The sequence below is a fragment of the Heterocephalus glaber genome, unplaced genomic scaffold (genome assembly GCF_053883595.1).
Source record: "Heterocephalus glaber isolate CG9 unplaced genomic scaffold, H.glaber_assembly_v1.0 deba00001457, whole genome shotgun sequence".
NCBI lineage: Eukaryota > Metazoa > Chordata > Mammalia > Rodentia > Bathyergidae > Heterocephalus > Heterocephalus glaber.
In genome coordinates this window covers 2,122,401-2,194,489 of record NW_028258305.1, presented here as the reverse complement: position 1 = coordinate 2,194,489, position 72,089 = coordinate 2,122,401, and the positions used below count along the sequence as shown (strand labels likewise).

The 72,089-nt window shown below is 35.2% G+C and overlaps 1 protein-coding gene across 6 annotated transcripts; it reads left to right on the top strand.

The window, feature by feature from the left end:
• The first annotated feature begins 23,642 nt into the window (after positions 1 to 23,642).
• On the top strand, positions 23,643 to 63,727 carry Etaa1 (ETAA1 activator of ATR kinase). Of its 6 annotated transcripts, XM_087216276.1 has the most exons (8): positions 23,643 to 23,960; positions 25,414 to 25,542; positions 25,782 to 25,858; positions 28,903 to 29,015; positions 29,246 to 31,215; positions 45,657 to 45,768; positions 45,903 to 46,046; positions 46,155 to 63,727. In XM_087216276.1, exons 1-7 carry the CDS (start codon positions 23,768 to 23,770, stop codon positions 45,976 to 45,978), a joined length of 2,670 nt encoding a protein of 889 aa, XP_087072402.1. In that variant the 5' UTR covers positions 23,643 to 23,767; the 3' UTR covers positions 45,979 to 46,046; positions 46,155 to 63,727. The 6 variants fall into 6 exon arrangements, with proteins under 6 accessions (XP_087072402.1, XP_087072404.1, XP_087072401.1 ...); XM_087216278.1 differs by lacking the exons at positions 45,657 to 45,768; positions 45,903 to 46,046 and having other exon boundaries at positions 46,155 to 46,295; positions 48,179 to 63,727; XM_087216275.1 differs by having other exon boundaries at positions 45,657 to 46,046.
• Positions 63,728 to 72,089: the final 8,362 nt, after the last annotated feature.

Sequence of the window (72,089 nt, the reverse complement as noted above, 5' to 3'; positions counted from 1 at the left end):
TTTCCTCACAATTTGTTTAATTGTTGAGAATTGGTAGTGATAGCTCCTGTTTTATTCTTAAATTTGCTAATTTGCTTTGTCTTTTATTTTTCAGATTAGATTAGGGTGATACAATGTGAATAGTTTAGTGGTCAGTTCAACACTGGCCAGCTCTCTTACTTGAGCCAGTAAGATTTATACCTGCTGATAAATCTGTTTGTGGGAGCAAGCACATTTAAATTTTAGACAGTTTGAATCTTTGATCTTGCAGTCTTTCTGTTCTGCTCTGACAGGTCTTCTTTGTACAGTACATACCCATGCTTTCCCAGTCAGCTGGTGATATGTGAAGAACTTAGGTAGCTTTCCTCTCATGATGCTCTCATTCTGGAGGACCTACTGGCTAAATTTTTATTTAGTTCACAATTCTGCTACTCACCCTGACCAGGACTATAACCTCTGGTTATACATTGCAAGGTTGTATCTTTCATTGTTCTTTTTCCAACTATGATTGCTAGTATTGCTAGTAATACTTCTAGATATGGGATTTTTGCCCTTCACTTCAAATCAAGCTGCTGGTTTTATAGTTAGTCCTATAAACAAGAGGAAAGTAGAAATAACATTCTGTTACTGAATATTCCTTGTGGGACTTCTTTCCAGGTTCTTGGTGTCTTGAACACAGAATTGGACAAGATGCAGAGAAAAGACAGCAAAATATGTACATTTATTGAAGGTACAAAAGTATTACGCTCTGCAGAATGACAGCCAGCCTGTGAAAAGGCTTCCTGCACCCTGAGGTTAAGGGAAAGACATCTTTTATATTCAAAATGTGCTGGGTTACCTCTCTTTCATGTAAATAAGGCATTGGGAAAGTGCTCCTATCAAACATTCACTTGGAATCAAGCCCTGTATAAACTGACCTAAAAACCCTTTTGACCTCCTGTTACAAGTAAATGAAGAATCTGAAATAGTATCTTGATTGATTGTGTCTGCATTCAAATGAATGATTGAAAAGAGCAACTTCTGATTGGTTCTGTGAGCACCACCAGAATCAAATGAAAGACTGAAAAACAGTAAGCTTCTGATTGGTCCAAAACAGAACTTTTCTGCTTGGTTCTGAGTGGGATGATAATAGCATCTCCCTACTAGGTATGTCTCACCCCCTGTGAGTGTCCCTCACCCTATGGCCTTGTCTTAATGCCAGATGACCCAAAGGACAGGATGACAAGAGTCCCTGGGGTACTGGGACTAAATTCCACTGTCCTTACTGAAGTTCAGTGATTTTTTTAAAAAAATTAATACTTTTCAACTTATTGCTTTTCAACTTATTGCTTGCCTTTATTTGATTTCCAGAGCCATAAAATAATGGCTATTATTTTATTTTTATTTCTCAAATATTTGACAAGTTTCATACTTTTTTGGTAAGAGAGGATTTGCTAGTCTACTCTCTTCACTTTTTCACAATTGTAAATCCCTGCCCAGCCTACCTGGTATCCCATATACCTATGTGTTTTCATTTACTTAATTTTTTCTTATATTTGTCACTTATTTTCTACATACTTGCTATAGTCAGATTAACATTTCACCAAAAATAAATCTCTGTATCAGGTTTTTCCGGAGTCTTTCCTCCTAAGAATTTCTATTCTACTTTTAACTATTTAAATTGTACCACTCATATTTTAAGCCATAATTTCTTAATTGTCCTAGGAATCTCTTTTGCCTATCTCCTGACTTCAATTGTACATCTCTGGAATTCCAATATTTTCTCTTTTTGGTTTATTTCCTTATTTTGGTTGAGCACAATCTACAGTAGCCCTTTTTTTCTCTTTCACATTTAAGATAGTGCTGCTACAGAAAGAGTGGTGTTGGCCATCTTCAGCATGCCTGCTTCTTGTCAAGCTGCTGTGATCTATGCTTCTCTCTGTTGTCTGATTGTTGTTTTGCAGGTGAAATATTTTTATTTTGTTTTTCTAAGGGAAAAATTTTGCTGGAAAAAATTCAGTAAAAACTAGAAAAAATTTAAAATTAGACTTGCATTATTTTGGGATGGGCAAGTTGGTTTTTCTGGCCTTACGCCGGTCTCAAGACCAAAAATAAAGAGTATCCAAAAGCATCTCATTCTCTTTATAGAAACTGGAGGAATATAAGGTTGACAGTTACAACGGTCTACCCTAAGAATATATCAGTGCCAATCTTTGCCTAAAAAGGATATTCTTCATGCAAAAACTAAAATTTTACCAAAATTGTGTTAGTTTGAACACACAAGCCTGGTCTAGAAATATTCTCCAAGTTGTTTGTCTCAAATCCAAACAGAAGAAGACCCTCACAGTTGTGGAGATCATGGTACAGCCAGATGCTTGGAAAATATGAGACTAACGGTGACTTGGCAAAGAGGGAAAAAGTAAGACAGTGCTTCTGTTGAATTATCTACCCTAAACTGTTGGCCTTCTAATGTTTTCAAGTAGGGTATTCATGAATCCACAATTATTCTCTTTATATTCGAGATGCAAATTGATCGTGACATCTCTCTGTGCAGTCGAGTTCCTGGTTTTCATTCTGTATACTCACACTAATGATATCCAAGGATTCCTACCTTATTGAGCACCTTTCGAACATTCTAAAATGCTGTCAGAACACTTGAAATGGGGGGAAAAAGTTTATTTGCTAAAGAAAAGTTCAACTGAACAAAAAATCTTGGTGCCTAAAGTGCAGACAGAGTGCCCGCAATGATTAGCCCATGTTTAGTTTTGCTTCTAGGGTGAAGATGGAAGTTCTACACACAGTACTGAGGGTCATTATGTTCTCCACTAGACTCCACTGGTATCAAGGGGCTGTCTACAAGCTATATAAAGATACCCTTCTGCAAGGAAAGTCACTTTACGAAAGCCAGGGATACACTTATCACCTCTCCAAGAGATTTTGTCAAAAATTGAAGGCAGAATATTAACTTCTCAACTATGGTAGTCAAAAGTTCATTATATTGCAGAAAAGACATAAAATGCTTTTTTTGAAGGCTGAACAGATTTTTTGTTCATGATGAAATGTTTGCTTGTTTTGGGGGGTTTTTTTTGGGGGGGGGGTACTGGGGATTGAACTCAGGACCTTGCGCTTATGAGGCAGGCGCGGTGCCACTGAGCTAAAACCTGGGCAAATGTTTGCTTGTTTAAAACATTTTTAAAACAAAGAACACTCTCAGGACTATTTTGGTTCATTTTTGTTTTTGAGATAATATCTCTCCATATTGTCCAGGATAGACTTTAACTTGTAATCCTCCTTCTTCAGCTTTCTGAGTAGCTGAGATCACAGATGTGCCACCATGCTCCACCAGAAACTCTTAAAAGGGACCTTTGTATTTCCCCCTAGCTCACTTAGAAGATAATTGGGTCCATATAAATCAAATAAATATTTCCTTTTAAAACCAAAGTCAATATTATAGTGAGAGAAGGTGAGCCAGTCCCAGCACCTGGAAGGAAGCTCCCCCGCTGCCATCCCACACACTTTGGGCAAAAAGGTAAGCAGCACAGATGCCAGAAGTACCGCTCACCCCGTGGAAATGAGAAGATATGTAAACAAGCCTCAAAAACAGATTTCTGGATCACCTACAGCAACCTCAAAGGGAAATAAGATGGAACAATCTGATACTCAACCACCTGGACTCTCTGAACTGGCAACAAAAGAGGATCTGGGAAAAATGAAATTAGAAATAATTTCTCAGATAATAGCAAAGATTGTGCTCATGGTGCAAGACATGGTTAATAAATCTAGAGAGGGCACAGATAAAAAAATAGAGGATCTGAGGAACATGATGGAATCCCAACATAGGAAGCAAATGGAATCCATAATACAGATGCAAACAGATTTCCAGGAGATTAAAAACTCCATCGAAAGTCTGTGCAGCAGAATGAACCAATGTGAGGATAGAATTTCAGATATAGAAGATAAGATTACAATTAGTGGCCAGGAAAAGAAAAATTGCTTTAAAATTGTAAGCGAACATGAGAAATCAATCCAGCAGCTGCTAGATGATGCAAAGAATAACATAAGACTGATTGGAGTCAATGAAGAAAGAGGAGAGAGTGCAGATGACTTAAGAAAACTGTTCACAGAAGTGATGGCAGAAAACTTCCTAAGCAGGGGGAAAGAACTTGACATACAGATAAGAGGCATATAGGACTCCAAATAGCCTTGATCAAAAAAAAAATCTGCATATAATAGTTAGGATTCCAGAAATCCAACAGAAGGACAAAATTCTACAAGCAGTGAGAGAAAAGAAACAAATCACATACAAAGGAAAGCCCATCAGAATCATAGCAGACTTCTCAATGCAAATCCTTAAGGCAAGAAGAGCTTAGAGTGATATATTTCAAGCCCTAAAGGAACCTCCAACCCAGATTGATGTACCCTGCAAAGCTATCTTTCCAAATTGATGGAGAAATAAGATATTTTCATGATAAAGAGCACCTCAGGAGCTTCATGAATACCAAACCGGCACTCCAAATCTTTTAGACAATACCCTAGGAAAAGACAATGAGGATCACAACCCTAGGAAACCCAGCAGAGTGAATCCATTGGGTGTGACAAATTAAACGCAAAGGGGGAGAATCCAACAAAAAGAAAAAGTCATGACAAGGCTTTTAAAACTTTCAACTTTGGGGCCGAGGATTTAGCTCAGTGGTGTCGCCACTTGCTGCGCAAGCGCAAGGACCTGAGTTCGATCTCCGGTACCAAAAAAAAAAAAAAAAAACTTTCAACTTCATCTCCCTAATGAGGGTATAATTCAATCTTGTTATTGTACTGATTAGTATTTTTCTGATTCTAGAGTTGCACACCTTTCCTTGTGCTATACTGGCTATTTATCATCTTCTTATGTCTACTTTTTAATTGGGTTGTCTATTAATGAACTGTAAGAATTCTTTTTATATTCTGGTCACAGGTTATATGCATTGTAAATATGGTCTGTTTAAGGACTACTTTTCATTTAATGATGTCATTTAAAGTTCTGAATTTTGATGGAATCTCATTTATCAATTTTTTTTCTTTTATACATCATGTTTTTGTATCCTAGGTAGTTCTTGCCTACCCTGAATTCATAAACATTTTCCCTTATAATTTCTTCTTAAAGTTTTATACTTTTAGGCTTTCCTATTTAGGTTCATATATCCCTTCAAGTTATTTTCATATATGGAAATAAAGGGTTGAGGTTAATTTTTTATATACAGATATCAGGTGTTCTAGTGCCATTTACTGAAAACACCATCTCTTCCTTAGCTCTTGAATTGAGTTTATATTCTATAAAATGCTAATGTTAAATAATCTTTCAAAACTCAGTGGACCATATATGTGTGGTTCTATTTCTAGATTCTCCATTTTATTCCAATGATCTATATGTCTTTCCTTACAGCAACACTGCCTTGATTACTGTAGCTTTAGAAGAAGTCTTATAATTAGGCACTAAACATCTTCTAACACTGTTTTTGTTTTTGTTTTAACTTTTCTAGGTCCTTTGTACTCCCACATAACTTTTAAATTTCAATATCCAATTCTTCATTTATAGCAAGTATACACAGACCTGAATTTTTATATATATCTTGTGTTTTCTAATCCTGCTAAATTCAAGTACAAGTTCTAAGGGCTCCTAGAGATTTCTTGGTATTTTCTCTGTAGATGATCATTTCATCTACATATAAAGATTTTGCTTCTACCTTGCCAATCCTATCCTAATTGTGTCATTTTATTGCCAGACTATTTTGGTGGGGCCTAGGTTACAAAGTTTAATGGACAGATAATGAGTAAGCATATCTGCCCTTGTTCCCCACCTTAAGAAGAAAGCATTGTATCTTCTCCATTTATATAAGGCGTTCTCTCTGGAAGTATGGATTACATGTCTTTAATCTGTTGAGAAGTTTCTGTTCTACTTCTAGTCTCCTGATAGCTTTTACCATGAACAGCTGTAGAATTTAGTCCAATACTTTTTCTCCAATTAGTGGCAGGATCATATGGCTTTTTCCTTTCCTCTGTTAAAATGATGACTTTTGGGGCTGGATCTTCCAATGCTGAACCAACACTGCCATCCCTATAACAAAACCACTTTCTACATCCTGCCAGATCTGACTTCTAATAGTTTGTTTTGTTAAACAAATTTCTATCTTTGTTCATATTTTTTCTTCTATTATCTTTATCCAGTTTTAGAATTAGCACAATGCTGATTTCCTAAAATGAGGGGAGAAGTGTTCCTTCTTTTTTCTGCTTTAAATGTTTGATATAATTTATCAGTTACAATGTATGTGAGCCTGCTGTTGTCATATAGGTAGGTTTTCAAGCTAGGAATAGACTTTCTTTAATAGGTGCTATTCAAATTTTATATTTCCTCCAGAGTTACTTTCATTAATTTGTCTTCCAAGGTACTTCTTAGAAGTTGTCAATTTATTTCAAAAAAAAAAAGATTCTTGTAATATGCTTTCTATATCCTTTTAAATTCTGTGGTAATGTCTCCTAGATCTTGATATTGTAATTTAAAAAATGTATAATTTGTATTGTGTAAGGAAGAAAAGGTCTATGGGAGCAGGGGAAGTGGGAGGGGTAGGGGAAAGGAAAAAAGGGAAAAGAAAAAATATGAGAAAAGGAAAAAAATAGAAACAAATTCTTTGCAAATAGGGAAGGGGGGGTGAAGGGAGGGCAGGGGAATGGGGAAAAAAATAAGAGCCAAGATATTCATGTAATGGTACAAGGTCCCAATGATGAATGTAACTGTATTTTATACCTAAAATGTACCAATAAACTTAATGGGGAAAAAAAATCTTATAGTGATGTTTTAGACAACCTGAAAACTCAACAGAGGCATGACCCCCAAATATTTTTTATGTGCTGCTGAAGTGAGCACAACCCCCAAATATTTATAAAGTATTGCACCAAGCAACAAGATGGACAATGAAGGGAGTGATGGCCCCGCTGGACTCCATGGCTAAGTCAACTTTTTTCTTGTTCAATTTTATAATATGATAGACTTCCTCATTACAATACTTTTTATTATTTTACTTTGACACTTTTAATGATCTTTTTACTAAAACAGCTTTATTAAAGTATCAGCTAATAGACAAATTGTACATCACCACTATTCAAGGTAATAGACACAAATCACTTACAAAAGTTTATGACCCTTTGAATTGTTTTGGTTTTAGATTTTTGAGGGATTTTTTTAGAGGGGGGGTTATGATTAGAACACTTAACATGAAATATACTCTCTCCACAAATTTTAAATGTGCAACACAATATTGACTGTGAGCCTTGAGCTGTAAAGCACATCGTTCCAACTAATTCATCTTGTATAACTGAAATTTATACCAATTGAACAGCATCCTATTTCCCTCTCCCTGTGACCTCTCATAGCCATTGTCCTATTCTCTGCTTCTATGAGTTTGACTCATTTAGTCACTTCATACATAAAATCATGTAGTATTTGTACTTCTGTGATTGATTGATTTCACTTACCCTAATGTCCCTTTGGTTCATCCATGTTGTTGACAATGTCAGGATTTCTATCACTTTTAAGGCCGAATGATATTTCATTATAAGTATGAATCACATTTTCTTTATCCATTCATGTTAGTATTCTGATTGTTTTTAAGTCTTTGCTATTACAAATAATGCTGTAATAAGAATAGAAATACAGATATTTTTTCAAAATCATGATTTTAATTAGTTGTAGTATACACCCAGAAGTGTGATTGCTAGATGATATGAAATTTCTATTTTTCATTTTTGAAAAATCTTCTGTTTTCCACAGTGGTTATACAAATTTATATTTCCACCAGCAATGTGACATATCCTTGCCAACATTTTTTATCTTTTTTATATAGTTTTGTTCTTGTTTATTGTAATAGCCACCCCAGTTGTTGTGAAGTGATAGTTCATTGTGATTTTGATTCACATTTCTTTAATGATTAGTGATGAGTATCTTTTTATACTATATATCTGTTGAACATCTATGTGTCTTCTTTGAAGAAATGTCTAATTCAGGTCTTTTACCTATTTAAAAAATTGGGTTGTTGTGATGTTTTGTTTGCTATTGAGCAGCGGGTGTTCCTTATATAGTATATTCTGCATATTATATTGTATATTCTTTACCAGATGTATGGTTTGGCCATGTTCTTTCTCATTCACAGATTATCTTTTCATTCTGTTGATTGTTTTCTTAATTGTGTAGCTCTTCAGTTTGATGCAACTCGACTTGTCTATTTTTGTTATTATTGGCTATGCTTTTGATGTCATATCCAAGAAATCATCACCAAAAACAACGTCAAGAAGAGTGTCATCATGTTTTCCATTATGAATTTTACAGTTTTAGGTACTGCACTTAAGTATTTAATACATGTTTAACTTGAGATTATTTTTGTGTATGTTATATGATAGGAACCTGATTCTATTCTTTTGTATATGAGTATCTAGTTTTTCCAACACTTTTTTTGGAGAGACTATCTTTCCTCTTTTGTGAGTTCACAGAACCCTTGCTGAAGACGAGTTGATCATATATGCATGAGTTTATTTAGGTGCTTGAAGACAGGGTCTTGTTTCTAGAGTGCCCTTGAATTCCCAATCCTCTTGCCTCACTTAGCCTGGGTATAATACGTTCAAATCAGGAAAAGTGATACTTCCAGCTTTGTTTTTCTCTATCAACATCATTTTAGCTACTTGGATCTTTTTTTGGTTTACTAAGAATTTTAAGGTTGTATTTTTGTATTTCAGTAAAAATGTCATTGAAATTTTGAAGGAGATAGCATTAAATCTGCATATTGCTAGGAGAAAGTGTCATTGATATTTTACCAATATTAGGCTAATTCATGAATGTGTGATGTCTTTCCATTTATTCTTACCTTAATTTCTTTTCTTAATTAAAATTTGTGTTTTTTATGTACAATTCTTTCAGCTCCTCTCAGTTTTCTTAAGTATTTTATTCTTTTTAATGTTTTTGTAAATGGCATTGTTTTCTTGATTTCCTTTTCAGGCAGTTAATTGTTAGTGCATAGAAATATGACTAATTATTGTATATTGATTTTATAAACTACTGCAAATTTGTTTAATTCATTTATTAGTCCTAACAGTTTTTATTGACTATTTATAACATCATTTCTATATATAACTTCATGTTTTGTACAAACAGGAACAATTTCCCTCCGTTTGCAATTGGATGTCTTTTATTTCCTTTTCATGCCTATTGCTCTAGATAGATATGTTGAATAGAAGTGGCAAGAATGGACATCCATGTCTTCTCCCAGGTCTTAGAAGAAAAGCTTTCAATAGTCTGCTCTTGAGTATGATGTTAGTTATGGGCTATTCATGTATGGTCTTTATTACATTGAGGTAAGTTTTTCTTATACATATTTGGTTGAGAATTTTTATCATAAAAGGGTGCTTAATTTTATCAGATTTTTTTCTCTGTTTTATCGATATGGTCATGTGTTTATTTTTTATTCTTCAATCTGTTAATGTGGTGTATCATATCTACTGATTTGTACATATTAAACAACCCTGCCTTTCCAGAGATTCTCAGTTGATCATGTTATATGTTCTTTTAATTCACTGTCAAGATAATTTTACTAGTATATTACTCAGAATTTTTTACATCTACTTTACTCAAGGATATTGGTCTGTAGTTTTATTTCTTATAATGCCTTGTCTAACTTTCAAATCAATGTTGCAGGCTCATAAAATGATTTTGGTTGTATTCTGTCTTCTTTGGTTCTCTGGGATCATGTAAAAAGCATTGGTGTTCATTCTTTAAAAGTGATAGAATTCACTAATGAAGCCTTTTTGTCCTGGGCTTTCTTTTGTTTGGAGATGTTTTATATATTTATATATTTTATTATGTATTATTTTCTTACTTATTATTGATCTGTTCAAGTTTTCTGATTCAATCTTTTTTTTTCTGATTCAATCTTGACAGAGTGTATCTTTCTAGGAATTTGTCCATTTCTTCTAGATTACTCAATGCCATATAACTATTTGTAACAGTATCTTTTGTGGCATCTCTTACAATATCTCTTCTTTCATTTCTGATTTTTACCAGTTCTATTCTCTCTCTCTCTCATTTTAAAAAGTAGGCCTAGCTAAGAGCTTGAATTTTTTTCAAAAAAAATCTTAGTTTTGTGTATTTTTAATTATTTAATTCATTGTTACTGTAATATTTGCTCTTCGTTCTGTTAACTTTAGATTTACTTTTTTCCTACTTCCTTCAGAAGTAAAAAAGGTCAGTTATTTGAGACTTTTCTTTTTTTAGGGTTATGTATTTATCACTATAATGTTTCCTCTGAGTATCACTTTTCCTGTATCCAACAGATTTTTATATTTTGTGCTCTCATTTTTGTTTCAAGGCATTTTCTAACTTTTCTTTGATTTCTTCAATGACTCAAAGGTTGTTCAAGAATATGTTAACTTGTACATATTTGTGAATTTTCTAGTTTTCTTTCTGTTATTTATTTCTAATTTCATTCCATTGTGGTCAGAAAAGATACTTGGTGTGATTTTAATCATCTTAAACCTGTTGAGTGTTGTTTTGTGGCCTAATGTGTTCTATAGTACTGGAGAATACTTCTTGTACTCTTAAGAGGTACATGCATTGTGCCATTGTTTGTAGAATGTTCTGCACACATCTGTTAGATTCAGTTGTTGTATAGTCTACTATTTCTTAATGATTTTGTGTCTGGATATTTGATCCATTTTGAAAGTGGGATACTGAATTCTCCTACTATTAATATATTGCTACCTATTCTCCCCTTCACATCTGTTAATGTTTGCTTTATATTTTTGGTACATATACACTTGCAATTTTTGTGTTTTCTTAAGGAACCAACCTTTATCACTATAAAATGACTATATTTAAATAAAAATTTTGGTTTAAATGTATATTTTTGTCTAATATAAGAACAGCCATCTCTGGTTTTTTTTAGGGTACTATTGCATGGAATATCTTTTTCATCCTTTCACTTTCAGTCAATGTGTTTAATTCTAAACTAAGTCCCTTATAAATAGCACATGGTTGGATCTTGTTTTGTTTGTTTTCACTCAGCCACTCAGTGCCTTTTATTTGGAGCACTTAATTCATTTACATTTAAAGTAATTATCAACAGGTAAAGACTTGTTGCCATTTTGTTGATTTGTTTCTGTCTAGTTAAGATTCTTTTGTATCTCTTTTTTCTCTTACTGTTTTCCTTTGTGTTTTGTTTTGTTTTGTAGTGGTATGCTTTGATTCTTTTATATTTTCCTTTTGTGTACATACCACCATTTTTTTCATTACTACTAGACTTACATAAAATACGTCTGTCTAAGACTCACTGAGAGAGAAATAGGGCAAATAATTCCTTTCACAATAGCATCCAAAAAACTGAAATACCTAGGAATCATCCTAATGAAAGAAATCAAAGACCTCTTCTCTGAAAACTATGGCACTCTGAAAAGAGAGATTGAAGATGATATCAGAAAATGAACAGACAGCCCCTGCTCCTGGGTAGGAAGGATTAATATAGTGAAAATGGCCATACTTCCAAAACTGCTATATAGATTTAATGCAATTCCAATTGAGATCCCAGCAGCATGCTTCATAGACCTCAAGAAAACAATCCAAAAATTCATTTGGAGCAAGAAGAGACCCAGAATAGCAAAAGCAATTCTAGGTAACAGAGACATGGCAGGGGGTATCACAATCCCCAACCTGCAACTCTACTACAAAGCTATTGTGATAAAAACAGCATGGTACTGGCAAAGAAACAGACTTGAGGACCAGTGGAACAGATTAGAAGATGCAGAAACAATGCCAGACACACTCAGCCATCTCATCTTCGACAAAGGAGCCAAACACCCTCACTGGAGGAAAGATAGACTCTTTAATAAATGGTGCTGGAAAAATTGGGCTTCAACTTGCCAAAGATTAAAACTAGACCTATATCTCTCACCATGCACTAAACTAAAATCAAAATGGATTAAAGATCTAAATATTAAAATAGAAACTCTGAACCAGTTGGAACAGAGGTTAAGTAGAACCCTTGAAGACATTGGTGTAGGAAAAGATTTTATGAACAAAACCTCAGTTGCCCGTGAACTAGCACAAACAATCAACAAGTGGGATCTCTTCTTATTAAAAAGCTTCTGCACAGCAAGAGAAACCACCAGCAGTGTGGAGAGACAACCCACAATGTGGGAAAAAATCTTCACCTGCTCTTCCTCAGACAAAGGTCTACTATCTCGAATCTGTAAAGAACTTAAAAAGATCAGACCTCCCAAATTTAAAGACCCAATCCAAAACTGGGCATCTGAAATGAACAGACATTTCTCACACAAAGAAGTAGAAACAGCAAATAAATACATGAAAAAATGTTCAACATCACTGGCCATTCGAGAGATGCAAATGAAAACACCACTGAGATTCCACTTCACTCCAGAAAGAATGGCTGCTATCATGAAATCAACCAATAACAAATGCTGGCAGGGCTGTGGGGAAAGAGGAACCCTGCTCCACTGCTGGTGGGAGTGTAGACTGGTGCAAGCACTGTGGAAATCAGTATGGAGATACCTCAAAGAACTAGGACTGGAAGTCCCATTTGACCCTGCTATTCCACTGCTGGGGATCTTCCCCAAAGAATTAAAAGAATCATACCACAGTGATATATTGCACCCATGTTCATAGCAGCACAGTTTGTAATAGCTAAAACTTGGAAACAGCCCAAATGCCCATCAACTGGAGACTGGATAAAGAAAATGTGGATTTTTAGAAAAGGGAGTACTACTCAGCCATAAAAAATGAGAAATTAGAGACATTTATAGCTAAGTGGATGCACATTGAGGCAATACTCTTAAGTGAAATAAATAGGACACACATGTGTAAATACCAAATAGTTTCTCTGGTGTGAGAAACTGAAAGTGTAAATAAAGACTAAATGTATAATAGGTCATGTGAAATAGGAAGAAAAGGGGCAAAGGGGAAGGAAGTGGGAGGGCTAGGGGAAAGGATAGAAAGGAATGGGATTAATATGAGAAAATGGAAAAATAGGAACAAAATCTTTGTAAATAGGGAGGAATGGAGGGGTTGAAGGGAGGGCTAGGCAAGGGTGAAAAATAAGAACCAAGAGAGACTATGTAAAGGTGCAAATTTCCAATGATGAATGTCATTATATTGTATACCTAAAAAGTACCAATTATTAGAATGAATAATTGATAATGTAAAATAGGAAGAAAAGGTCCAAAGGGGTAGGGGTAGTGGGAGGGGCAGGGGAAAGGAAAGAAGGGAAAGGAAAAAATGGTGAGAAATGGAAAAAATGGAAATAAAGTCTTTGTAAATAGGGAAGGGTGGAGGGCGTGAAGGGAGGGCTAGGAATGGGGAAAAAATAAGGAACAAGATGCATTATGTAAAGGTACAGTTCCCAATGAGAAATGTAATTGTGTTGTATACCTACAATGTACCAATAAAAGAATTTAATACAAAAAAAGTTTGTCTATTTTAAGCTGATAACAACCTAACTTCAAATACATACAAAACTACATTTTTCCTTTTTGCTCCAGCACTTTATGTTACTGATGTCATACTGTATATCATTTCATATTACATACTCATATTCTTAATACTTTTATCTTTTATTCTAGAAGTAATTTGCATTCCCCCATTACAGTATTATAGTGTCCTGTATTTGTCTATATATTTACATTTGCTAGTGAGTTTTATACTTTGATAAGGTTTCACGTACAAATGTTTTTCAACATGAAGAATTCCCTTCTGGGGCCAGGGATTTAGCTCAGCGGTTTCGTCACCTGCTGTGCAAGCACAAGGACCCAAGTTTGATCCCTGGTACCAAAAAAAAAAAAAAAAAAACAACAAGAATTCCCTTCTGCATTTCTTATTTGGCAGATATCTTGGTGTTGAAGTCCTTCTACTTTGTTTTATCTTGGAAAGTCTTCATTCATCTGTCATTTTTGGAGAATATTTTTGCCAGGTATAGTATTCCTAGTTGGCACTATTTTCTCTTGGTACTTTAGATATATCATCCCATTCTTTTCTGACCTGGAAAGTTTCTGCTGAGAAATCTGCTGATATATTTTTTGGATACTCCCTTGGATGTGGCAAGTTATTTTTCTCTTGCTGCTTTCAAAATTATCTTTGATTTTTTTTCCTTTTTTGGTACTGAGGATTGAATCCAGCACCTCACATCTGCTAGGCAAGTGATGTAACACTAAGCTACCTCCTCAGTATGTCTTTGAGTTAAACAAATTAATTATAATCTGTAATCTTGTTTGACATTTTGTTTGACATTCCTTTTTTAAATCTTTTGAACATCATGAATGTAAATAGCCTGCTCCCTTCTGCTGAGTAATCTCCACCATGGAGGCCCAGAAGAGGGTGTCCCTGGGCTGGGTAGTCCCACAGCCCAGGAACTAGTTGTATTTCCTTGGTAATACAGAGGAGCTGGCTCACCGCAGGCAGCCTCAAGGGACAGAGCACAGGATTCGGGAGACTTTGGTTCCCTATACAGTCTTTCTGGGCATGGATTCAGGCTTTGATCCTAGGGAGTCCTATTCACCCCATATTCTACGCCACCCCAGCAAGATTCCCCCACCATGTTCAAGACTATGTCCCTGGGTAGAGCCAGGGACTGGCAGAGAGCAAATAAGAATATAATGCAATTATAATCCTTTAATAAATCTAATAAAAAGAGATTGTGACAAATACAAAGGTGATTTCTATGTGTGCATTCTGCATTCAGTTCTGTGCTAATAAATTTGACAGTCTCAATGACAAGGAAGAAATTGAAAATCTATGTGGAAAGTTTTAAGTCATCATGAAATAACTTCCCCAAAAGACTACAGAATCAGATAATGAATGCCTGGATTTATATTATGGATAAATTATTTCAATCTTTTGAGAAGTCAATAACTTCCACACAACATAAACTATTCTGTAATATAACAAAAGATGAAAGTCTTCCTGGTGTACTACGTAAAGAATTAGTCTAGAGACTAAGAGTCTTAGAATTTCCTAGATGAGTGATTTTATATGACCTCCTGCAGACCCAATACTCTCATATATAAAAGGATAATAAAGCATATACTTAATAAAATTACTATGAAATTTAAATGGGCTAATATATGTAAACATCAGTGTAGTAGATTCTCAGGGATACATTACACACTTTGCAAGGTATTTTTTTTATTTTTTCAAAGCTAATAAAAATTTTGTTAAATATAACTTAAGTAAGCTACATATTAACAATAGAAAGTGATGTAAAAATCTAAATAACTACAATGAAATTTAGCAGACTAAGACAATCAGGAATAAATGCAATGATGATTCAGTATTAGGACATTTGGAAATCATGAGTCCAGCTACATCAATACACAAATAAGAAAGATATAGCACATTTAAATACCCTATTACTGATATCCCTTTATTAGTGAGGAAGGAAAGTAAGGTATCTCCTTAACATTCTCAAAGAAAAAATAGAGCTAGACAATGGTTGAATATATTTTGTTCAAGGCTATTACAGTACTGTAAAAGAAACCTCAGTATAGAACTGGGTTCAATACCATATACGACTTTGGCAAATGGAAATTTATAGCCAAAGGACATAGTATACAGCAATTAAAGAAAAATTCCTAAAAGAAACCTTCAGGGATAAGGGGCAGGGGGTGGTGGGATTCTGGTTAAGCCAACTTAACAGTAGTCTTGCTAGAGGAAGACCAGGGTGATCAGTTTTACCATGGGGATGGTGGAGGATGAGATATGGAGGGTGACCAGACACAGAGGGAGGGGGCTTCTGGCTAAACTGATTTAGCAAAATTCTTGCTAAAATTGGACAATGCAGAGATGTACACAAACATTAAAAAAAAAAATACAAGGCTTAGTTGAAAGAGTTCAGGACAGTCTGAGTAGTTTAATCTAGGAGAGAATCTTTGTCAATATGAGAGGCCAGTAACATCATAATGATGAGACATTAGAAATTTTGCCCCTGAAATCACAAGAAACACAGAGATATCTGCGACTTCCAGTTTTATTCAGGGCTGCCATGCACCAAACTTAATTAAAAATGTATTTCATGTAAAGGTGGCTTCGGGTCAGTCTTAGCCACAAAAGAACCCCGCAAACAGAAATCCTGCAGCTCAAGTTAGGTTAGGGGAGTACATATGGAGCTTATTTATCTTCTTAAAAGAGAACATGGACATGAAGAGCCATCATAAGACCACAAGGTATAAAGCTATGATCCAAGAATTAAGAAGCAAAGGGGAGCCTAGTTCCCAGAGCATCACACAACCACAGTACCAGACCTGGGCAGCACACCTCTAGACCACGAGTCCTTTACCTTTGGTGGTAGTCATCCCTTTTTATTAACACCAGCAATTCTAAGGAGCAGCATCAGCAGGGAACTACTTGTAAATCCAAATCCCGCTCCCCTCCCCAACCTACTGAATCAAAAACTCTGAAGTCTATAACATTTGAAGGGCTAAGAACTACTGGCTTAAGCTACTGTCTCTCTAAAAGTCATATAGAAGTCTTGCTAAAAATATATTCTACTGATGAACATACTAACAAATTTCAAATCTTTCAGAAAAAAATTAACTCAGATTTTCTTTTTAAACAAAATTTAATTTAAGATAGATTCAAGACTGTGTGTGCACACGTGCACTCACAAAGAAGGAAATTTTTGTGGCTTTTTTGTCCTTGAGCTGTGGAAAGATCATATAAGCATTAAGAGGGAGTGTAACTAGTAGCCCTGCAAAATGGAATCTTAGCTAGGTGTGGTGGTGCAAGCCTATAATGCCAGCACTTGGAAGGCTAAGGAAGGAGGATTGCTCAGAGTTTGAGCCCCACTTGAACTATATAGAAGCCTCTGTCTCCAAAAACAAACAAAAAACCTTGAAGGTAATATTTTTTTTTCCTTTAGAGACAAATGGGTTCTCCAAACTTTCTGAGGCCTCAGGCATAAAATGTACCCCTACCTCTCCTCAGCCCAGATGAAAGGGCAGAACATCCAAATGAGAGCACTAGGAGGTGAAGTCCAATTTCATTTCCTTAGGCAAGGGAGGAAGAGGTCTGGGACCCCCGGGAAGGGATGAAACAAGCCTGAGTATGTCTATTATTTCATTGTGTCAATGCTCCCTCCCCCTACCTCCTCAAGTTCCTTGCTATAAAAGACCCTAACACACCTGTATGCAGGGAGATGATGATTTGAGGCAAAGAGGTCCCAGTGTCTCCTTGATGGCAGTGTTGAATAAATCTGGTTTTCTTTTTACAAAAACAAATGGCCTCCTTTGATTTGGTCAGCAGGGAGCAAATAAGCCTGAGTGCATAAACCTTCCTGGCCCATAACAGAATGGAAAAAAAATCACAAATAAAAATGCCCATACATTTAAAACTTTTGAAATAAAATGAAGAACAAATAAAACACATGCAAATTTAAAAAGCAATGACACATTAAAAAATTTTTTTTGAAAATACAGAGAATTGATATTTTCTCTGTATGAACCGTAGCATAAAAAAGAAAAAAGTTTCACTAACAAATGGAAATGCTTATAACATAGTGTTGTTTCAAATAAAAGCAAATCACATATGCATATATATATATAGGGACAGATGAAACAATCTACATGTATATGAAATACATATATAGGTATCATATGTAATAAACATGCACACATATATTTATCATATCCAAAAGTAAATATTCCAATAAAAGAGTAGTTATCTCTGAATTATAGCATTTGACTAAATCTTATTTTTCTTTAAGTTTTTGTGACTTCCAAATCTTCTACAACGTTTATAGATTGCTTTTAACAACAGAGAAAAATACACAAAATATTATGTTTTCACTCTCAGGAAATTCAGTAGATGCTAGAAAGATTTTCTGATGCTTCTGGGATAAGTCAAGTATATCAATTTCCAAGAGATTTTGCAAGCTTGTTGTGTTAGCTTTCTACTACAGCAACAAAATACTTGAGATAATCTACTTGCAACAAGAAATGTTTATTTTGGCTCACAATTTTGGAGGTTTCAGCCCATGTTTGGCCAACCCATTGCTTTTGGGCATGTAGCAAGGCAGCACATCACAGCAGGAGGTATGGCAGAGAAGGCTACTCACCTCATGGTGGCCAGGAAGCAAAAGACAGAGAGGAAGGGAGCAGAGTTCCAATATCCTATTTAAAGGCACATCCCCAACAATTTAACTTATTTCTACTAGGCCCTACCTCCCAATAATATCAAGTTGAAGATCAAGCTTTAAATGCATGGACCTTCTGAGGATATTCCAAATCCAAACTATAGCACCAGTCTACATTGTTCTCAGACTATTAAAAATAAAAGAAGGAAAAAGACATTAAAGTAAATTAAAATTTGGAAAACCTTCAAGGAGACATATTGTATTAAAATAAAGAAAAATGATATTTCAACGATAGATTAGCTGTTAACTATTCATACAGCCTATGTAAACCAAGCCTTTTTGTGAAAATATCAAAAATATATCTAAGTTTAACAACAGTATGAACACAAAAATCAACTTGTAATCTTGAATAGTGTATAATCTCTTTATAGATGAACAATGTCTCAAGAAAAATGATTCATTGTATTAACTGAAAAATCTCTACAACTTTATGGTCTATGTAGTCTTAATTAACTTTACATCTTCAAATATAGATCAATTCTTTTGATACCAACAAAAGAAACAAGGTATGGGATATATAAAAGTAATTTTTTTGGTCTTTTCTGACAGAAAAACTATTTCTTCTGGCCTTAAAATAAGCTTATTACTGGTTTTCTTATAAGGGTTACAAAAAAATATCAGCCTAAACAGAAAACCTATTTCTCTTTCTAACATTGCCTGGAGCAATAACACAAGTCAGAATATCTGTGTTGTGTGTGTGTGTGTGTGTGTGTCTGTGTCCGTGTTTCTGTATATATATATATATTATATTGCTTTCTCTTAGAATATTTTTCAATCCTTTCTTGCTAATATTTTAATTCTCTAAAGAGTTAATACAATCTGAAAACTAATTCTAACTGATACTTTAAATGTAAGAGATGGCTCATAATGATACTAAGTTTCAATCTTACACTCACTTAGAAATAAAAGAATGATACTCTAGTTAAGTCACAAAGTAGATAACTGTCATAAACATTTTAAAATTAACTCATGTGCCATATTGCCTTTATACCTTTTTGCTATGATGTACTCATACGAGGCTGGAGTAAATATCAAGATTTCTTAAAAAAATGTTTTGGAATCTATGACTTCAACAAATGTTTGAATAAAAGATGTGCATTACAAGCTTCTGAAACAAATCTGTAGCAAAAGTCCTGCATACAGCATTGGTCCTGCCTATCTCAGACTTAGGAAATCACAATATTGGGAGGGAAACAGATTTGTATAGCTTCAATAATTACTGCTCGACATAAGATTATATAATCAAATGCTAAATTATACAAAACAGACTGAGATAAGGTGGGACTCCAGAGAAAAGAGGCACTAATCATTGTGGGCCAAACCTGTTGGAGGAAGTCTCTGCAACAGGTCACCTGTCAAATTTCTTGTGATGAAAGACCTGAGATCTTGTTACCACTCAACTTCTGATTCAACAGCTCCCTGACAGCCCTGAGGTTCAAATGTTTTACAAGCTCACAGAGTGATGTCCATGTTGTTCCTCTAAAACACTACATTTTGAATAGGGAGGATTTAAAGGACATGGAGGATTTGGAAATGTGAAGGTAAAGAGGCTGTTGTTGGCATACTTAGAAACCATAGTAACATTTAGAAAAATAGTTCAGCAAAATAAATGTACCTATATTTTCCATGGATTTCTTGCCAGTAAGGTGACAACTCCTGGGCCCAGTTTTCTCAAACATCTGTCACCTAGATTATTATTAATACTAGACCAAAGCCACAACATTTCTTTACATTCATTTGAAGTACACCGATCATTTTTTCCAGTAGTCTGAAAGATAGGAAAATCCTGTTAAAACGAAAACTTTCTTATGCAAAAAAGTGAACTGAATTAGTAGTAATAGTTCTCTAACAGAGCTTTTCCATTTTAACTGACTTCTTTCCTATTATTTTGCATTCAAATTGCTCCAAAATGTTATTTAAAATATATTTTAAGTGCTGATTTCATTCCTAAACAATCAAAAACCATCTTCAACTCTGACCAGACTATTCTGCGTAAATAACTGTTCACCAAAAATCTGCTTGCATTTCCTAGGCATACATTTGATTATGCTAACCTAAACACTATTAAGAATTATAAAAATTTTAAGATTTTATTCTTACTTCAAAATAAAGAAATTTCTAAGAGTCTCAGACATAGTTTAGGAAGGTTTTAAGTTAAAATTATGGTGACAGCGTGAATGATCTGGATCCAGTTGCTTGAAGAAGAGTCAAGGACAAGGTTTAAAATTAGGCTTTCTGGTATTCATTAAAGTAAAAACATAGATGATGGCTAAGTTCCATTATAGCTAGGGGAAAGAAAGTTATTAACCCTGAACAAGATATTTTGGGGCTGCTGTTCAGGTTTGGTTTTTTTCCTCCTTAAAGATTCACTTAAAACAGTAGAAGAAAATGTCTTTTCAAATTGCCTCTGTGACACCCACAGCCATTATTCCTCGGAGATCTAGGCCAGACAGGGGTTGGTACCTGCAGTGATCAGTGAGACTGAATTCAATTAGAGCTACTTCTAAGTGGTTCTTACAGAAAGCATGGTGTTTGAAAATTTCCCCTACTCCAGAATTGCGTAATGTGTTTTAGACTCTGTCCTTTACTGACATTCACAGACCGAACTCTGAAGGGTGACTTAGTTAAAAATGGTTCCCTTCTAGGGTGGAGCTAACTTACCCAGCAACCTCCTTTCTCAGCTCTAGTAAATCACCCCAGTCTTCTCTTCCTTTAACATTTACTGCTTGGTTTCATTTTTAAGCCTATAACCTACAGTATAGGACTCTCTAGTTTTTGATCTGAGCTCAACCACAACATTGAGAGACTTTAAACTGATGAAAAGTTTGAAAAATAGGTATGATGAGGAAATGTCAAAGAAACCAAAGTTACTTACATAGGAAAAAGGAGAGTGAGAGTTAATAGAATCAATGCTGTGCTGTAGCTAGCTAGTGTAGTAGGCTAACACTAGTTCACAAGACCTGACTGTTAAACTTTAGAAAATTTGTGAGTTAGTTATTAAATATGGCCATTAGTCAAAAGAAAATTATATCAATTACATATTCAATGAAAAGAAACACAAAGGGGCACAAAGAAATTTTTTTGGAGTGGTGGATATGTTCATTACCTTAATTGTGGTGAAGATTTCGGTGAATATATTAGGTACATTGCAAATCTTATTTATTACCTTTTTTATGTAAGTCTATATATCCATTCTTGGTAATTAACTCCTTTATTTCTCACATCAGAACTATTCTTATACTTACTATTTAGAGGCTCAATATGCCATATTTCCTCCACAGTTTTCTGGTTTTAAAGGCAGTAAATCCTCATGTATGTAATTTGGAATAAAAATAATTTAAAGAAGCATTAGTTAAATGCCATAATCCAGAGATAAATGTATGTCATAAATATTTGGGCTATTTCCTTTGGGATGTATCTAAATGTATGTGCATGCTCATGTGTATGTGAGCAATATATACAGGATGTATGAATGTTACATATTTTTAAAACTAGACCACTTTCTCAGAACCATATATGCATAATTACACATTTTTTAAAAATTGCATTTAGCTTTTAGAAATACTAGAAAGACAATGGCTTAAACCAGGGTTTCTTAGACATTAAAGAAGTTTTAATAACATCTGGGGAGCTTGTAAAAATTACAATTTCTGGACCCACAATGACTTTCTGATTTGTTAAATCTAGAGTAGGACCCAAGAATGGGCTTTCTAACAATTTCAGAGTGATACTAATTCTACTAATTTAGGAAACCATACTCTGAGAATTATTATCAAAGGACAAAGGATTATTGATCTAGAGGGAGGCTACTAAAGCCAAGTACCATGCTGTGTGATACTCTAGGAACCTAGGTTCCTTGAAATTTTCCTTTCCACCATCCCATTCCCAGAATATGGCATTAGGCCTCATAGTCCCAAGATGGCTCCTATAGTTCCTTGTTTCTATTAAGAAGAAAGGCAATAAGCCACTGGCTGTTCTTTTTAAAGATATTTCCAGAAAACCACCTGATGATTTCGGCTTATGAGATTTTGGGATAGAACTTCAACACGTAGAACCTTTTACCTGTAAGAAAGGTTGGAAATGTAGTTGTTCGGTTGTTGGTTGCTTTCTTAGCTGGTTGGTTGGTTTTAAAGCTATATACATCCTACCATGAACAACACTAGATATAAAGAATAAAGACCAACTGGCATTGGCTAGTCCAAAAACACAGCAAGTTTACTATAAGAGTAAACATTAAAGAAAAGAAAAGGTCTAGAATCACAAAGAACCTGTCTGTAGGAACACTGTAGTTGAAAGGTAGGTTGTTTGGGTTTCAAGTTATCCAAGCTGGGTTCCATTTGTGGATTCTCTTGCCTCAGCTTTCTAGAGTGCTGGGATTAGAGCATGCCCCACCACGCCTTGTTTCTTTCATCTGTCTGTCTAGCCTTTTACCATTATATCATTGTCTTAGCTTCTACAACCTTAGTGTTAATACCTGATAGATATCCAATTTCATTATTCTTCAAGAGATCAAGTTTCTTGGACATATTTCACCCTTTGGATTTCCATATAAATCTCAGAATGAACTTGTCACATTATAACACACACACACACACACACACACACACACACACACACACCCCTGAGATTTGGAATGTATTTGAACTTAATCTATAGGTCAATTTGGTAAGAGTAGTAAGTTTCACAACCAGTAGGTACAGTATAAACTGTGAAATAACTCTTAATTTCTTTTAAAAACATTTTATAGTTCTTGGTGTAGAGATGACAATCTTGATTAAATTTATTTCTAGTTGTTATCTCATATGCTATTATGTCATATATCTTGAAAACTTCAGGTTGTTTTGTTTTTTGTGTTTTTTTTAAACGGGGTCTCACTATGTTGTCCAGGTTGGCCTTGAACTTGTTATCCTCCTGCCTCAGTCTCCCTCCCGAGTACTAGGATTACAGGCATATGCCATCACATGCTACAGTTTTTGTTAATAATTACTGAAACATAATTGATCTTTCAATATTGACTTTGTATCCAGCAGCTCTTAATTCCTATTTTAATTAACTTAAATAATTTATGTAAATTTAATAGTTTCCTACTTTTTTGTATTTTTCTACACTTGATCTTAGCTAAAAGGCCATGCAGCGATTTTTTTGTATTTTTCTATGCACATATCATCTATGAAAATTTAATTTCCTCCTAATCCATATCTACTGTTTCCTCTTAACAAATCCTAAAACTCACAATACTCTGAATTTGAGCAATGTGTAGTTTTGGTTATAAATTCAATAAAGAGTTGCTAGTGGATTCAATCTCCTTTCCACACTGTAATAACCTAAAGTACTATGGCCTGACCTCCATTCCTGAAGTCTGAGACTAAAACACTCCCCTACCTCTGCGGAAGGAGGTCCCCGCTGCGCACGCGCACGAGGCCGGCAAACGAACGGCTCCGCCCCTCGTCCAGACGCAGCCAATCAGAGGGATCCTCTTGCGCGCGCGCCACCAGCCAAAATGGTAGCGGCTGTTGGCGCGGAGTCCGATTTGTAGTGTTGTTGCTTCGTTCTCCTTGCAAAATGTGAACGAAGCGGCCGGTGGTGGGGGACTCCTAGGTATGAGTCGGCGGAGAAAATATGGGGGCACCCCCAGCCCGAAGAGCACCCCGCGCAAAACGGCCGCGCCTGAGGAAGTCAGCTCGGAGGTCGAGCCGGGGAGGAGGCGGTTGAGGTCGGCCCGCCGCTCGGATCCCCGCGGGCCTGGACTGCGGTCTCCAGCAACCGCTTCGAGCAGTAAAAATCACCCGGAGGGTGAGACACGGGCAGCGCGATCTACCTGTCTTTGGCGCTGCCGCCTACAGCCCAGGCATTAGCGGGAAAGCGGGTGGGGGTGGGGTTCCCCCACTGTGCTTTTTTTCTGTGGGCCGCGCCCCTCGCGAGCCCATAAATAACTGTGCACCACTCCTCGCTTCCGTCCCAGATTAGCACTTCTGGGTTAGGTTTGGCAGCCCTCTTACCGCCACCGGGGGACATGGGTATTTTTTAACCTATTTGCGTGGGCATTTATCTCCGCGTTGCCACTCCAGTTAGCAGCAAGGAGATACAGCTGCCGGACCTGTCCTTCTCGGCTTCTTGTTCAGGGGGAATCATTCTGCTTAAACTTTTTTGCCCTAGTTTGCTTTAGGGAACCGGATTATGAAAACCCTTAGTTATGTCCTGCTAAAGAAACTAAAAGTTGCTGCGTGTAACATCCCTTAGAGTAGGATCAGTGTTTGGCGTTCCCTTTAAAAAGACTTTTTAACAAATATAATATAGTAAAAGCAAAACTCATAGAGAACCTTTCCTGGAACATGTTCTTAAAACTCGGGTAGGAAAAAGCACAAATTATAAAAATTAGAGTAATTTTTAAAAAATTAAGTTTATTGGTACATTTTAGGTATACATTCATCATAAGGGATTTGTACCCGTACGTGATATATCGTGATACTTATTTTTTCCCATTCCCTTACCCTCCCTTCAACCCCTTTTCCCACCTTATTTACAAAAGCTTTGTTTTCATTTTAGACAAAACTTACTAGGAAATGGATCGCATATGCTAATTAATGTAGGTTGGAAGCCAGGCCTGGTGGTGCACGCCTATAATCCCCAGCACTTGGGAGGCTGAGGCAGAAGGATCACCAGGAGTTCAAGGCCATCCTGGACTACATAACAAGACGTTATCTGAAAAAAAAAACAACAAAAATAAGTGTTTCTGAAATAAAAAAATAATACGTGCAGGTTGAACATACCTACTTAGTAAATAGATGACTTTCTCCATGTTATTAGTCTACATTATCAAAAAATTTTAAAGTAACTTACCTTCTGATTGTAAAAGTGACATGTTCATTACAAAAAAAAAAAGATGGAGTTAACAAAGGGCAAGTAAAAGACTTACTGGATTTTATGTTAGGAAACATTTGATTTTTTGAAATGTACCTGTAAATTACAGGTAGTTCCTCAAAATCTCTCATTGATAATGGACTGACTGAGCTTGTGCAGTATTGTACATACATACAGCTACCAAATTTTTTAAAAAGTACTTGCTATCTACAATATTAAATTTATGAAATGTTAACATGGATTTTCATGTGAAACAATTTTCAGTTGTGTTTAATGTAATTTTCTTAAGAAAATTTTATATTGTAATCTAGTCTAAGCTATATGAGTATAGTGAAGTAAATGCTTTAAAATGGAATGATTGTCATTTTAATCATATTTTACATAGAAAAGTATGAAACACCAAGGAGAATGCTGAAAATGGATTTGTTATCATGTACCTTCAGTTCTCCAAATGATCCAGATGGGCAGAATGATATCTTTTGGGACCAAAATTCTCCAATGACAAAACAGTTAGGTAATTTCTTAACATTTTTATGTGAATATCTGTTAAGTGGTTAAGATTTAAATAAAATTTCAGATAACACCAAGAACTTGTATACAGTACAGATACTGAGAATCTTTTGTGAATTTGTCTCTGTGATGTGCATGCAATGTCAGTGCAGTCATCTAAGCAGTGCTCACAATTTTTTAAAAATTGAAAGCTATTATTTAAGTTTTTTGTATAAATTTATACAAATGTCTTTGTTTCTTTAGGTAAAGGAAGAAAAAAGCAAATTTATGCCACAGATAGTGAAGTGATTTCACATATTGTTAATCGCATTGCTCCTCAGGTAAATATCTCTAGTTTTATATCTTATTTTAAAGAATGAAAAATGTACACTCCTGGTACCAAAAAAAAAAAAAAGTACAGTAAGTCCTTGTACAGTTTGTTTATATAAAGATAATAGTCTTATAATTTTCCAAAAATAAGGCAGTAAAGATTACCTTTATTTTTCCTGTTTTTGAAATGCATGTTTTTTGTTAAACAAATGAGATTAGTAATATATTCAGTGGTTCTTTGGGATTCATAGAGGATTGGTTCTAGGACTCCCACAGATAACAAAATCTGCAGTGTTCAATTCCCTTATATAAAAAGGTGTAGTGTTTGCATATAACTGATCCACATCTTCCCATATTCTCTATTTCTTTTTATGCATTGCTGGAGATCAGACTCCAGTTGTCACATGTTAGCCTACTACCCTACTGTTGAAATGCACTCACTGCACCTCACCTGTGCTTTGAATCTTATCTAGATTACTTTTATCTATACAATGTATGTAGTTGTTATACTGTATTGTTTAGGAAATAATGACAGGGAAAAAAGTCCATACATGTTCTGTACAGACACAAGTTCTTTCTGAATATTTTCAGTCTGCAGTTGGTTGAATCCATGGATGTGGATCCTGCAGGCACAGAGGGCCACCTGTATATATTTTTGTAAGACTGTATTTTAGTTATTTTAGAGTTGTGATTTTTTTATTAGTATTTGTTTGCTGTCTGTAGTTCAGTTTTTCACCATTGAAACTGTTCTTCATATTTATTGATTTAGCATCTTTTCACTTTAAAACTGAATTTAGATTTAGTCCTCATTCACCTTCTTATTGCTGTGTGACCCCAGGCAAGTCGAACTCTTAAAACCCAGTTCATTCAGCCATGAATTATTATTTGTCTTATAAGGATTGAATTAGGTAGAAATTGTAAAGTAGAACACTATAAATATAAGACTAATTTTAATGATTTTAATTATTTCCTGTAATAGAACCATCTTCAAAAGTTTTTCTGCTGTCAGTTATTGTTCTACTTGCCTAAAATAGAAATACAAGTTTAAGTCAATTGTTTGACACAAATCCAATAACATAATAGCATTTATTGTATTAACTGTCACTATTCCTAACAGAAACCCGGTACATGAAACTGTCGTGAGCTTCTTCGCTTTCTTTTCTCTCTTTTCCTTATTTAACAACATTTAAATTTATAGAACAATGTTTGCTTAATGATTTCTTTGAAGGAATGATGGTAGTTTTCCTTAACATGTCCTTGGATAGTTACTATATGTTGACCATAAACAATAGATGGCATTTGCCCAGTGTGTGGTTATGAGGAATCAACACCATCCATATGGAGGAGACAGGATATGAAATTTTTCTTAGCTGTAAAATATCCAAAATCACAACTAGCACAATCAAAACAACTCTGTTGCTACTAGTTCGACATTCCATGTTTGTAATGTCATAGAAATTCATTTATGTGTGGTTCATTAGTTAAATAGCATTTGTGCCACAATTTTACTTACTCTGTAAGTTAACAGTAAGTCTTCATTAATTGTGGGTTTCACATGAAAGAAGCATAATAAAATGTGTTTGGGCTGGCCAGCCTAAATAGTGATAAAAAGATAGTTGAGTAAATTATTGGATCCTTTACCTAAATGGGCTGGAAATAATAGCTCATATAAAGAAATGCAAGTGGTAACTTGTGTAAGAGAAAAAAATACAGTGAAAATAGGTGCTTATAAATATTACCCTTTTCAACTGAGCACTTTTAAAGCATATAAATCTTTTGATAGTCTTAAGATCGCTTTAGAAGCTTGTCATATTTTCAGAATGAAAGTATTTATATTATTTTCATGTGAGTTATCCTCAAATCATTATTTAATTTCTTTATAACATTTTAAGAGATGCCATTTTTAAAATATGCACTCCCATTTTAATTGAACAGTCATTTCACTTTTTGTAGTATTTAGTGTTTGTCCAAAGATGATGGATATCTTTTTATTATTTATTATAACTTTATACAGTATACTCTTTAGAATGAACTGAAGTAATTTATTTAGCTACCTTAGCATCTGAGAATTGTAGTTTGGAGTCAGTAAGTTATGTAATAATAAAATACATATATTGGATTCCTGATATATTAAATCTTTGAAACTTAAATGAATTGAAAAGTACTATGTAAGTGGTCAGAGTCTATAATTAAATCATTAAGAATATTACTTTCCTTTAATTCCTTGAAGATTGTTGTTGACACAGAAAGAAAATACTGAATCCAAAAGTTAAAATGATTTTCTTGAATATTTTGCAAACCTTATGTCAACTAAGTTTAAGTGGATGTTAAGAAAATTGCTTACTTCATTTTAAAGTACCAAGTTGTAGGAGTGCTTTAAATTTACTTGCATATAAATGTAAAATGGCATTTTCCTTATATCTATCATTATGCTAGATATTAAAGCATTGTAGGAAGAATCTGCTTCCAGTTCACTGTATTCTAATAATAAGATTTGTTGTTGTTGTTTTTGTCTGTGCTAGGATCAAACCCAGGGCTTTGTGCATTCTGAGCAAACACTGTACCACTGAACTAAATCCTTGGCCCCATAAGATTATTTTTTTTTACTTCATGTGACAATTATTTTCATGCATTTTAGTTACTATAAAAATGAAGTAAAAACTGGTTAATGAATTTGATTTGGTTTACAGTTAATTCATAAGGCTCATCTTCTCGCTTTTTATGTGATAAGTGACTGAAAAGCTTAATAAAAACATCCAAGTCTAAACTGACCTTTTCCTAGATTTTATCCTGGTTAATGTTTTTTATTTCTCTCTAGTTTTATTTTGTTCTTATCCCTGCCTCATTCTTAGCATTATTCCTGACCTGTCTTTAACTCAGTCCTAACATTAATTCTACCTAAGTAATCACAGTTTAAGTCTACATGAATTGTCCAACAATAAATTACATTTCTTTGGGAATAAGAAAAATTCAGTCATGTGGTACAGAAAGATATACCTCAGTATATCCCACTATTTTCAATTTTTTCTTTTCTCCCCCCTCCCCCTTTCCAAAGGATGATAAGTCAACAGCAAATTCTATGCTGGGCATTTGGATTGGTGCAACTGCTATTCCTTGTACTCCCAGTGTAGCAAAAGAAAAATCAAGAGTAAAAGTGAGCTGCACAAAGTGAGTTCAAACTTGTCACCTTTTTTGAAATTCAATGAATATTTTTAATTTTAATTATAATGTTTCTATAAATATATCAAAATAAAATTTTCTTAGCTTTGAGTTGTAAAATTTTGGAATTAAATTATTTTGTAAGTTAACATTTTGGAGTTTTAACATATTGAATTATGTTAAATAACTATATTTATAATACAATTAGATTTCTTAGAATATTTTTAATTGCTTAACAGATTAAAAACAAAAAATCGAGAAAAAGAACTTATGAAATTGGCAAAACAATTTGATAAAAATATGGAAGAGCTAGATGTGATTCAAGAACAAATCAAGAAGAATCATGATTTTATCCAGATAATTTCAGACACAGAGACTGTACATAATTGGAAAAATTGTATAGAAATGCAGTCATCATGTGATATAGTTCCTGAAATAGATAATGTTGCAATAAAGAAGCCAATGGAAGGAAACACTGAAATATCAGTGGCAAATGATCAAACCAGCAGTCAAAAGCCATTTGACCAAAATGTCGAAGCAGCCTTTAATGCAATTTTTGATGGTTCTACTCAGAAATGTAGTGGACAGCTAAGCCAAGGTCTGTCAGATGGTTTTTTGTACAACAGTAATACTACTTTTGGAAAAAAAAGTGCTTTGACAAAGGAGAATATCATTGCTAATAAAACTCTGGTCACTGAAAAACTAGCAAATAAAACCCCAGTAGCAGTTTCTCCTCAAGTAGATACTCCCACAATGACAAAATCATACGTGACTTCCAAAACTAAGGGACCGGAAGGATCTGATAAGCACATGGATGCATTTTCTACCAGTGATTTTGAGGAAGATTGGGAAAGCTTACTAGGAAATGAACTTTTTGTTATGCAAAATGTCGAAATGCTTGAACTTTTCCCTTCTAAAACTGCCCAAGTTAACAGTACATCAAGAATGAATGTAAGTCTAGATAACAGGTTAAGAGATTCAACAATACTACAAGATCTTCCTTCAAACACATATAACGGAGAACTGATAGATGCTAATAGAAAATACAGATTTTCACAAAATCCAAACAGTAAACCAAGCAAATTACCACTCACTGGAAACAAAATGAAATTTGACAGAACTTTCAATAAAATTGTTACTCAAGACAAAACTCAGGACTGTGCAGTTGAGTATAACTTGACAAAAATAAAAGAAAATGTTCACATGAACTTTACTTCTAATATAAATGCTTCTGAAAAGTCTTTTTTGAACACGAGATCCTCTAGTGAACCAAAAAATAAGCCCATTTTTAAGCATTCTTTCCAAGCATCTGTTAATACTGATTCTTTTGGTTCTGCAACTTTAGTCAATGAAACCAGTGTTCGTAACTCAAATCAAACTAATGCATCAAAGTTAGATTCTTTTTTTGATGATTGGAATGATCCGTTATTTGCTAATGAAATTATTAAAGCATGTCATAAATTAGAGACTACTTGGGAAGCAAATGATGTAGATGATGATTTGTTATATCAAGCATGTAATGATATTGAAAGACAAACCCAGCAACAAGACATAAAGGACAGCAGGAGTACTCTTGAGATCAATAATAATTCTAAACATGGAGGCCAAAACATGTCTACTGTATCTAAAAGAGGAAGTCACTTGGCACAACCAAAGCATTTGAATATGGATAGCATTTCAGTGCAGACATCTTTCTTGACAAATAACTCACAATTTGTTAAACCAGTGAAGATAGAGAAGCAGAAAATGTGTGGAAATTCTCCACGTGTTTTGGGTGCAACAACAAATTTGACTATGTACCCCAAGAACTCAAATTGTGAGATCAATAATGTGCATGTGTCTTGGAATAATTCTGATGTTCCAGTACATGTGACTAGTTCTGAATCACTTCTTTCAGGAAGTTCAAATCATACTAGCTCAGAAATTGTTACTAGGGAGAAGTCAAGTACACAGAGACTATCCTGTATGATCATAACAAATGAAACTCAAACTGACCTTAACAAAACGGATAGATCTTCAAAGTATACATTTACAAAGCCGAAAAATTCTCACATTCTTTCTCAGTTCAGTCAAAATTGTATAGCAGGACATATGACTGCTACCAAAATTACACATAGCCTAGAGGAAAAAAAACCTGTCATCTCATGGAAGACTGACCCACAGCGATCTTTGATGAAACTTTGTGAATCTTCGAAACAGTCTTCAAAAGGTATGTATAAAACTAGTTTTCTTCGATACTACTATAGATGTAGATAATTATGCTATAGTACACAGAGTAGGTGGTTTGTGTTTCAAAGGAATACATTGGATTCTTTCCCAGTACTTAACAGTGACTGACATATATAGTAGGGAGTCTAAATATTTGTTCAATAACTTATTGAAATTATGAAGAAAATCATACTTCTAAATATATTAAAGTGTTAGATTTAATATGTATATTTGCTAAATATCTCATGTTTTAACTTTCTTACTCTTAACAGAATGTTGAGGTGACCAGTAATTAAAATTTTGGAGTTTTCTAATTAAATACATTCACTATGCTAGTTGTGACAGGATTGGGATTTACTTATTTGATAGAGCCTGTCATTTTTGATTCTTCCAATTCCTGTTTTCCCCAATTCTTCATTCTGTCAATAAATTCCATTGATTGTGCCTCAGAATTTGTAACTTAAGATCATCCATCTTTCTTGTTCTTAACCACAACAACCCTCTCCAAATGTACATTCCTTCACTAGATTATTGCAATTCTTTTATGAGTACCCTTTCAATTCTAGTCTGTAAATAGTAGAATACTTTTTTTAAAATCTGATTGGCAAACATGACATTTCTGTATGTGAAACTTCAGTAATTGTCCATCATATTTCAAATGACATCCAAATTTTACACTGTGATCTACAAAGCCCTTAATTATCTCTCTTGAGTCCCCTGTCCTACTAAGCCTTGGCTGCATCAGCTTTGTTTTTTAAACAGGATGCATTCTTTCCTTGTTCAAGAATTCAGACTGCTGTTCTTTCACTAAAACTGTTTCCCAACATTGGACCCCCTACCCTCATTATTTCATTTGTGCTTTCTTATCCTTATGTCTCATTATAAGTAATAATTTCTCACAGATTTCTTTGAAGAGTCTGCAAGTAGGTCTTTCTGAAAAATTTTCTACCATTTCTAAATTGTCTTCCTTTTTATCACAAATTGTAATTAAATATTAGTGTTTCTGTTTTGCCAGCAAATACCTTACCTGCCATAGCCTTTGACACTTAGATGTTCAATAAATATTTGAATGAACATTATGCAGTATTGTATGAAAATCTTGTAATTCACTGATAGTATATTTTTTATAAGAGTATATCTGGCTTAATTTTGGTTCTTAATGCGCAGTGCTTGCTAGTCTCTAGTCTCATGTCTTTCCAAGTGCTGTTTTCTTTACCAAAAACAAAGCCCTCAGTCCACACATGAGGCCAGTTTCCATTTGTCCTTTAAAACACAGTGTGTTTCTACCTACTCACAATGATTTAGATTTCCTTTCTCCAAGATGGTGACGTCTGTTACAGTATTTAGTATGCTGGCTTGTAATTAGAGATTTTTCTTAGTCTCTATCACTTGAAACTAACTTTAGGACTTTTTAAAATCTATTACATAGATCAGTGCTAATATGGTGAATTTTTAGGTGGTCTGTATGTGTTCTGTGATACTGGAGATTGAACTCAGGGCTTTATTGCACTGCATCCCCAACCCGTTTTTTTTTTAATCTTTTTTGAGACAGGATCTTGCAGTCACGAAAGTGGCCCGGGATTAGCTTGAATTTACGGTCTTCCTGCCTCAACTTCCCATAGTGCTGGGATTACAAATATGTGCTACCATGCCCACCTGGTTTCTTTTAACATTAGTTTATGTTCTGTCATTAGGTTCTGAGTGATACTTTTGTTGGCCGTTTCTGCTACAACTTTCCTATTTAAATGACTCCCCATTTCTTTTAAACTTAACAGTGATAGGCTGCTTACTTAAAAAGAGAAATAAGACAAAGAATAATTGATTTAACAAATTAAATCTTCAATTTCCCATTTTCTGCCATTTTATCAGAGCAAACCACTAGTTTGCTATATACATCATGGAGTATTTTCTGTGGCTATTAAAAAAGTGTGTTGTTTAAGTGCTTTAAGTGCTTTTCACTTTTGTTTCAGCTGAGTTCTGCTGTATTTAAATATTATTGTAGGTTTTTTTTCCCTTGCATTGTTCTTCTTTGAACGGTTTTAATTTCTGTATATGTGTGTGTTTGATAATAAAGTTTGTTTGTTTTTTTCCCCCATTAACTTTATTGGTACATTTTAGGTATAAAATACAATTACATTCATCATTGGGATCTTGTACCATTACATGAGTCTCTTGGTTCTTATCTTTTTTCCCCTTCCCTTGCCCTCCCTTCACCCCCTCCACCCTTCCCTATTTGCAAAGACCTTGTTTCCATTTTTTTTCCTCTTCTCATATTTTTTCCTTTCCCTTTTTTCCCTTCTGCTACCCCTCCAGATTCTCCTGCTCTTTTAGACCTTTTCTTCCTGTAACACAATATCAGTTATACATTTTTCAAATTACAATATTAAGATCTAGGAGACATTACCACAGATTTTACAGAATTTAAAAGGATATAGAAAGCATATTACAAAAATCTTTTTTGAAATAAATTTGACAATTTCTAAGAAGTAATTTAGAAGACAAATTAATGAAACTAACTCTGGAGGAAATGTAAAATTTGAATAGCACCTATTAAAGTATATTCCTAGCTTGAAAACCTACCTATATGACAACAGCAGGCTCATAAACATTTTAACTGATAAATTATATCAAACATTTAAAGCAGAAAAAAGAAGGAACGCTTCTCCCCTCATTTTAGGAAATCAACATTGTGATACTCCTAAAACTGGATAAAGATAATAGAAGAAAAAAGTATGAACATAGATAGAAATTTGTTGAACAAAACCAACTCTTAGAAGTCAGATCTGGCAGTATGTAGAAAGTGGTTTTATTATAGGGATGGCAGTGTTGGTTCAGCATTGGAAAATCCACCCCCAAAAGTCATCATTTTAACATAGGAAAGGAGAAAGCCCATATGATCCTGTCACTAGTTGGAGAAAGAGTATTGGACTAAATTCTACAGCTGTTCATGGTGAAAGCTATCAGGAGACTAGAAGTAGAACAGAACCTTCTCAACAGATCAAAGACATGTACTCCATACTTCCAACAAAAATTCCTTCTATGAATGGAGACAATACAATGCTTTCTCCCTAAAGTGGGGAACGAGGGCAAATATGCCTACTCTTCATCTGTCCATTAAACTTTAAAACATAGGTCTAAACCAAAATAGTCTGGCAATAAAATGACACAACTAGGATAGGATTGGCATGGCAGAAGCAAAATCTTTGTATGTAGATGAAATGATCATCTACAGAGAAAATACTAAGAAATCTCTAGGAGCCCCTAGAACTTGTACTTGAATTTAGCAGGATTGGAAAACACTATGTATAAAAATTCACGTCTTTGTATACTTGCTATAAATGAAGAACTGGATATTGAAATTTAAAAGCTATGTAGGAGTACAAAGGACCCAGAAAAGTGAAAAACAAAAACAGTGTTGGAAGACGTTTAGCACCCAATTTTAAGACTTCTTCTAAAGCTACAATAATCAAGGCAGTGGTGGTGTAAGGAAAGACATATAGATCATTGGAATAAAATGAAGAATCTAGAAATAGAACCACACATATATGGTCCACTGAGTTTTGAAAGATTATTTAACATTAGCATTTTATGGAATATAAACTCGATTCAAGAGCCAAGAAGGAGATAGTGTCTTCAGCAAACGGCACTAGAACACCTGGTATCCATATATAAAAAATTAACCTCAACCCTTTATTTCCATACATGAAAATAACTCGAAGGGAGCTATGAACCTAACTAAGAAAGCCTAAAAGTATAAAACTTTAAGAAGAAATTGTAAGGGAAAATGTTTATGAATTCAGAGTAGGCAAGAACTACCTAGGATACAAAAAACATGATGTATAAAAGAAAAAAAATTGAAAAATGAGATTCCATCAAAATTTAGAACTTTAAGTGACATCATTAAAATGAAAAGTAGTCCTTAAACAGACCAAGTTTACAATGCATATAACTTATGAGCAGAATATATAAAGAATTCTTAGAGCTCATTCATAGACAACCCAATTAAAAAGTAGACATAAGAAGATGATAAATAGCCAGTATAGCACAAGGAATGGTGTGCAACTCTAGCATCAGAAAAATACTAATCAGTACAATAATAAGATTGAATTATACCCTCATTAGGGAGATGAAGTCGAAAGTTTTCAAAGCCTTGTCATGACTTTTTCTTTTTGTTGGATTCTCCCCCTTTGCGTTTAATTTGTCATGCCCAATGGATTCATTCTGTTGGGTTTCCTGGGGTTGTGATCCTCATTGTCTTTTCCTAGGGTATTGTCTAAAAGTTTTTGGAGTGCTGGTTTGGTATTCATGAAGTTCCTGAGGTGCTCTTTATCATGAAAATATCTTATTTCTCCATCAGTTTTGAAAGATAGCTTTGCAGGGTATATCAATCTGGGTTGGAGGCTGTTTTCCTTTAGGGCTTGAAATACATCACTCCAAGCTCTTCTTGCCTTAAGGGTTTGCATTGAGAAGTCTGCTGTGATTCTGATGGGCTTTCCTTTGTATGTGATTTGTTTCTTTTCTCTCACTGCTTGTAGAATTTTGTTCTTCTGTTGGATTTCTGGAATCCTAACTATTATATGCCTATGTGTAGATTTTTTTTGATTAAGGTTAGTTGGAGTCCTATATGCCTCACTCATCTGTATGTCAAGTTCTTTTTCCCTGCTTGGGAAGTTTTTTGCCATCACTTCTGTGAACAGTTTTCTTATGTCATCTGCACTTTCTCCTCTTTCTTCACTGACTCCAATCAGTCTCATGTTATTCTTCTTTGCATCGTCTAGCAACTGCTGGATTGATTTTTCATGTTCCCTTACAATTTTAAAGCAATTTTTCTTTTCCTGGTCACTAATTGCAATCTTATCTTCTATATCTGAAATTCTATCCTCATACTGGTTCATTCTGGTGTGTAGACTTTCGATGGAGTTTTTAATCTCTTGGAGATCTGTTTGTATCTGTTTTATGGATTCCATTTGTTTCCTATGTTGGGATTCCATCATGTTCCTCAGATCCTCTATTTTTTCATCTGTGTCCTGTCTAGATTTATTAAACATGTCTTGTACCATGAGCAAAATCTTTTCTGTTATCTAATTATTTCGGATTTCATTTTTCCCAGATCCTCTTTTGTTGCCAGTTCAGAGAGTCCAGGTGGTTGTGTATCAGATTGTTCCATCTCGTTTCCCTTTGGGAAACTGTAGGTGATCTGGAAGTCTGCTTTTGAGGCTTTTTTATGTGTCTTCTCATTTCCATGGTGGGGGGGGTGCTTCTGGCACCCCCACGGCTCACCTTCTCTGCCCTAGGAGCTTGGGATGGCAGTGGGGGAGCTTCCTTCTGGGTGCTGGGACCGGCTGAGCTTCACTGCCCTAGGAGCCTGGGATGGAGGCAGGGAGCTTCCTTCTGGGTGCTGGGACCTGCTGAGCTTCACTGCCCTAGGAGCCTGGGATGGAGGTGGGTAGCTTCTTTCCGGGTGCTGGGACTGGCTCTCCTTCTTGGCCCCAGGAGCCTGGGATGGCAGCAAGGGAGCTTCCTTCTGGGTGCTGGGACCAGCTGAGCTTCTCTGCCCTAGGAGCCTGGCATGGAGGTGGGGAGCTTCCTTCCAGGTGCTGGGACCAGCTGAGCTTCACTGCCCTAGGAGCCTGAGATGGAGGCGGGGGAGCTTCCTTCTGGGTGCTGGGACCAGCTGAGCTTCACTACCCTAGGAGCCTGGGATTGAGGCTGGGAGCTTCCTTCTGGGTGCTGGGACCCGCTGAGCTTCTCTGCCCTGGGAGCCTGGGATCAATAAAGTTATTTTTAAATTTTAAAAAAAAAATGTGTTTGGAGCCAGATGTGGTGGCGCATGCCTATGATCCTAGCACTCAGGAGACTGCTGAGGCAGGAGGATCATCGCGAGTTCGAGGCCACCCTGGGCCACATAGTGGCCTCAAAAAATCCTCCAAAAATGTGTTTGTATGTGTTTACATATATATATACACACATATATTATATACATCTGCATGTATTTGTGTATAATACCTGTACCTTTTTTTAAATAGAAGGAATAATATACTATATGCCCATTATTTACCAGCCTCATTTAGTCTTTATTCAGTATAGCTATTTTTTCTAGTTAATAAATATAATTTTATTTCAGTTTTTCTCATGAATAGGCAGCAATCAGCAATGTTATTTATATGGATGTACTGTAATTTTTTTTCTGTTGGAAATTTAGGTTAGTTACAGTATATTTTTTGCGTAATTACAAACTATAGTGAGTATCCTTTTACATAAATTTCTCCATGCTTCTGTGTTTATATCTGTTAATTCCTAGAAAACTATCATAAAGAATATTTTTGTTTTTAATGGATATTGCCAAGTTTCCCTACAAAAAAGTTAACACCCGTCCATGTCCATGTACTTAAGCTGGGCATGGTGGTGCATGCCTGTAATTCCAGCACTACAGAGGTAGAGGCAGGAAGATTGCTAGGAGTTCGCGGCCTACCGGAACTGCATAGCAAGACCTTATATCTAAAACAAAGCAAAACAAATTTATGTACTTAAAAACACTGACAATGAGTGTTTCTTCATATCATACCCCAAACTAGATGCTTTGAAGCTTTCAAAATTGTCAACCTATAATTTTAAATATTTAAATTTACATTGAAGTGAACATATTGTAACTAACTCAATCATGTTTCTAATATGAATTTATTTACTTGCAGTTAAAATACCATTAAAGGCTAATATCTCTGGAGTATTGCAGCTTTCCCAAAACTCATGTCATTTTATCTGCATTTTTAAATAGATGGATAATCTGCTTTTTAGCTTACCTTATCAGTTTTTCTGTAAGCTTATTGTTAGTACTTCATCTCTTAATATTAACTGTGTCAATATTTTGTATGTTTCTACCTACTTTTACTTTGATGTGTAGCAAGCTGTTCTCCAGAGAATACCTTTGATTCAAAACCCACTTATTAAGAGCATGCTGTGGCTTGTCCAAACTCAGTGTATAACTTGTTTTTGTACAAAGACCCCACACTAAAAGTAGTTTTTACATTTTAAGTGGTTGAAAAAAAAAATCAAAAGAAAAAATATGACATTTAAAATTGTAGCAAATTCAGATTTTATTGTCCATAAACAAGGTTCTATTTGAATACACCATACCATTTGTTTACATATTGTTAATGATTGTTTTTATGCTAGAATGATATAGTTGAACAGTTGTAATCAAAGAACATATGGTTTTCAAAAGTTAACACATTTACTTTCTGTCCCTTTAGAGAAGCAAAATTTCCTGATCTCTGTCTTACTTTGTTTCTGGGACACAGTATCTGACAGCAATAAATGAAAGAAGGAAAGGTTTATTTTGGCTCACAGTTTATAGACATTTCAGTCCTTAGACACCTGGCTCCAAGACAAGGGGCATGGCAGAGGAGAGGCAGACTGGAAGCACAGAGAGGAGGAGCCAGAAGGGATAAACCCTTCCAGGGCATGCTCCTGCCTCTTCCAACCAGACCCTAACTCCTAACAGCAAGTCAGCTATAAGCCCCCAGTAACCTAATCATCTTTCAAAAGCCCCATCTATGAGCACACAAAGCTTTGGGGGCACATCTAGATACAAACCATAGCAACCCCTGTGCTTTAAAATCAAAATTAAGAACAGCTACTTTTACTTAGTGTCTTGTAATAGTTTGATTTTATTACAGATTGAATTAAGGGAGCTGTCCCTAAATCACATTTTCCTGGTATTATTTTATTTCTTTATAAATTACTTTTCATAATATCAAGCCAACTGCAAGACCAATTTTAGGAAATTATATTCTTTTCTACCATTATTAACTTGTTTTTCCTTCCAATCTTATAAGTTGAATGTAAACTATTCTGAAGTTTTTATTTCTTAGCTTTGAGACTACACTAGATAATTAGTTGAGTTAATTATAATTTTTTTAGTGTCTAAAATAAAACGCTTAGGAATTAAGACATCAAAATTATCTGGGGAGTTTATTTGAAATACATGTTTCTTAACTGATTATCCTCCCTCATTTCTGATTGATTTGGAAGGGACAACAGACAATATGTTTTGGAAAATTCCTCCATTAGTTAACAAGAGAAGTGTCTTATAATAAATTCTCTTATTCTAATACCAATATATAATACTTCACATCTGACAATAGTACAGATTCTTCTCTAAAGAGTGACTTTTATAGCATAAAGTTTTACCAATAAAATTTCACTTAAATATATATTAGGGTCAATATCTTAAATTTAAAATATTTAAAGTGAGAAAATAGTTCTAAAATACTTTTAACTAAGATTAATAAACTATTTAAAAGTTTTTACAAATGCACTCTCCAAATTAATCTCTTAACAGTGTGTCACACAGGTGGCCAGTTTGATGGGAGAGATTTAACTATCACCCCAAAATATTTTTCTCAGTACCTGAAATAAAAACACTGAAATAAAAGCTCTATAGAGAAAAAAGTAGTTGTAAATATTAATAGAGCATATGTAAAATGAATTAGTTGACATAATAATATCCTTGTTTTTTTTCTAGTTTTTGAGACAAAGCCTTGCTGTGTATAGTTTTTCAGGCCTGGAACTTACTAAGTAGCCCAAGATGGCCTTGAACTCACAATGATCCTCTTACCTCAGCTTCCTAAGTGCTGGGATTACAGGTGGTGCACACCATACCCAAACCCAATTTAATAATGAATTTACTACTTTTCTATTGAAGTTTATATAACATTTTAAATCCCTGATTTTAAGATATGTACATTCATATATACATTAGATATCATTGTCCACAATTCTTTGGGGAGCAATCAAAACATCATAGTTCTTGAGCAAATTGAATTTATCTAACTGAAAAGGATGCATCCAATAGGGACACATCAATCAGTGCTTAGTTCTGACCTGGGACAGCATTATATGTATTAAATTCTTTTATTGGTACATTGTAGATATACAACACAATTACAGTTCTCATTGGGAATTGTACCTTTACATAATGCATCTTGGTTCTTATTTTTTCCCCATTCCTAGCCCTCCCTTCACGCCCTCCACCTTCCCTATTTACAAAGACTTTATTTCCATTTTTTCCATTTCTCATCATTTTTTCCTTTCCCTTCTTTCCTTTCCCCTGCCCCTCCCACTACCCCTACCCCTTTGGACCTTTTCTATTTTATATTATCGATTATTCATTCTAATAATTGGTGCTTTTTAGGTATACAATATAATAACATTGATCATTGGAAATTTGCACCTGTACATAGTCTCTCTTGGTTCTTATTTTTCACACTTGCCCAGCCCTCCCTTCAACCTCTCCATTCCTCCCTATTTACAAAGATTTTGTTCCTATTTTTCCATTTTCTCATATTAATCCCATTCCTTTCTATCCTTTCCTCTAGCCCTCCCACTTCCTTCCCCTTTGCCCCTTTTCTTCCTATTTCACATTACCTATTATACATTTAGTCTTTATTTACACTTTCAGTTTCTCACACCAGAGAAACTATTTGGTATTTACACATGTGTGTCCTATTTATTTCACTTAAGAGTATTGCCTCAGTGTGCATCCACTTAGCTATAAATGTCTCTAATTTCTCATTTTTTATGGCTGAGTAGTACTCCATTTTTTAAAAATCCACATTTTCTTTATCCAGTCTCCAGTTGATGGGCATTTGGGCTGTTTCCAGGTTTTAGCTATTACAAACTGTGCTGCTATGAACATGGGTGCACATATATCACTGTGGTATGATTCTTTTAATTCTTTGGGGAAGATCCCCAGCAGTGGAATAGCAGGGTCAAATGGGACTTCCAGTCCTAGTTCTTTGAGGTATCTCCATACTGATTTCCACAGTGCTTGCACCAGTCTACCCTCCCACCAGCAGTGGAGCAGGGTTCCTCTTTCCCCACAGCCCCGCCAGCATTTGTTATTGGTTGATTTCATGATAACAGCCATTCTTTCTGGAGTGAAGTGGAATCTCAGTGTTCTTTTCATTTGCATCTCTCGAATGACCAGTGATGTTGAATATTTTTTCATGTATTTATTTGCTATTTCTACTTCTTTGTCTGAGAAATGTCTGTTCATTTCAGATGCCCAGTTTTGGATTGGGTCTTTAAATTTGGGAGGTCTGATCTTTTTAAGTTCTTTATAGATTGGAGATAGTAGACCTTTGTCTGAGGAAGAGCAGGTGAAGATTTTTTCCCACATTGTGGGTTGTCTCTTCACACTACTGGTGGTTTCTCTTGCCCTGCAGAAGCTTTTTAATAAGAAGAGATCCCACTTGTTGATTGTGCTAGTACACGGGCAACTGAGGTTTTGTTCATAAAATCTTTTCCTACACCGATGTCTTCAAGGGTTCTACCTAACCTCTATTCCAACTGGTTCAGAGTTTCTATTTTAATATTTAGATCTTTAATCCATTTTGATTTTAGTTTAGTGCATGGGGAGAGATATAGGTCTAGTTTTAATCTTTGGCAAGTTGAAGCCCAATTTTTCCAGCACCATTTATTAAAGAGTCTATCTTTCCTCCAGTGAGGATGTTTGGCTCCTTTGTCGAAGATGAGATGGCTGAGTGTGTCTGGCATTGTTTCTGCATCTTCTAATCTGTTCCACTGGTCCTCAAGTCTGTTTCTTTGCCAGTACCATGCTGTTTTTATCACAGTAGCTTTGTAGTAGAGTTGCATGTTGGGGATTATGATACCCCCTGCCATGTCTCTGTTGCCTAGAATTGCTTTTGCTATTCTAGGTCTCTTCTTGCTCCAAATGAATTTATGGATTGTTTTCTTGAGGTCTATGAAGTATGCTGCTGGGATCTCAATTGGAATTGCATTAAATCTATATAGCAGTTTTGGAAGTATGGCCATTTTCACTGTATTAATCCTTCCTACCCAGGAGCAGGGGATGTCTGTCCATTTTCTGATATCATCTTCAATCTCTCTTTTCAGAGTGCCATAGTTTTCAGAGAAGAGGTCTTTGATTTCTTTCATTAGGATGATTCCTAGGTATTTCAGTTTTTTGGATGCTATTGTGAAAGGAATTATTTGCCCTATTTCTCTCTCAGTGAGTCTGTCATTCGTGTAGAGGAAAGTTATTGATTTTTGTGTGTTGACCTTGTAACCAGCTACTTGACTGAATTTGATTATTAAGTCTAGAAGACTTTTGGTGGAGTTCTTGGGGTCTTCTGTATAGAGTATCATGTCATCCGCACATAATGACAGTTTGACTTCTTCATTACCTATCTTTATTTCTTTCTCTTGTCTAATTGCTGTGGCTAATGTTTCCAGAACTATATTGAACAAGAGTGGTGATAGTGGACATCCTTGGCTTTTTCCTGATTTGAGTGTAAAGGATTTCAGTTTTTGACCATTTAGTATGATATTGGCTGTTGGTTTTTCATAGATGGCTTCTATCAGTTTTAGGTAGAGACCATCTATTCCAATTTTGTGTAGGGTTTTTAACATAAATGCATGTTGGATTTTGTCAAATGCTTTTTCTGCATCTGTGGAGATACTCATGTGGTTTTTGTCCTTGGCTCTATTGATATAGTGTATTACATTGATTGATTTTCATATATTGAACCATCCTGCATCCCTGGGTTGAATCCCTCTTGATCAGGGTGTATGATCTTCTTGATGATCTTCTGCATTCTGTTTGCCAGGATCTTATTAAGGATTTTTGCATCTATGTTCATTAGTGAGATTGGCCTATAGTTCTCTTTTTCAGTTGGGTCTTTCTCTGCTTTGGGGATCAAGGTGATGCTTGCTTCCAGGAATGAATTGGGGAGTATTGCTTCCCTTTCAATTTCATTGAAGAGTTTAAACAGTAGTGGCAGCAGTTCCTCTCTAAATGTCTTGTAGAATTCAGCAGTGAAGCCATCAGGGCCCGGGCTTTTCTTAGTTGGTAAGTTTTTAATTACATTTTCAATTTCATTGGTTGGTATTGGGTTGTTCAGAATTTTTAGGTCTTCTTCGTTCAACTTTGGTAATTCATATGTATCTAGGAATCTGTCCATTTCTTCTGTGTTGTCCATCTTATTGGCGTATAGGTTCTGGAAGTAGGTATTGATGATCCTCTGGATTTCTGCTGGGTCTGTTGTAATTTCACTCTTTTCATTCCTACTTGCATGGATTTGGGCCTTTCCTTTTTCTGACAAGGTTGGCTAAAGGTTTGTCAATTTTGTTGATTCTTTCAAAGAACGAACTCTTGGCTTCATTGATTTTTTTGTATCGTTCTCTTAGTCTCCATTGCATTGATTTCTCTTCTGATCTTTATAATTTCCTCCCTTGTATGAGCTTTGGGTTTGTCCTGTTCTTCTTTTTCTAGAAGCTTGAGGTTCAGCATCAGGTTGTTTCATTGGGCTCCTTCTGTTTTCCTAATATGCGCGTATTCACTGCTATGAGTTTCCCTTGTAAGACTGCTTTCATTGTGTCCCATAGATTGTGATATGTTGTATTGTCATTGTCATTTAATTGAAGGAACTGTCTGATTTCTTCTTTAATTTCCTCTGTGACCCATTGGTTATTCAGAAGTGTGTTGTTCAATTTGCACGTGTTTATGAAATTTTTTGAGTTTCTTTTGCTATGGATCTCCAATTTCATCGCACTATGGTCTGATAATATACAGGGGATATATATTTGCACTTACTTAAACATGTTTTATGTGTGACTATCTGGTCTATTTTTGAGAATGACCCATGAGCAGCTGAGAAGAATGTGTATTCTGATTTTGTGGGGTGGAAGACTCTGTAAACATCTGTTAAATTCATTTGTTCAAGAGTTTGATTGAGTTCTAGTATTTCATTACTTATTTTTTGTCTAGTTGATCTATCTATTTGTGACAGTGGGTTGTTGAGGTCCCCCACTACAATTGTATTAGTGCATATATGACTTTTCATGTCCGTTAGTATTTCTTTTTTATAGTTGGGTGCACTAGTGTTTGGTGCGCAGATATTTATGATTGTCATGTCTTCCTCTTGGATTCTTCCCTTTACAAGGATGTAGTGTTGTTCTTTGTCTCTCTTAATCATTGTTGGTTTGAAATCTACTTGATCTGCAAAGAAGATATCTACTCCTGCTTTTTTTCGGGTTCCTGTCACATGGAGTATTGTTTTCCACCCTTTAACTTTCAGGCTATGAGTTTCGTTTTGAATGAAGTGTGTTTCTTGTATGCAGCATATTGTTGGATTTTGCTTCTTGACCCATTCTGCCAGTCTGTTTCTTTTGATTGGTGAATTGAGACCATTAATGTTAATGGTTATAACTGAAACGTATTGACTTGTCATTGCCATGACTTTTTCTTTTCGTTGGGTTGTCCCCCTTTACATTTAATTTCTTGCCATGCCAGATGGGTTCATTCTGCTTTGCTTCCTGGGTTTGTGATCCTCAATTTCTGTTCCTAGGATATTGTGTAAAATTCTTTGGAGTGCTGGTTTGGTATTCACAAAGCTTCTAAGGTGCTCTTGGTCATGAAAGTATCTTATTTCTCCATCCATTTTGAAAGATAGTTTTGCAGGGTACATCAATCTGGGTTGGAGGCTGTTTTCTTTTAGGGCTTGGAATATGTCACTCCAAGCTCTTCTTGCCTTGATGGTTTGTGTTGAGAAGTCTGCTGGTATTCTGATGGGCTTTCCTTTGTATGTGATTTGTTTCTTTTCTCTGACTGCTTGGAGAACTTTGTTCTTCTGTTGTGTTTCAGGAATCCTAACAATTATATGTTTATGTGAGATTTTTTTTGATCAAGGCTATTTGGAGTCCTATATGCCTCCCTTATCTGTATGTCAAGCTCTTTTCCCCTGCTTGGGAAGTTTTCTGCCATTATTTCTGTGGAGAGATTTTTTTATGTCATCTCCATTCTCTCCTGTTTCTTCATTGAGCCCAATCAGTCTTCTATTATTCTTCTTTGCATCATCTAGCAGGTGCTGGATTGATTCCTCATGTTCCCTTATAATTTTGAAGCAATTTTTCTTTTCCTGGTCACTAATTGCAATCTTATCTTCTATATCTGAAATTCTGTCCCCACATTGGCTCATTCTGCTGTGTAGACTTTCAATGGAGTTTTTCATGTCCTGGAAATCTATTTGCATCTGTTTTATGGATTCCTTTTGTTTCTTATGTTGGGATTCCATCATGTTCCTGAGCTCCTTTCTAGATTTATTAATCATGACTTGTACTAGGGGCACAATTTCTCCTGTTATCTGAGCAATTATTTCTGATTTCATTTTTTCCAGATCCCCTTTTGTTGCCAGTTCAGTGGGTCCAGGTGGTTGAGTATCAATGTGTTCCATCTCATTTCCCTTTGGGGTTGCTGTAGGTGATATGGATATCTGGTTTTGAGACTTACTTACATGTTTTCTCATTTCGACTGGGGTGGGGGCTTAGCGCCTGCACGGATTACCTCCTCTGAGCTGGGTGAGATGGGGCAGGGGCCAGGAGCACCGATAGGGATGGTGATCCAAAAGCCCTTTCTTTTAGGCTGGGAGCAGCCGGAGCGATGGTGGCTGGGAATCCCCTTCCTCTGGACCAGGAGCAGTGGGATGGCAGCTCAGAAGCCCCTCCCTCTGGGCCAGGAGCAGTGGGACAGAAGGTGGCCCAAAAGCCCTTTCCTCTCGGCTGGGAGCAGCAGGAGGGATGGTGACCGGGAAGTCCCTTCCACTGGGCCAGGAACAACGGGACTCAGTACCTTGGTCTGTTGGTCTGGTGTCCTCTCTGTCTTTGTAGTGTGGAATCAGGTGGCTGGCTGCCTGTCTGCAGTGGCGTGATTCGGTGTCTTCCGTGTGACTCAGGACCTCGGTAGGGCATGCACAGACCTGCCTGTCTGCAGCAGGCTGATTCGGCGTGTGTTCCATGCGACTGGGGACCTCGGTAGGGTGTGGGCAGACCTGCCTGTGAGGAGAGCATTATATGTATATATTTGGAACCATATTTAGTCTATATGCTATAAAATTAACATGTGTTTTGTTTAATTTTTAGAGGAAGAAGAAAAAAATAGAAAGTATTCTCCTGAAGAAATTCAGAGAAAAAGGCAAGAAGCATTGGTTCGAAGAATGGCCAAAGCTCAGGCATCATCTGTAAATTCAGCTCCCATTCAGTTTCTTCAATGAAATATTAGCTGTAAGATAAAAACTGTTAATTAACTATCTATGATAGCAAGTATTCTTTTATATTTCTCTGTGAGAAACAGTGCTAACTTACAAAGCATGGACTTCTGCTTTAGTATTAAATCAGTGTTTGCAATGATAAATGAAACTTTGGAGATATATGTGAAAGTAATTATAAGTAGTAGAAATTCAGGAACACTAAGAATTATGTAATAAAATTATGCACAAGAATGTAGTTGTATTTTTAAATCTTATGCATGCAGAGAACCACCCAACAAATAAGTAATTTACCTAATTTTCTGTTGTAATGCCTTTTCCTAATACAGAGCTTCAACTTCTAAGTTAATAGAGATTACTTTTATAGTTTTATTTTCAGTAGCTGTTGCTTAAGGTTTTCATACATTTCCAATTTTTGATTAATACTTCCATTATCCTAGGAACATGCTTGGTAGGAAATGAGAACTTCAGTTTTATTTGTAAGGAAATTATTATTTTCAGTTCTTAGTCAAAGTAGATTTGAATTTTAGTATTTCTAAACTGGGTTTGGAAACTACCATTTTTAGGAAAAACATTGGTTAAGGAAGTCTAGGAAAAGAATGGTGAATTAGCTATATTTGATAAGTAATTTAGTGTCATTAATGTTTAGAACTGGCAGAAATTTAAATATCTGATCTACATTATTGTATGGATGAGAAAAATTACCACTGTTATTTTCAAAGTCACAGACAAATTAAAGCTTTACTTGTATTAGAGTGCTCTCTTTGAATACCTAAATTGTTAATACCATTTGCCTCAAAGTAGTAGTCTATAAAATAATTTGAGGGGACATTAATTATTTTACACCATAAAGAATATAATTAAAAGCACATGAAGGACTATTTAACAGCAATGCTTATTGTTCCTTGCCTTAAAGAATGAATCTCTCCAGGATATATGAATGAGCTTTTTCTTTTCAGTATTTCTGTAACTGCGGTTTTCTTCCCAAGTAATTAGCTTTACCAGCCGCCCCCCCCTTTTTTTTTGTCCTTTTTGCCTTTTTGGAATTTGTTGTGCCAATAATAGCAGTAGACTTTAGGAGACCCGAGGGAGGTTACAGATATGAAATACATTGGTGTGATTTTCTCCACTATTCAAGTGTTTTAGAACTATGATGACGTGGTAGCTATTGCTCTTCAAGTGTGTATCATTTTGTAAATGGTGTAGTATTTTTGTATATAGAATAACATTTTAAGTAACTTAAATTATTTGTCTAAAAATATATAATGCAGCTAAGTTTATAGTTAAAATGAAGAGATCTCTTTTTCTGAAGTAGCTTCACTGTATTTTGACTAAGCCTTTGAATATCTGTGAATGAATTTAGACAAATTCTTGTTGCCCCACTTGAATCAGTTTGACTCTGATTCCCTGAAGTTTAGGGTTGCAAAATGTTTCTAGCAATGATTTAAATTTAGTTTAACACTGAGTAGTATGGATGATAATTTATTTAAAATCTGACTTATGATTTTCAGTTACTGTTGCCAGTATAATAATCACTTGTGGGATTCAAACACAAAACACCAAACTTATCTTTGTGCCTATTTGGATTTCACAAATGAGTACATATAGGGATTTTTGAGGTGTGCCTCCTTTTAAAATCCATTGGATAATAAGGAAATCGTAATTAGTAAACTTAACATTGGTAAATGTTTTATTTTCTAGGAATGGTTTTAAGCACTTTATATATTGAACTCATTTACTTTTCAAAACAACCATGCAGAATAATGCTTTTACTCCTATCATACAAGTAGGAACAGTAAACGATAACTTTCTTAAAATTACACAATTAGAAACAAGTTGGAGCTGAAGTTTGAACTCAAGTAGTGTAATACCAAAGATTGTGATTTTTTTTTTTTGAAGATGCAGATTAGAGTTTATTAAATCAAGACTGGAGAAAGTACAGCACAAATAGAAGTATGCAGCACCCAAGCTGAACTAAATCTAAGATTTCTGAAAAATATCTGCTAATTCCACAACTGGCCAATTCCTGGCCTAATGGCACAATACCCTCTCAGAAAAGAGAACGGAATAAGTCTTGGTTGAGTTTTGGAATGATCTCTGTAGTTTTTAAAGGCTCATTGTTGAGTCTTCATAGTGGATGCAGCTACAACTAGCAAGATGGCTGTGACTCCAAAGCCCTGGGCAGCAATTCTGATTCATTTCAGGGGCTGGGAGTTCTACTTGAGTCCTGGATGGAGCAGTAAAGGACACAGGCAAGGGCAACCTCTGTGTCTTAAGCAGCTTGTCACTACCATTGGATTCTCACAGGTCTTTGAAAGGAACTTTGTCTTGAAGATTATGTTCAGGTAGACACTGAAGCTAAGGTTTTCAGTGACCAAGGACTGCATTGAGAGTCACAGGGCCAGAAGTTACCATTTGGGATCAATACAAGTATGAGAAAAACCCCAGAATTGTGTTGGACAGGAGGACAATACTGAGGATGGAACCTAGGACCTGTACACTAAGCAAAGCTCTTGTTTTTTGTTTTGAGACAGGATCTTGCTCTGTTGTTTGGGCTGGACTCAAACTTGCAATCCTCTCTCTCAGAGGGTTAGGACTGCAAGCATGTGCCACCACACCAGGCTGTGATTTTAAATATTGATTATACTGTCATCTGTGGAAACAGTTTGTAACAAGTGATCTGTGGAAATTATACAGCAAAATATTAAAGGATTTCACTCATTTGTGCCAGAAATTTCACAAGTATTCTTTAGATCGCTTAATTTTCTAACTCAAGAATTGTTTTACTTTTCTAATTAGTGTTGCAAATGACTGCTATACTTTGTTTGGATGGGTGAATGCTGATTATAGGAATGTACATATACATAGAAGTTGCCTTTTTTCATTCAGCTGTTAGTATAGGGAATAAAATGCAGTTATTTTTAATTGTCTTCATTACCTCATTATTTTAGTAACCTCTGGATGTTGTGGTTTTAAATATTGAGGACAAACTCATTTCCTAGTCCAAAATATGATATACCTCAGTGGTGGTGAATCTATAGCATGTGTGCTGCAGCTGGCTATTTCTATTACTGAAAGCTTCCAAAAGGTACACACTGATATACCTCAAGCTAGTAAAACTCCAAGGTTGGTAGTAAAGTTAATGTTTCTTTTTAGATGTATAATATAGAGAATAGTGGCATTCAAATAGTTTATAGGCCTTTTTATACTCTTCTAAGTTGAAGTCTCAAACTTGCTTATGTTCATTCTCTATGTTCATAGTTACATATTAGAAGTGATGCTTCTTGGTACATTTAAAAATAATGATAATATCACATGACCACACACTTTATGAAAATATTTTCTAAGAAACTTGTGAAAAAATTACCATTTCTATTTTTGTTAAGTCTTTGATATGTGACTTTATATCATATAGCTAGATTCTTAAATATATTTCTACATTTAATTTGTTACAATATGTTGCTATAGTTGAAATACATGAAGAAAGTTCAGTCTCACACAGATATGTACTGTAGTTGGGAAAGGAAGAAATACAATATTCTTTTCAGGTAACTATGGATATTCTTTGATAGTACACTAAAATTTGAAAAGTGGTAGTTTCTTAAAGGTTCCAAGAAGGAATAACAAAGACTGCATGTTACAGTACGGCTCTGATTGAAACAACCAGATAGAAAAAAGAAAAACTGGATTTCAAAACAGGACATCAAGAGATTAGGAAAGTAGTAATATGGGTCAACATAAATCATAAGCACCAGAAATGATAAACACTATCATAGAATTTTTAATAGTTACTGAAATCCCTTTAGAAGATAGTTGGTAAAATACATGGCAATAGCATGATGGTGAGGAGAGAAAGGAGTTGATATTTCTTATTTTGTGCTCTTAACATGCTTGAGTCAGTCCCCCAACACTTCACATTTCTGGGGTTTTTTTGTTCTGTTTATTTTGGTACTGGAAGTTGAACCCAGGGCCTTCACACTGAGGTATATTGCCAGCCCTTTTGTTTATTTCAGACAGTATTGCTGAATTGCCAAAGCTAGGCTCCGGTTTGGAATCCTGCCTCAAGCCTCCAGGAATGCTAGGATTACAGGCATGCGCCATTTCTTCCACTTTAGCATTTCTACTTACACAAGTGTAGTAGGATTCTCCAGAGAAACAATCAATAGGCAGTATGTACAATATTACTGACTTACGTGATCAGAGATCGGCTAGACCCACAGTGGCTCTGCAAACTGAAGAACCTGGTAAACCAGTAACTACTTTGTCTTAAAAAGCTGGAAGCCTCAGAACAAGAAGGATGAGAGATACAGTCCAGTCCAAGGCTGAATGCCTGGAAGCTCCATAAAGAATAGCATGAGTTCACATTCAAAGGATAAAGAAGCTATAGAGTCTGATGTAACGGGGAATGGCATCAAAAACACTCAAGAACCCAACTTGCATGAGTGGACAAGCGTCCCCCCCTTTTTTTTTCTTCCCTTTTCTGCTTTTTGTTTCATCCAGGCCCCCAAAGATACACTTAGAGTTTTATAATTTTCTAGGCATCTCAATCCAATCAAGTTGGCAACCAAGATCAACCATCACAGTATATTAACTGAATAATTGTATGAAGTACTAATTGTACAGCTTATTCAATCTACTGGTCACTACATAGATATAGATGAGTCATGAGTGATCATGTTGCTCCTTTCAAAATCTGTCCGTGATTGGTTATTGCCCATTTATAATTCAGCTTGAACTCTGAAAGCAAATTTTGTTGTGTACTTTATTTTCTCCTAGTAATAAACCCATGTATCAGTTACAGAAATGAAAAATTGAAATTAACTAATGAAGAAAATTCCAAAAATCAAACAGTCTTATCATTGGAAGTGAAAAGTCCAACATAAATGAAGTTATAAAAGCAATAGCTATTGATGAGTGTTGGCACTTTTCAGAAGTCAAACTTACCAACATGAATGGAGTGGTTGTGATTAAAAAATGAAGATGACTGGGCATGGTGACTCCTGTAATCAAAGCACTTGGAAGGCTGAGGCAGGAGGATTGCTATGAGTTTGAGGACAGCCTGGGCTACACAGTGCATTCAAAGGCCAGCCTGGACTACATAGCAAGATCCTGTTTCAAAAAGCCAAAAAAAATAAAAAAGAAAAAAAAGATGTCCCAGAGGATGTGACACTGCCAAGAAACTGCATTAGAGGAACTCTCAACTGTTGAATGACATTAAAAGTTTAAAATGCAAGCTGCAACCAGCCAGGAGAGACAAGCACCTTGAACCTCTGCAGCCGTTTCCGGGCCACGCCCACTGCACAGTGAGGTCCAGAGGCATCTTGCAGCCCACCCCCATCTGATGCTCTCTAAGCTGCTACCGGCCAGGAGAGACAAGCACCTTGAAGGTCCTCGGCCATCCCGGGACACGCCCACGGCATGGTGAGGTCCACTTAGCAAGGGGGCCTCCAACCCCCAGTCCCCCGCCCCCATGCACCAACTACCTTCTGGCTTTTCTGCTACCTGGTCCCACACTACAGAGGCACAGGAGATTATGAAGACCCTTGTTCTGAGCACCACAAGATAGAGCAGAAGTTAGTAACAGAAAGAGGACCTCTCAGGCTCCTCAATGAAAACTGAAGCGCAGCAGCAAAGTTAAAAAAATCTCTACAATAAAGACACATCAGACCACTGTACTTGGTCTGCTACTGGCTTGCTGAGACTCATTGACTTGTATATGCACAGGGATTCCTACATTGCCTACTGTGACAGCAGAGACATACCCTGAAGGAGGCCCATAATTTCTATTGCTATTTGCAAAAAAGAAAAAAAAATTTTTTTCTCTTATTTTTAATTCTTTATTTTTACTTTTTTTCTACCCTTTAAAGTTTTACTTTTCTTTTATCTTTTCTTTCTCACTCATTCTCTCGCTGTCCCACGTTGCTCCTCATCTCCCCATTTGTTCCTTTCTGCACTGAATTCGGATTTCTCCCTTATTGTTTTTTTCTTCACTTTTTCCTTCTCTTGATTATCATTAGGTTTAAAGGAAAGTAAATTCGGTATCTAGGCTCCCTGTTGCTGTTAGATGATTCTATTCACATATTTGTTCTTTCATTCTGCCTTTTTCTCTTGCCTTTAACAACTTCTTAGAGTTTGTGTGATCTTTCTGTGTCTTCTGGCCTCACCCCTAATCTTACCTGATCTTTCTACCTGTCCCTCCCTCCCTAACTACTTTTAACTTCCCACCCTGAAGGGAAAAGATGCTATATTGAAGAGTTTATTCATTATAACTTATGTTGGGTTGGTACTTGGTTTTAATTTAACTCACATAGTTAAAAGTGATAGATTAATAACTACCACAAATTGTCATTTTCTAAGCTGTGCTTGATGCTATGGTATTGCTGACTATGTCATTTGGGCTAACATGTTGTGATTGATCTAATTAGTTTTCCTTCTTGCTGTAAGAAAAATAAAATAGCTTCAGAGTCATTAGAGTCTCAAAACCCAAACACAAGCTATATCTGAAAGACACCTCTGAAAAGCAGTCATTCCACAAGGGTTTCAAACACAAGCAACAAAGATACCTACATTAAGCAATTTTGAAATATCAATCCAGGAATTAAACCAAGGACAGTACCAAAAACAAAAATAAGAAGACACTTAAGCAAGGCACAAACACAGGCTTTCATGCCATAAAAGGGAAACTGGGGGAAATGAGGTGGAAAAGTCCAATAAGCAGCCACTTGGACACCCTGAACTGATAGCACAGGAAGTAACAAAGCAGATGCATGAGGCTCTAGAAAATTTCAAAACAGAAATAATCTCCCAGATAAATACAGACATGGTGAGCAGAGTGAAAGACATGATTAAAAGCTCTAGAGCAGAAACAGATAAGAAAATAGATGAAATCAGAAACATGCTGGAAGCCATGACTGCCCAGCATAAGAAAGAAATGGAAAACATGATCGCCCAACATAAGAAAGAAATGGAATCCATGAAACAGATTCAAACAGATATTCAGGAGATTAAAAGCTCCATTGAAATTATGCAGAGCAGACTAAGAGAATCTGAAGACAATATCATATATCATATAGAAGACAGGATAGCGGTTAAGGACCTTGAAAGCAGATATTTCTTAAAGATAGTAAGGGACCATGAGAAGTCAATCCAACAGCTGCTAGATGATGCAAAGAAGAATACCATAAGACTCATAGGAGTCCATGAGAAAACAGGAGAAAGTACAGCTGACATAAACTGTTCAGAGAAGTAATAGTAGAAAACTTTCAGACAGAGGTAGAGAATTGGATGTACAGATAAGTGAGGCATATAGAACTTCAACCAGCCATGACCAAAAAAAATCTACACCTAGACATATAATAGTCAAGATCCCAGAAACCCAACAGAAGAATAAAATTCTACAGGCAGTTAAAGAAACAAATCACCTACAAAGGAAAGCCCATCAGAATCACAGCAGATTTCTCAACACAAACCCTCAAATTAAGGAAAGCCTGGAATGAACTATTTCAAGCCCTAAAAGAAAATAATTTCCAACCTAGACTGTTGTATCCTGCAAAATTATCTTTCAAAATTGATGGGAAAATTAGAAACTTCCATGACAAAGAACACCTGAGAAATTTCGTGAACACCAAACCAGCCCTCCAAACAACTAAGCAATATCCTAGAAAAAGACAATGAAGGTCACAACTCCATGAGGCCCAGCAGAGAGAAGGCACCATGCAAGGTAAGACACTAAAGCAAAAGGGGGGAAAATAAGAAATAAAAGAGCCAAAAAGAATAAAACATCATGACAAGGATGAGTCAATATTTGTCAATTATAACTATCAATGTTAATGACCTCAACTCACCAATCAAAAGAAACAGACTGACAGAATGGATTAAGAAGCAAAACCCAGCAATATGCTGTATACAAGAAACACACCTAACTCAAAAGGAAATCCATAGACTGAAAGTAAAGGGATGGAAAACAGTTCTGCACGTGACAGGAACCCAGAAAAAAAGCAGGTGTAGGAATCTTATTTGGAAACAAAGTAGATTTCAAACCAAAACTAATGAAGAGAGACAAAGATGGTCACTACATCCTTGTGAAAGGAACAATCCAAGAGGAAGAGTTGATAATCCTAAATATTTATGCACCAAATACAAATGCCCCCAACTATACAAAACAAATATTAATGGACATGAAAAACCAAGTAAGCACTAATGCAATTGTAGTGGGGGACCTCAACACCCCTCTATCACAAATAGATCAACTAGAAAAAAAATTAACAATGAAATTCTAGAACTGAACCAAGCTATTAAACAAATGGACTTAATAGATGTTTGCAGAGTGATCCACCCCACAAAATCAGAATACACATTCTTTTCAGCTGCACAAGGGTCATTCTCCAAAATAGATCACATGCTAGCTCATAGGGCATATCTAAGTTAATGCAAAAGAATTGAAGTTATCCCCTGTATATTATCAGACCATAGTGCAATACAATTGGAGATCAATAACATAAGACACCAGAAAACTCCCACAAACACATGGAAATTGAACAACACCCTCCTGAACAACCAAAGGGTGACAGAGGAAATTAAGGAAGAAATTAGACAGTTTCTACAAGTAAATGATAATGCCAGTACAACATACAGGAACCTGTGGGACACACTAAAGCAGTTCTACATGGGAAATTCATAGCAGTGAATGCCCATATTAGGACAACAGAGAGAACTCCGTTAAATAACCTAATTCAGAACCTCAAGCTCCTACAAAAAGAAGAACGTAAGAAACGCAAAGCTCATACAAGAAAGGAAATTATAAAGATCTGAGCAGAAATCAATGCAATGGAGACTAAGAGAATGATACAAAAAAATCAGTGAATCAAAGAGTTGCTTTTTGAAAGAATAAAATCTATAAACCTTTAGCCAACCTTATCAAAAAAAAGGAAAGACAAGGCTCAAATCCATGCAATTAAGAATGAAAAAGGGAAAGCCACAACAAATCCAGCAGAATTCCAGAGAATCAATACCTACTTTGAGAACCTGTACTCTAATAAAATGGAAAACACAGAAGAAATGGACAGATTCCTAGATACATACAAATTGTCAAAATTATGGAGAAAATATAGAAATTCTAAACACCCCAATAACAATGAGTGAAATGGAAAATATAATAAAAAACTTACCAAAAAAGAAAACCCCAGGTCATGATGGCTTCACTGCTGAATTCTACAAGACATTTAAAGAAGAACTATCACCATTACTCTTTAAACTCATCAAGGAAATTGAAAGGGAAGCAAAGCTTCCAAATTCATGCCTGGAAGCAAGTGTTACTTTGACTCCAAAACCAGGGAAAGACCCAACCCCAAAAGAGAACTACAGACCAATCTCCCTAATGAACACAGATGCAAAAACCCTCAACAAAGATACTGGCAAACAATACAGAGTGTCATCAAGAAGATCATACACCCTGACCAAGTTGGATTTGTCCCAGGGATACAAGGATGGTTCAACATTCAAAAATCAATAAATGTAATACACTATATTAACAGAGCCAAAGACAAAACCACATGACCATCTCAGTAGACGCAGAAAAGGCATTTGACAAAATCCAACACCTATTCATGATAAAAATGCTATAGAAAATTGGAATAGAAGGTCTTTATCTCAACCTGATAAAGGCTATCTATGAAAAACCAACAGCCCACATCATACTAAGTGGTCAAAAACTGAAAACTTTCATGCTAAAATCAGGAACAAGATAAGGATGCCCACTATCACTCTGGAAACATTAGCCATAGCAATTAGAAAAGAGAAAGAAATAAAAGGAATAAAGATAGGAAAGGAAGAAGTGAAACTCAGTCAAAAGTCTTCTAGACCTAATTGACAGATTCAGTAGAGTACTGGATACAAGGTCAACACTCAAAAAACAATAGCCTTCTTATACACAAATAGCAGACCCATTGAGAGAGAAATTTGGGAAATCCTTTTGCAATAGCATCTAAAAAAAATGAAATATCTAGGAATCAACCTAACAAAGGAAGCAAAAGACCTCTACACTGAAAACTACAGCACTGTGATGAAGGAGATCAAGAAGGATATAAGACAATAGAAATATATCCCTTGTTCTTGGGTAGGAAGAACCAATATAGTGAAAATGACCACACTTCCAAAACTACTATATAGATTCAATGCAATGCCAATTGAAAAAAACAATATACTTCACAGAACTAGAGAAAAAAATCCAAAAATTCATTTGGAAGCAGAAGAAACCTAGACTAGCAAAAGCAGTTCTAGGCAACAGAGACATGGCTGGTGGTATCACAATCCCCAACTTGAAACTGTACTACAAAGCTACTGTAATAAAAACAGCATGGTACTGGCAAAGAAACAGATCCAAAGATCAGTGGAATAGATTAGAAGATGCAGAAACAACTCCAGACATACTCAGCCACCTCATCTTTGAAAAAGGAGCCAACCACCCTCATTGGAGGAAAGATAGCCTATTTAATAAATGGTGTTGAAAAACTGGATTTCAACCTGTCAGATTAAAACTAGGCCCATACCTACCACCGCATGCTAAACTAAGATCGAAGTGGGTTAAAGATGTAAAAATTAAGTCAGAAACACTAAACTTGCTGGAAGATAAGTTAGGTAGAACTCTTGATGACATTAGCATAGGAAAGGACTTTATGAGCAAATCTTCAGTAGCATGGGAGCTAGCAAAGAATCAACAACTGGGATCTCATCATATTAAAAAGCTTCTGCACTGCAAGAGAAACCACCAACAGAGCTAAGAGACAACCTACAATGTGGGAAGAAAGTTTTAGCAGCTGTACCTCAGACAAAGGTCTACTATCAAGAATATATAAAGAACTGGAAAAAAATCAGACCTCCGAAATTCAAAGGCCTAATTCTAAAATGGGCATCCAAAATGAACACACATTTCTCAGACAAAAAAGTAAAAGCAGCAAATAAACACATGTAAAAATGTTCAACATCACTGGTCATTCGAGAGATGCAGATGAAAACAACACTGAGATTCCACACCACCCCACAAAGAATGGCTGCTATCAAGAAATCAACCAAAAACAAATGGTGGCTGGGGTGTGGAGAGAAAGGAACCCTTCTCCATTGTTGGTGGGAATGTAGATTTTTGCAACCACCGTGGAAATCAGTATGGAGATACCTCAAAGAACTAGGACTAGAGGTCCCATTTGACCCAGCTATTCCCCTACTGGGAATCTTCCCCAAAGAATTAAAAGAATCATACCACAGCGATATATGTGCACCTATGTTTATAGCGGCACAGTTTGTAATAGCTAAAGCTTGGAAACAGCCCAAGTGCTCATCGACTGGAAACTGGATAAAGAAGATGTGTTTTTTTTTTATAAAATGGAGTACTACTCACCCATAAAGAATGAGAAACTAGAGACATTTATAGCTAAATGGATGCATATTGAGGCCATACTCTTAAGTGAAATAAATAGGACACACATGTGTAAATACTGAATAGTTTCTCTAGTGTGAAAAATTGAAAGTGTAAATAAGGATCAAAATGATTAAAATGAATAATTGATAAGTTGAAATAAGGAAAAGTCTAAGGGTTTGGGGATGGTGGGAAAGGAAGGCGAAAGGGAAGAAAGGAAAGGAAAAACTATGAGAAAAAAATGGAATCAAACTCTGTGTAAATAGGGAAGGGTGGATGGGTTGAAGGGTGCACAGGTAATGGAAGAAAAAATAGGAACTAAGATACATCATGTTCTGGTATAAACACCCAATGATAAATGTAAATGTATTTTATACCTAAAATGTACCAATAAATATATATATATAAGTTAAAGTAAAAGTTGAAAATGCACCAAGCTGACCAAAACTTGGATAAGAGTACAACACTACAAAAGACTAAAGATGCCTTGTTTTAAATGAGAGGAAGAAAGAAAAGTACTGATCAAACGACATGACTAATTTTTTTTTTGCCCAAACTAATACTTTATATTTTTCTTTAAAAAAAGATTTCTAGACATTACCATTGACTCAGATCTTTTAGTTTTTTGATAAGTATTTTTAAAGTCAAAGAACAATGGGAAAATTTCCCACAGATTTGAGATTGCTTTGTATGGTTTTGGCTTGCACAGTTATTTTTGTGGTCCAGCATTCCCATGCATGACATCCACTGCGATAAACTACACTGTACATGATATCATATAACTTGTAGATAGGCTGAAAAATTGAAGAGTTACACTACAAACCCTAAAGCAACTACTGAAATAATGATAAAGAGTTATAACTAGTAACCCAACCAGAAAATAATATAATAAAAATGATCCTAGAAGAGGTAGAAGATGGGGGTATTGGGGTGGGGGGCAGTTGAACACAGAAAACTGACAGCAATATGATAAAGACTTAAACCTAATGAAGAATGTAAGTGGTCAAAGAATTCCAAATAAAATTCAGAGATGGATAGATTGAATTTTTAAAAACCAGTTAACCTCCACACATGACTCAGTGATGACCATGTGTTCTGAGAAATGCATTATGTGACCTAATTGTGCAAATATCACAGAGTGTACTTAAACTAAATGGCTATGATGTCACCAAGTGATATCTTATAGGGCCACCATCATATATTAAGTGCTTCATTGACCAAAAGGGTTAGGTGTGTGTGATATATATGACGCCTAAAAAAAACACACTTGAAATACAAAAACACTAAAGTAAAAAGATAGTTTAGATTTATCATGCTAAAAGATACTGGCTGGTCATATCAATATGAGACAAAAGAAATTTTATAGCAAAAATAATTATTAGAGATGAAAATCATGTCATAATGATAAAGTGAAAGGATATAACCCAAATATCCATGCAGCTAGTAACAACTTCAAGATAAATGAAAGACACAGAGAACTACAAAAAGCAGTGGACAAGTTATATCATAATTATAAGCAGATCAGAATAACCCTCTCACTGATAGGACAAATAGGCAGAAAACCAGCAAGGGTAAAAATACACTTGAGCAACATTATTATTCAACTTGTCATGAATAATGTAGAACACCCCCCACACAACAACAGCAGAATACATTATCAGAGATTTTTTTCATTTTTCTTTTTTCTGGTATGGCACTGAAATACAATCCATCAAATAATTGGTGAATAAGAGTTTATCAAAATCAAGATGCCTCTGCTCTTCAAAAGACACTTTAGATTTTCAACAAATTCTATGATTCTATATAAAGATTCAAATGGGTCTCATACATGGGTGTACAATATCATATACTCTGAGTCATATGCAAAAATGACAGATTGTGTATTGGTGTGCTACTATTGTTAATATATTTTGAATCCTAATGCTTCACCAAAATTTTAACTAGGAGGGTTTCATTATACATCTTGATAAAACAGCATTGTGTGTAAATTTCTGCTAAATAATATTTATAGTATATAATGGAGGAATGGCATTTGTAGGAATTCTGGGGATTATTCTTTTGTAAAAAAATTTTTTGTAATAATTTCATAACTTGACTTTTGTATATGTCTATATTCCTACCAAAAAACAATGATAATATATATGCTTTATGTTAGAAATACTAGAATAGTATTTTTGACATGTTCTGAGCTACCAGAAACCTATAAGCTTTGCTGTATATGATTCTTAGCTTTTATTAAAATATAATTTTTGTTAAATAAAATACTTATTTTAATTAATACATGAAAAGAACTTTGTTTAAACAACATTTTTATTCCAACTAGCTAAGAAGAGATTATACAAACATTACTATCATTTTAAATACATTCTAGGGCTGGGGATTCAGCTCAGTGGTTTTGCCTCCTGCTACGCAAGTGCAAAGACCCGAGATCGATTCCCGGTACCAAAAAATAAAATACATTCTAGCATTATGACATCTTGTTTCACTCAGTTAATATTTGTTTAGGCCTTCATTTTTCTGTGCTCATATTACAATTTTTGATGTGAGCAGAGAAGTCAGTGATACACTTCAGTGTAATATAATTGCCTTTTTATACACACTCTATACCTAGAGGTTTTGATTTATCGTGTAGTGAAGAATTGTTTTTATTCTTGTAGCACAGCTATAAAATTTCATTAAATTTGGCTTCCTTTAAAAAAAAATCGGTAAAAAATCCAGTTGGTATCAATGAAAATATAGCAGGATATTGTAACTGTTAAAAAAGTGTGTTAAAATAATTTTGTAATTGGTTTGTTATATTTGATCTTATTTGAGTTATATTTATTGTCTTAATATTGCCTACTTCCTTACTTTTCTCAAAATATATAAGGAAATACTTCTGAAAGTTCACCTATAAATTGAATAGTTAACTTAAAAAGAGGATTATTCCCAAACTTTCTTTCAGATTATCTAAACCCACTTATTTTTTTTAATTTATATATTTATTGTTACATTTTAGGTATACAGTACATTTACATTTATCATTGGGTGTTTGTACCTGAACATGATCTATCTTAGTTCTTATTTTTTCCCCCATTACCTGTGCACCCTTCACCCCCTCCACCCTTCCCTATTTACATAGACTTTGTTTCCTTTTTTTTTTCTTTCTCATAATTTTTCCTTTCCCTTCTTCTCTTCCCCCTTCCCCTCCCTCCACCCCTACACCTTTGGACCTTTTCCTATTTCAAATTATCAAGTATTCATTTTAATCATTTTGATCCTTATTTGCACTTTCAATTTCTCACACTAGAGAAACTATTCGGTATTTACACGTGTGTCCTATTTATTTCACTTAAGAGTATGACCTCAATATGCATCCATTTAGCTATAAATGTCTCTAGTTTCTCATTCTTTATGGGTGAGTAGTACTCCATTTTATAAAAAAAAAAACACATCTTCTTTATCCAGTTTCCAGTCGATGAGCACTTGGGCTGTTTCCAAGCTTTAGCTATTACAAACTGTGCCGCTATAAACATAGGTGCACATATATCGCTGTGGTATGATTCTTTTAATTCTTTGGGGAAGATTCCCAGTAGGGGAATAGCTGGGTCAAATGGGACCTCTAGTCCTAGTTCTTTGAGGTATCTCCATACTGATTTCCACGGTGGTTGCAAAAATCTACATTCCCACCAACAATGGAGAAGGGTTCCTTTCTCTCCACACCCCAGCCACCATTTGTTTTTGGTTGATTTCTTGATAGCAGCCATTCTTTGTGGGGTGGTGTGGAATCTCAGTGTTGTTTTCATCTGCATCTCTCGAATGACCAGTGATGTTGAACATTTTTACATGTGTTTATTTGCTGCTTTTACTTTTTTGTCTGAGAAATGTGTGTTCATTTTGGATGCCCATTTTAGAATTAGGCCTTTGAATTTCGGAGGTCTGATTTTTTTCCAGTTCTTTATATATTCTTGATAGTAGACCTTTGTCTGAGGTACAGCTGCTAAAACTTTCTTCCCACATTGTAGGTTGTCTCTTAGCTCTGTTGGTGGTTTCTCTTGCAGTGCAGAAGCTTTTTAATATGATGAGATCCCAGTTGTTGATTCTTTGCTAGCTCCCATGCTACTGAAGATTTGCTCATAAAGTCCTTTCCTATGCTAATGTCATCAAGAGTTCTACCTAACTTATCTTCCAGCAAGTTTAGTGTTTCTGACTTAATTTTTACATCTTTAACCCACTTCGATCTTAGTTTAGCATGCGGTGGTAGGTATGGGCCTAGTTTTAATCTGACAGGTTGAAATCCAGTTTTTCAACACCATTTATTAAATAGGCTATCTTTCCTCCAATGAGGGTGGTTGGCTCCTTTTTCAAAGATGAGGTGGCTGAGTATGTCTGGAGTTGTTTCTGCATCTTCTAATCTATTCCACTGATCTTTGGATCTGTTTCTTTGCCAGTACCATGCTGTTTTTATTACAGTAGCTTTGTAGTACAGTTTCAAGTTGGGGATTGTGATACCACCAGCCATGTCTCTGTTGCCTAGAATTGCTTTTGCTGTTCTATTTATATTATAAGATTTTCACCATAATAAACCATCTTTGTAGTACTAGAATTTTCCAACCCCACTCAATCATATTCTTGGAATATTCTTGTATTATTCTTGTAATGTGCAGATGGGTTGTTTGCTAATATTTTGTTTGGATTTTTTTTTTTGGAGTCAGAGTAGTCACTAGTTTTCTTTTCTGTGTGAAATTTATTTTATACATTGATAGCAATGTCATTGCCACTTATGAAAAGTTTTTAAAAGACTTTCTTCTTTTATTATACTTTAGAATAATTTAAATTGTACGAAGTTATTCCATTTAATTCAGAAACCCTTAGAGCCTGGTATTTTTAACAACTATGATACTCTTTAACTCAGATAAGATCAAATATAATAAGTCAATTACAAAACACCTATTTTAACTCACTTTCAACCATTATCATATCCTGCTATTTAACATTTTTATTTATCCCATGATAGTTGGTGTTCAGATTTTCTCTCCTCAGTTAATTTTAGGTAAATTCATGAAAAGATGATTGTCTTGAGCAAAATCTTAACAATGTATTCTGAGATTATAAAATATGTAGAATAATAATGTACCACAATTAAAGTATAAAAGAAAGAAACTGAAAATATTCTCATCTAATTTTATTACAATATACATAAGCAATACAAAATTATTTAGGTAAAAAAGATGTTAATGATGTCTCTTGAAAGACCTAGGTGGGGATTTAAAAATGATAAAAATAACCCAATAATGGTGGTAGATTAACATCATTAAGATAGTGTATTCAGTTAGTCCAAAAATACTTCTATATAATCAGCCTGTACCTAATTTTTAGGATAAGAGAGACATGGTGACTTTCTATATTCTAAGGAGAAGTGGAATCCCTTTTCATTAGTTTCTGATTTTTTAATATAGAACTATTTTACTTGGTGTAAAAATATAACTATTATATTTTAATTTTGAATTTTATCACTTGGTTTCGTAGGTGGAGCTTCTTTGTTTTATTGTAACTTGGATCCAATTTTATTGAATATTAAAATTGTGAGCTTTATTTGTATTTGTCTTGCAAACTTTTCCCCACCTTTCTATTTTCCCCTCTTAACCATTTTATTTCAGGTGTATCTCTTTTGTACAGTAGACTCAGGTTTCACTGTTTCTTAATGGATGAATTAACTTATTCATATTTTTTTAAATTATTATTATTATTTAGTTAGTTAGTTAGTTATTTTTTTGGTACCAGGGATTGAACTCGGAATCTTGCACTTGCAAGGCAGGTGCCAGAACCACTGAGCTAAATCCCAGGCCCAATATTTGTTATTATTAAATTTATCCTAAAGCAGCGACTGTACACATTCTAAATTTGGATCAAAGTTTCTCCATACATAATGAACTGTAACCTAACTAATGTGTAAAAAAACTGTAATGTACTCTTGTAAGAAGTAACCAAGTCTCAACCAACTACAAAGGACCAACCATTCAAGTCCTGTTCAAATAAAACAAGAGAGTTAAAACCAATCGAGCTGTTTCTGTACCTTCGTTAGTTTTCTATACATTATTTCTTTTTGGAGTTTAAATATAACCTGCTCTAGTAGTAGGATGAAGTATTGTGAACCATTTTCAGCCCAGACTGCTGTCCTATTCGAGAACTGCAAGTAAAACCAATTAAGATGGGCAGAATTGGGGCTGGGGATTTAGTGCAGTGGTGCTGCACCTGCCTCGCAAGCACAAGGTCTCGAGTTTGATCTCCTGTACCAAATAAATAAAATAGTGCAAAATTGGATTTCTGGATATTGTAAGTTTTAAAACATTATGATAAAAGTATTTAGCCTACACATCAGACAGGGTCTGGAGAGGTTCCCCAGATAGGAGATGGGGACTAAAATTCACTCCACCTATAGGGCAGGTTGTAGATTTGTTGACTTCTTTCATAGAGAAAGAATTTACAAGATATATCTGTGAGATGCATACAGAGGTTTATTAGGCAAATATTATAGTTTCTATCTCAGTATCCTCCAAAGCCTCATGCAGCCATAGGCAGGACTTTTGAAGGGTGACTGAATCACGGGGACAGTATAGGTATAGCAAAATATGATTGGGTGGTGGGGCCTAGTCTGAAGAGGTGGGTCTTTGGGGTGTAACCTCAGGACCTATCTTCCTCTCTGATTCCTCCATTGCTCTCTGCTTTCTGGCTACCACGATGTGAGCAGTTTTTCCTCCTTTATATTTAACAATAATTTAGCTCTATTGACTTGTTCCAATTTACAGCGATTATTAAAGCATAGTTCAGGAAATAGTTCTCAAAGAACTCAGAATTCCTATTTGTTAGGTGTTGACTGTTTAAGGAATTCTTAGAACTCTCAGTCACAATCCTTTCTTAGTTTTCTTAACCAATGAAATATTCAGACTACAGTGTATATAATAAATGAATTTAGACAACATGGTAACTATGTTTAATTGTAACAAATTCCATTTCTACTATTGGAAGGGGGGAATCTCTCTACAGGTTACAGATTACTTTCATGTATTATACATCTGTACTCTGAGAACTCCATTGCCTGACTCAGATTTTCATTCATCAGTTGAATTGACAGTGAAAGCACTTGCTTTCTGGGTTTGCTTATAGGCTAGTATTTTGATTGCATTGCAATCTCGTGCAGCAATGTTTAGGTAACTATAAACATTGAATTTTCTTCAATTTTATAAAATTCAATGGAAATGCAAGAATAAAAGTGCTTATATAGCCAGGAGGAGGTATATGAAATCCTTTTTTCAAAAATTAATCTTTTTATAACTTGGTGCTAAAACTATTTGTCCTAATTAGTAGGAAAGGAAGTTGAGATACAATTTGATATGGAGCCAGGAGTAAGGTTAATATATGAAGTGTATGATGTCAAGTCTTGTTCGTTTTCATCCATGGGGCAGAAATATGATTCTTAAACTTTTTAGCTTGGGGAAATCTTTTGAATTCCTTTTTTTAATGTATGAGAAACTATTCTGGATGGTTTCTGCTTTACTCTACTATTCAGCACTATTATAATCTTCTATAAATCTGCATTACATCATCTATTAATCAGAAACACCAGTGACAAACAGAATTCCTATTTTGTCTTTGAGAGTTTTTATTTTACCTTCTGTTGGTTCATTTTTAACAATCATTCACTTTTTGTTTGTTAGCCTGATCTAATTATGCTGAACATAGGGGACTCCAGAAACATGTATCCATGTCAATATGGCTGAGTAAACCTTAGTTCTATCTTACTCTTTTTTACTGCCCATGATGCAAATGTTATAAAATATGGAATTAGAGGCCAGGCTTGGGTGATAATCCCAGCACTCTGGAAAGCTGGGGGAGGCGGATTATGAGTTCCAGCACAGCCTGGGAAATATGTAAAACAGAACAAAACAAGACAAAATAAAACAAAAAAGCCTTGGGCATGTAGTTCAGTGCAGAGGCCTTGTTTTCAGTCCTCAGTAACACACACACACATGCACACACACACACTCACACACACATACTGATTAGGTCTGGCATGGGTACTTAAAAAATATGAGGAACATGCACCTCATTTGAAACCTAAACTTTAGCCTCTTCCTTGAAAGAGTTAATGTTTTCAAGAGTCTCTTCTATCCCCAAAGCATCTTATTCTAAAGAGGTAAATGAGCTCAAGACTTATTTCTTCAAATTAGGGGATGAGAATTAGAGTGGTGAAAGAACTAAGACTAACACCATTAAATAAGCAATTGAAAACAGCTGATTTTTCTAACCAGGCAGTAAAGAATCTTTTCTGCTTATGATGTCTTGAGCCACAGAAGCTGTCTTTGAAAACGTCTTTTATATCAGAATGGCTCTTTTTATCCCATCCTTTTTATCGTTATGGCTTGTGGTTGGGGAGGGTGGACCTTGAGCTTTTATAAGCAGAACTGGTGGAGAATTTTTAGACCTCATGAACAATGTAAAAGAAAGGGAGAGATAGAAGAACTTCAAGAGAAATTGACACCTCTTCTCCTGACATAGCCTAAATGGCTGGATTGAAATTAGTTTTCAAACTAAATTTCAGTTTTGTCTATTTGAAATAAATTAGGAACTGCAGTTATAGACATTTCAGTTGATTGTTATGCCTCTTGGGCAACTGTTTATTAGTTATATATAGTGATTTAATTTTTCTATTAGATGACATGATAATTGCAAATTTTGAAAAATGCATATTTCTATTTCTGACAGTATAAAGAAAAAAGTACATATGATTAAAACTAGATTCACTAATGGGCTTATGGATAATCAATATGCCAATTCTTTCAATTAAGAGAAATATACAAAAGATACAAACATTTATTTAGTGGGATTTAAGGATAGTAAACAAAAAACAATTCAAAATAAGTCTCTTAATCTTAAAATGGAGGCAGGAAATATTTTAAGCCATTGACCTTGGACTGCAATCACCTAGAATTAAATAAATATAATATCCATCTGGAAACCTCACATGGGCAACAGTATTTTTTAAATCTTACCAAGTAATTTTAATGGGTATCCGGTGTACAGTATCACTAAAAAGGAATATTCTTAAGTGTGTTAATCTAAAATACTTATTAAACTAAGCATATTATCATTTAAAATGATATAGGCATTACAAATGGTTACTTCATAATGAAAGTGAGTCAGATTTTGTACTAAATGAGCTTTCATTGCATTGGGAAGGATTATTTATAGTGAAATAAATTTTTAAAAATTTTAAAATGGCATCATTAAGAACTGAGGATGGCAAAGAATTTGTTCTAAAGTTGTTCTGAGAAGAAAACCATGGAGGAGCAACGAATAAAGAAAGTTGGGAGAAGTTGGGACTCAATCTGGGCTTCTAAGTGTGGAGCTATAAAAGCCAGCCTCTAAAATGAGTCCCAATAAGTCCCACCTTTTGACATTCACATTCTTGTGGTTTTCATCTTGTTCCCTCTCTCCCTCTTAACACTCTCTCTCTCTCTCTCTCTCTCTCTCTCTCTCTCTCTCTCTCTCTCTCTCTCATAACTCTAGAGGGAGCCACTTGTGAGGCTACTTAGGCAGCTTGTACAGAAACTCATGTGGTGAGGATTGGAGGCTTTGGCCAACAGCCAATAACCATGGGAGTGTGCTTGCAAATAGATTCTTGAAAACCAGTTATGTCTTGAAATGTCTGTAGCATCATCTGACAGCTTGACTGCCACCTTATGAGACACCCTGAGCCAGAATAATTCAGGCCAAGAATACATAGAAGACAAGGCATTGAGAAGAGAAAAATGAGAAAAGGAATGAAGTGGGGCTGAAATATTATATTGTGGTATTCTAGTTGGAAAAACAGGTATGTTGGCTAAGAAGTGTGTGGGGGTAAGGAAGATGCAATAGATTATTGAGGACACTTAAAAATGTACTAAACTGTGAGAAAGACTAAGGAGCTGTTGGCCATTTATTTTATTTCTTAAAAGTTTGGAAACTTGTTTTTTTCAAAACACAATAACTCCAATATAGAATGGAAAAATATTATGGCAATGTTTAAGTTGGCTCAACTCCTTGAAAGAAGGAGTTTATGAGGTAAAATTTAGCAGTCATTTGGAAACACTGACACCTACAGAAGTTTACATACTGTAGACTAATAATAGCCCACTCTCTAAAACCATCTTCATATGTATTAGAGAGAAAGCAAAATCCCTTTCTTTATTAAGACTTCATTTCTAAAACCAGTTCATGTTCATTTTAAACATATTTACAAAAATTATCAAATTAATAAACATTTAGTAGATTATACAATTTTCACACAGCCACTTATTTCCTACAAATCATATAAATATTAAATTGAAAGTTTAAGGGCTTAGTACAGTTTTTAGTTTTTTCCTGGTGGTGTAATAGGAGCAGGAAAGAATTTTATGAATTAAAATTCACCTGGTTTAAGTACAAGCTCATAGCTTTTTTAAGCTGTTGGAATGTTTTCCTAAGGAATTTTGCCTTAGGCAAGTGTCTGCTTGTAGAATAAATCAGATCAAACTCAATTTTATCATTATTTTGCTTTTGGCTTATTGTTTATTTTGCAAGTAAAACTTAAAATCAACAGTTGGGTCCAAGGTGAACATTAAGGAAATTCTGCCCACCCTGCAGAGTTTGCATGAACCAACCCTGGGGAATAATTAATTTGCTATTTTTCCATAGTTCTTCAGAAAAGCAGATAAAGATTGCTTTCTTTTTAAAATATCGGAAAAACAGAATTTTTTCTTTTTAATTGAACATTGTAATATCACCAAGCAGCGCCACTATTACATCTTTCTTCCTGGGATTGTTCTCTCTCTCTCTCTCTCTCTCTCTCTCTTTCTCTCTCTCTCTCTCTCTCTATGCACATACATAAATATATATATGTACATACATATATATTTACATACAAATATATAATCTGTACATATACATAATATATATACACATATATAATATATATACACACACACAACATGAGTGGTACTGTGTAATTATGATTATTCAATATCTACAATTTTGTATCATGTGTCTACCTCCACTTGGATTCATTAACTTTATTCATTCAACAAATATCCATTGAGTAATATAAACATTTTCTCTTTTAATTTTAACTTCATATATATGACCTTTGAATGGCTGTGCAAAACCCTATATAGAACAGTTAGCATAATTTATTTAATCAATATTCTATTGTTGAACATTTATCCTATTGTATTTTTGGTCAGTGAAGGTTTTTTTTCTTTTAATCCTTAGTTTCTTTTTTTGTGTGTAAAAATAATATACCCAAATTATAAATCTAAACAGTAAAAAGGGATTCATACAAAAAATTTCACTCTTGGGCTGGGAGTGTAGCTCAGTGAGAAAGCACATGCTTAACATTTGTGAGGCCCTGGGTTGGATCCCAGCACCAAAAAAGAAAGCCTGGCAAAAAATTTCATTCCCATCTCAGACCTCCAGTTTCCTAGTCTTCCTTCTCCTTATTATCTGTTTCATATCTCCTCTAGAAGCAGTCTTTATATAAGCAAACATTCTCTATTACAAATTGAAGTATACTATAAACAATGTTTGCAATATACTGTTTAACTTTTCATTTTTATCTTGACAATATGGAGACAATCTCTTATCTGCAGATGCCTCTTGGTATTCTACTGTATGCATTTTTTTAATCATTTACTTAATCAGTTCTATATTGACACACACCTACGTTATTTATGAATTTTTGCTGAGGATTTAGCTCAGTGGTTTTGCTGCCTACTGCACAAACGCAAGGACCCGTGTTTGATCCCCAGTATAAAAAAAAAAAAAGTTCACACTTATTTATGATTTTCTTGCTATTTCTCTAGCCTATTGCATTGGCTAGTTCCTGTTTGGACAATATTAAGTTGTTCTTGCTTTTAATAGAGATGTTTCTAGTTTTCCAACATTATGCAAGGGGCTGGCTTTTGGTCTTAGATAGACAACCTTGTTAAAGAAGTATCCATTTATTATTATGTTAATGAGTTTTAAAAAACAAGATTGGCCATTGCACTTTTTGTATCATTGGAAATATCTTATATGTGTATTTTCCTCTTTGATTTATTAATCAGTGGAAGTATATTAATAAATTTCACAGAATCAAGTCATCCCTAGAATGAAATTAGGTGATACTGTATTCCACTCATGTATATGATGTATATTCTTTATTCTTGTATTAAAAACTGTCTTTTATCATTTTAAGTCCTTTGTAGGTATTATTTTATTGATTGTATAATTTTCCACCTAGCAAATGTGTTATCATTTTTTCTTAATTATTCTGTTGTTGAGTAGTGATCTTATTTGCGTTTTAAGCTATTCTAAGTATCATGAAATAGATTAAACAAATTTTAAAAATATTTTTTCTCCATCTCTTTCTAAACAATGTTTTAATAAAAGTATATAACTCAGGGGTGAGCTTCAGTCTTCTAACCTTAACGGTTTTGAACACTTAGTTTCAATATCTTGAGTCTCCATCACACTGTGGTGGAAAACCCAGGTTGCACCTCAGCATCCTTAAGGATTTTCTGGAACTTCTTACAGTTACAGTTTTTGGCTTTGGCTGAATTGTGATCTCATCGATCAGTGGCAACTCTCTTTGTTTTGTTGACCCGACGTAGATCAGAATCCTCTTTTCAATTTTGCAGAACATAATCCAAACAAGGGATTAACAAGGTATTTATGTATGATGGATTTTTCCGGTTGATTTGGTAAGTCATTATACTGAGCTGCAACACAGCAGATGAGATTACTGTTACATATGCCTGTTAATAAAGGTCTTCCCACTACTTGTGCCTCTGGGAATCTTTCACTATGGGAATTTTCCTTGACTGTGATCTTCCTCTTTCTTCTTTCATACCTGAACTTCCTCAGCCTCTATCTAGCATATTTTACTATGTATAGCCATTGAGAGATCTGTTTATTTACCCTTATCTCAAAACTAGCCATGTCAGGGTCAGGGATTTAGCTCAGTGGTGCCACCGCCCGCCTCACAAGCGCAAGGTCCCAAGTTCGATCCCTGGTACCAAAAAAAAAAAACCCAAAAACCAAAAAAAAACCTAGTCATGTCATAATAAGAACCATCTTTCCACAGCTGAAATGACCCTTCACAGGTTATTTCTTTGTTTTTGTTAATTGAAAATTCTCTCCTAAGAGAAATTGATTTGCTAGTTTAACTGATTTCCCTTTCCCCATTTCAACCCTCTCAAGGAGTTTTGATCAGTTTAGAATACATCCATCCTTAAAGAGGATGAGTCAGATAATGCAGTACTTGTTCATGTGTGGCATGCCTCCTGTATTTTTCAGCCTTCTCACAGTGTGGTAAACATCTGCCTTTTCTGTTGATGGAAGAATTATATTGTTAGGATCCTAACATGATGTATCTGTCAGCAGCACTGCTTCATCATCACTGAATGTCAAAATTGTCTCCAATTGGAAAAAATGGGAGGATTAATTGATCAATGCCTTTAAACTCCTCTCCCTCCAATGTTTTTTTTAATCCATTGTTTATTGGTATATTTTAGGTACACAATATTATGACATTCATCATTGGGAATTCGTACCTTTACATGATATATCTTGGTTTTGTTTCTTTCCCCATTCACCTGTTCTGCCTTCAACCCCCAACCCCTCACTATTTGGAAAGACTTTGCTTCCATTTTTTTCTTTTCTCATATTTATTCCTTTCCCTTCTTTCCTTTCCCATAGCCCTCCCACTTCCCCTTCCCCTTTGGACCTCTTCTTCCTATTTCATGTTATCTGTTATACATTTTGATCCTTATTATTTGATCCAAACTTTCAGTTTGTCACACCGGAGAAGCTATTTTGTATTCATATATGTGTGTCCTATTTATTTCACTTAAGAGTATGTGCATCCATTAGTTATGTCTCTAGTTTCTCATTCTTTATGGCTGAGTAGTACTCCATTTTATTAAAAAAAAAACAGCACATTTTCTTTATTCAGTTTCCAGTTGATGGGCAATTGGGCTCGTTCCAAGTTTTAACTATTACAAACTGTGCCACTATGAACATGGTTGTGCATATATCACTGTGTTATGATTCTTTTATTTCTTTGGGGAGGATAACGAGCTGGGTCAAATGAGACCTATAATCCTACATCTTGAGGTACCTTCATACTGATTTCCATAGAGTTTGCACCAGTCTACATTCCACCAAGAGTGGAGAAGTGTTCCTTTTTACCCATATCCCTGCCATCATTTGTTATTGGTTGATTTCTGGATAGCAGCCATTCTTTCTGGAGTGAGGTGGAATCTCAGCATTGTTTTCATTTGCATCTCTCCAATGATGAATGATGTTAAACATTTTTTCATATGTTTATTTGCTATTTCTACTTCTTTGTGTGAGAAATGTCTG

Excerpts from the sequence above, each read along its gene's own strand:
- Etaa1 (XM_087216275.1), top strand. The coding sequence starts at position 23,768 with ATGAGTCGGCGGAGAAAATATGGGGGCACCCCCAGCCCGAAGAGCACC. Across the intron at positions 23,961-25,413 it reads CAGTAAAAATCACCCGGAGG|AAAAGTATGAAACACCAAGG; the intron begins GTGAGACACGGG and ends TATTTTACATAG. Across the intron at positions 25,859-28,902 it reads TTAATCGCATTGCTCCTCAG|GATGATAAGTCAACAGCAAA; the intron begins GTAAATATCTCT and ends CCCTTTCCAAAG.